The sequence below is a fragment of the Phocoena phocoena genome, chromosome 8 (genome assembly GCF_963924675.1).
Source record: "Phocoena phocoena chromosome 8, mPhoPho1.1, whole genome shotgun sequence".
Lineage (NCBI taxonomy): Eukaryota > Metazoa > Chordata > Mammalia > Artiodactyla > Phocoenidae > Phocoena > Phocoena phocoena.
This window is the reverse complement of record NC_089226.1, coordinates 25,067,799-25,139,887: the sequence shown is the minus strand read 5'-3', so window position 1 is coordinate 25,139,887 and position 72,089 is coordinate 25,067,799. Positions and strand designations below refer to the sequence as shown.

At 40.7% G+C, this 72,089-nt stretch overlaps 1 protein-coding gene across 1 annotated transcript; it reads right to left on the bottom strand.

Annotated features, from left to right (window-relative positions):
• Positions 1-22,081: 22,081 nt before the first annotated feature.
• Positions 22,082-69,948, bottom strand: SLC35F2 (solute carrier family 35 member F2). The gene is made up of 8 exons (XM_065882643.1): positions 69,839-69,948; positions 41,005-41,180; positions 38,705-38,832; positions 28,470-28,629; positions 27,446-27,602; positions 26,847-26,899; positions 25,649-25,803; positions 22,082-22,267 (listed from the first exon to the last, which is right to left on the bottom strand). The coding sequence occupies exons 1-8, from the start codon at positions 69,946-69,948 to the stop codon at positions 22,082-22,084; spliced, it is 1,125 nt and encodes a 374-aa protein (XP_065738715.1).
• Positions 69,949-72,089: the final 2,141 nt, after the last annotated feature.

Here is a 72,089-nt window from a genome sequence, read left to right as displayed (position 1 = left end):
TTTATTTAGCTCATGATTTTGTGGGTTGGCAATTTGGGCTGGGTTCAGCTGGGTGGTTCTGGGAATTGGCTACTGTCAGCTAGAATAAGGAGTATGGGGAATTAAACTGCTGGGAATTAAAAAGGTACTGCCAGACCTAGCAGCTCTGTGGAACAGCATGGGCCTGTCCTAGAAAACACAGAGACATGTTTGTCTGGGCCAGCAAGTGAGAGAGCGAGAGAGAGAGAGAGAGAGAGAGAGAGAGAACGAGAGAGAGAGAGAGAGAGAGAGAGAGAGAGAGAGAGAGAGAGAACAAAACACCGGGACACATGTTTCTCATCAACCAGCAGGCTAACTCCGGCTTATTCACTTGGCGGCAAGAAAGGTTCTTATAGTGAGAGCGGAAGCATGTGTGGTCTAGGCTTGGAACTGGTACAGTGTTTCTTCTGTTGCATGTGATTGACCGAAGCAAGTCATAAAATCAGTCCAAACTCAAGGGGTAGAGAAGTAGACTCCACCTCATGATGGGAAGAACCATGAAGTCACAGTCCAAGGCCTTGGACGCAGAAAAGCAATCTGCACCCACTCTTGCAATTCACCACAATTGGTTAACACAATCTCTGGAGACTAATTGCCTGGGTTTGAATGCTGGCTCTGTCTCTTAGTGGTTGTGTGACCTTGAATATTACTCGACCTCTCTGTGCCTCAGTTCCCTCATCTGTTAGATGAGGATAATTATAGCACGTATCTCATGGGGTTATTGTGAATTAAATGAGTCGATGCTTTTAAAGTGCTTAAAGCAGTGCCTGACACAGGAGGCCTATATGTGCTTCCTTTTGTTTTGTTTTGAAGTTTGTCTTCCTATTGTCTCTCTCTACTTTCTTGCCTGTGCTCATCATGTTTCCTCTTAGACAAGAGATCAATCTCTATCACCCTCCTTCCCCCACATCAAAATTCCACCCATCCCTCAAAGCTCTGCTCTGATACTTCTTTCCCTCAGCACTCTCCCTTTTTCCTTTTAATTGGCATTACCGTTTGCCCCTCTGCATTCCAACATCACTCTTTGATAGCAGTTGTCACATTCTGCCTTGTATGGATTATATGTTTATTCATCCCCCCAAAATAATGAGCTCCTCCATGTTCCAGGAATGCGATAAAGGGTGATGAACAAGATATACAAATCCCTGGGCTTACTGGACTACAGTAGAGAAGACAATTGTGTATATGTTTGTCTATTCTAGATTATACCTCCTTATGGTGGGGATGAAGTCAAATTCATTTCTTCATCTTTCACATACTCTAGCTACAGTAGGGACTCAAAAGCTGTTAATTGAATCAAAATATATTGAATTGAATTAAATTGACTCAAATGTTATCAAATTGACAATGTTTTATTTGGGTCACTAGTTAACACTCTTTTTGGTTGCTTGTGCCCAGGTAGCAAGCTAGATTGCACTTAATGCTTCAATAATGTCCCTTCCCAAAACATCTCCTCAAGCTCTCCCTCTTCAGGCACTGAAATTAAGACAGACATTTTCTCCAGCTAAAACCAAAAGGGTTAGCTTCCAGAGCAAGTGTCACTTGTGGCTCTTCATAGAGTCTGTATGAAAAAACCCACTTATCTTCCCCTTGTGCTACTTCCCGTAAGATGAAATTTTGTCCATGACTCAGTGCTATAATAGACCGTGTAGTTAGGGTTCTGACTTGGAAAATACCCTTGTGCCCTGAATCACAGAGAATTTTGATGGTACTAAGCTTGTAGGAGCCTCTACTATGGAGTGGTTTGAGAAGTCAGTGTGGTATAAGATAAAAACAAACTAAATCACAAAATAAATATAAAGAAATTCATAATGTTCTGATTTTTCCTATGACAGCTATTTTTTAATAGAAATTATCAAATTCTTTCAGAATATTTTTTCTCATTTTTTTATGGGTGGGGCTGGGAGGGCCCTAAGAAAACATATGGTCTACATATTTAATAGCCCAGAGTGGAGCCAGCTGTTGTTATTACTCATATTCAACAAAACTGAGATGAACAAATAGGGTAAGGGAGGTAAGGGATTTAACAAAGACCACAAGGTCAGTTATTAGCGGAGCTGAAACTCCAGACTTGCTTCTTGCACACTTCCCAATAGAGCATTCTGCACAAATACGTGTGTGTGTGTGTGTGTGTCTGGGTGGGGGTTATGTGTTGGGATCAGAAGTAGAAAGTATCTGCAAAAAAACAAAGAAAAAATAAAACAAAAGAAATCCAAGGAAAGCTGGAATTCTGAAGGTCTGGGTTGATCTGTTATCTCCCTGTGGACACAGTTGCTATGGGGAATAAAAATTCCCAGGAGAGTTGGATCAAGGTCTCTGAGACTTGGAATCGCAAAGTGAAGCACCATCCAGAGTGCCCTGGGCCAGAGAGGGAGCCAGTTCCTGCCTAACCATCATGGAGCAAGAATCAGGGTTGCTTTTTGGGGTGGGGAGGCGGCAAGAGTGTCAATCCATCTGTCGTGTCTGGTAGCGGGGTTGGGGAGAGAGTGTGAAAGAAATAGCAAGTAGAGAAGATTTTCAGTTTCACAGATGGACAGTAAAAGAAATCAGAATGCAGTCTTATAAATCTTAGAAGCTTGATGTCTGCAGCCCAAGCTGGGGGAATATGGAGCCGCCAAAGTAATAGTCTTAATCAGATTAATGTCCTTTCACCAGTTATTCATTATCAGGATGTCAGGAACAGGATTCAGCTGAACAAAGTCCCGTACGCCTTTTGTTCCTGCGTATCATCAGTGTTTATTTTCCAAAATTTTCATTTCAACACAGCCACCTAGTGTCCAGTTATCTGATTTACCAGGCCTCAGGTTATCCGTTGAAGGAAACACTATTCAATCCTTAGGAAGGTTAATATTCTCTGCCTTAGAAAGATGTCTATGACATCTTGCTGAATGAAAAAAAAGAAAATTTAAATTGTACTATATAGCTATGTACTATATAGTTCCATACATGTAGATCTGTGTGTATATATGTGTGCAAAGTTTAATTATATATCCATATGCATAAAAATCTAGAAAAATATTCTCCAAGTTATTGATGGTATCTCTGGTTGGTAGGCTGTGAGGAAATTTTTTGTGATTTCCATATCTTTACTCTGTCAGTTTTCCATAACAGTAATAGATCATCTGTGTTAATAAGAGGAAAACTTATTTTAAAAGACCAAATGAGCCTCAGGATGAAAATCCACCCAAAAAAAGTTATTTTCTGGAGTTAAATAAATTCAACAGAAATTTACTGAGCATCAACTACACACATTGCATACTTTTGATCTGAAAGTATACCTCTAAAGTCAGATAACATCCTTCTACCTTTTAATAAGTGTTTACTATGTGTTAGGCACCATGCTGAGTTTTTCGCATTCTGAATCTTAATCCTGAAGGTGAAACTACTAAGGTGAGAGTGCTGAGGCTCAGAGAGATTAAGTAACTTACCCAAAGTCACAAAAAATATATGAGATTCAGGGCTTCCCTGGTGGCACAGTGGTTGAGAATCTGCCTGCTAATGCAGGGGACACGGGTTCGAGCCCTGGTCTGGGAGGATCCCACATGCCGTGGAGCAACTAGGCCCATAAGCCACAACTACTGAGCCTGCGCGTCTGGAACCTGTGCTCCACAACAAGAGAGGCCGCGATAGTGAGAGGCCCATGCACCACGATGAAGAGTGGTCCTCACTTGCCACAACTAGAGAAAGCCCTCACACAGAAATGAAGACCCAACACAGCAATAATTAATTAATTAATTAATAAAACTCCTACCCCCAACATCTTTAAAACAAACAAAGAAAAAAAATGCATACGCCTTTAAAAAATATATATATGAGATTCAAATCCAGGTGTTTCTCCAAAACCTGAATACTGAACCACCACACAATTCCATTCCAAGTTTCTAAGGAATTCCCCCACATTATCCAAAAGGGAGGTTTTTTATTTTGTTTTTTTGAATGCTTACTGTCAGTCACCATTCTTTTTTTTTTTAATATTTATTTATTTATTTGGTTGCGCTGGGTCTTATTTGTGGTAGGTGGACTCCTTAGTTGCGGCACATGGGCTCCTTAGTTGTGGCAGGCAAACTCTTAGTTGCCGCATGCATGTGGAATCTAGTTCCCGGACCAGGGATCGAACACAGGCCCCCTGCACTGGGAGCACAGAGTCTTAACCACTGCAACACCAGGTAAGTCCCTCAGGCACCATTCTTTAATCCTCATAGAAATCTATGCAGTACATATTTTTTAGAGTACAACCACATTATAAGTAAATAAAAGCCCTTCTTTATATGATAACTTTACCTAAGGTCACAGAGATAATAAACACAACAAATAGTGTGCTGAGCACTTGCTATATGCCAGGACTTGTTCTAAGAGCTTAAGATGTGTTGACAGTTTAATCCCATGGGATAATAGGCATGATTATCCTTCTCATTTTGCAGATGAAGAAAAGGCTCAAAGAGGTTAAGTAACTTGCCTACGATTTAAGCCAATAAATAAGAGAGCTGGGATTTGAACACAGGTCTGACTAACTACGAAACCCAGGCCCTTCCCTCAATCTGATTCTTCTCAGGGCTCAGGGTACTGATCAACACATATTTCAGATAAATAATTTAAAGATGAGGCTGCCATCATCCCCATTTTACAGAAGAGGATCAGGGCCCAGAGACCTGAACAGAATAATTGTCCATGGTCACTCAGCTAGTTGATAAGAATAGAACCAGGATGCCTGACACTCAGCCCTCTTGTACCCCTATACCACTTGACCCCTGGATGCAAGTGTATATTAACCACAAATGGTTGCTATATGTTTTCTAGTGCTGTGTAACAAACTACCACAAACCTGGGGACTTAAAACAACACAAACTTACTGTCATATGGTTCTGGAGATCAGAAAGCTGAAATGGTCCTCACTGAACTAAAATTAAGGTATGGGCAGGGCTGTGTTCCTTTGTGGAGTCTCTAGTTTTCTTGGCTTTTTCCAGTTTCTAGAATCTACCCACCTTCCTTGTTTCATGGTGCCCCACCACCTTCAAAGTCAGCAATGGCCAGTCAAGTCTTTTTCATGTTGTATCACTCTGATACTGCTTTCATTGTCATGTCTCCTTCTCTGACTCTCCTGCTTCCCTCTCTCACTTATAAGGAGGCCCTGTGATTACACTGGACCCACCCAATAAACCAGGACATTCTCTCCATCTCAAGATCCTTAACTTGATCACATCTGTAAAGTTTCTTTTACTATGTAAGGTCACATATTCACGGGTTCCAAGAATTAGGACTTAGACATCTTTGCAAGGTCATTATTCCACCTAACATGGCATATAGACCTTTAGGATTTTTACTTATTTAAAATTATAATTTAAAAAATTTATACCTATATCAGTTTGTCTTCATTAAGTTAATAATGAGGACTTGAAGGAGGCTGCTATTTGGAGTGTCAAGTTCTCCTCTCACAAAGAGCAGACAAAAATTTCCTTACTTGTTTGGCAGGAGGCTCCTAACCCTCTAGGAGAATTCTAAGATTGGAAAGTCCTATCCCACACCCACACTTCTGGACTGTATGCTGTTTACCACCATACCAGGGTCCACAGGGAACTGTCTGTGTTATCCTTGTTATGCAGCACTTCCTTCACAACCCACTACGATTTCCCCTTCTGAGAAGTACCAAGACAGGTCACAGCTGGAAGGTGGAAGGTAGAACCCAGGTGGGTCATATAGAATAGGAGCAATGCAAGATGAGATAGATTTAAATAGAAGGAATCAATGGCCATAAAAAGACTATTGGAGAGAGACCTTCGAGATGGTGGAGGAGTAAGATGTGGAGATCACCTTCCTCCCCACAAATACATCAGGAAAACATCTACATGTGGAACAACTCCTACAGAACACCTACTGAATGCTGACAGAAAACCTCAGACTTCCCAAAAGGCAAAAAACTCCCCACGTACCTGGGTAGGGCAAAAGAAAAAACAGAGACAAAAGAATAGGGATGGGACCTGCCCCTCTGGGAGGGAGCTGTGAAGGAGGAAAAGTCTCCACACACTAGAAAACCCCTTCACTGGTGGATACGGGGGGCAGGTGGGGTGGTGGTGGGGAAGCTTCAGAGCCATGGAGGAGAGCGCAGCAACAGGGGTGCAGAGGGCAAAGTGGAGAGATTCCCGCACAGAGGATCAGTGCTGATCAGCACTGACCAGCCTGAGAGGCTTGTCTGCTCACCTGCCGGGGTGGGTGGGAGCTGAGAGCTGAGGCTCAGGCTTCGGAGTTCAGATTCCAGGGAGAGGACTGGGGTTGGCTGCGTGAACACAGCCTTCAGGGGGCTAGTGTGCCACAGCTAGCCAGGAGGGAGTCCGGGAAAAATGTCTGGAACTGCCTAAGAGGTAAGAGACCATTGTTTCAGGGTGCACAAGGAGAATGGATTCAGAGCACCACCTAAACAAGCTTCAGAGATGGTCACAAGCTGTGGCTATAAGCACAGACACCAGAGATGGGCATGAAATGCTAAGGCTGCTGCTGCAGCCACCAAGAAGCCTGTGTGCAAGCACGGGTCACTATCCACACCTCCCCCTCCAGGAGCCTGTGCAGCCTGCCACTGCCAGGGTCCCATGATCCAGGGACAACTTTCCCAGAAGAACACACAGCATGCCTCAGGCTATAGCAATATTGCATTGGTTTCTGCCTCCGCAGGCTTGCCCCACATTCCATACCCCTCCCTCTCCCGGCCTGAGTGAGCCAGAGCCCCCTAATCAGCTTCTCCTTTAACCCCATCCTGTCTGGGTGGGAAAAGATGCCCTCAGGTGACCTACATGCAGAGGTGGGGCCAAATCCAAAGCTGAACCCCAGGAGCTGTGCGAACAAAGAAGAGAAAGGGAAATTTCTCCCAGCAGCCTCAGGAGCAACGGATTAAATCACCACAATCAACTTGATGTACCCTGCATCTGTGGTATACCAAAATAGAGAATGAATCATCCCAAAAGTGAGGCAGTGGACTTTGGGAGCAACTGTAAACTTGGGGTTTGCTTTCTGCATCTAATTTGTTTTGGTTTTAGGTTTATATTAGTTTAGTATTTAGAGTTTATTATCATTGGTAGATTTGTTTATTGATTTGGTTGTTCTCTTCCTTTTTCTTCTTTATATATATATATTTTTTTCCTTTTTCGCTATTTGTGAGTGTGTATGTATATGTTTCTTTGTGTGATTTTGTCTGTATAGCTTTGCTTTTACCATTTGTCCAAGGGTTCTGTCTGTTTTTGTTTTTTTTAGTATAGTTTTTAGTGCTTGTTATCATTGGTGGATTTGTTTTTTGGTTTGGTTGCTCTTTTCTTTCTTTTCTTTTTTTATTACTTTTTAATATTTATATTTTTAATAATTTTTATTTTAATAGCTTTCTTTTCTTTTCTTTCTTTCTCTCCTCTCTCTCTCTCTCTTTCTTTCTTTCTTTCTTTCTTTCTTTCTTTCCTGCTTTCCTTGTTTCTTTCTTTTTTTCGGTCTTGGTGCTCCAGTTGGGTGTCAGCCCTGTGCCTCTGAGGTGGGAGAGCCAAGTTCAGGACATTGATCCACCAGAGACCTCCTGGCTCCACATAATATCAAACAGCAAAAGCTCTCCCAGAGATCTCCATCTCAATGCTAAGACCCAGCTCCTCTCAACGACCAGCAAGCTACAGTGCTGGACACCCTATGCCAAACAACTAGCAAGACAGGAACACATCACCACCCATTAGCAGAGAGGCTGCCTAAAATCATAATAAGGTCACAGAGACCCCAAAACACACCCCCAATGTGATCCTGCCCACCAGAAAGACAAGATCCAGCCCCACCCACCAGACCACAGGCACTAGTCCCCTCCACCAGGAAGCTATACAACTCAATGAACAACACTTAGCCACCGGGGGCAGACACCAAAAACAACAGGAATTATGAACCTGCAGACTGTGAAAAGGAGACCCCAAACACAGTAAGTTAAGCAAAATGAGAAGACAGAAAAACACAGCAGATGATGGAGCAAGGAAAAAACCCACCAGACCAAACAAATAAAGAGGAAATAGACAGTCTACCTGAAAAAGAATTCAAAGTAATGATAGTAAAGATAATCCAAAATCTTGGAAATAGAATGCAGAAAACACAAGAAATGTTTACCAAGGACTTAGAAGAACTAAAGAGCAAACAAAAAATGATGAACAACACAGTAAATGAAATTAGAAATTCTCTAGAAGGAATCAATAGCAGAATAACTGAGGTAGGAGACCGGATAAGTGACCTGGAAGATAAAAATAGTGGAAATAACTACCACAGAGCAGAATAAAGAAAAACGAATGAAAAGAATTGAGGACGGTCTTAGAGACCTTCTGGGACAACATTAAACACACAAACACTCGAATTATTGGGTTCCCAGAAAAAGAAATGTCCTGAGAAAATATTTTAAGAGATTATAGTTGAAAACTTCCCTAGTATGGGAAAGGAAATAGTCAATCAAGTCCAGGTAGCACAGAGAGTCCCACACAGGATAAATCCAAGGAGAAACACGCCAAGACACATATTAATCAAACTATCAAAAATTAAATACAAAAAAAAATATTAAAAGCAGCAAGGGAAAAACAACACACAAGGGAATCCCCAAAAGGTTAACAGGTGATCTTTCAGCAGAAACTCTGCAAGCCAGAAGGGAGTGGCAGGACATATTTAAAGTGATGTAAGGGAATAACCTACAACCAAGATTACTCTACCCTGCGAAGATTTCATTCAGATTTGACAGAGAAATTAAAACCTTTACAGAAAAGCAAAAGCTGAGAGAATTCAGCACCACCAAACCAGCTTTACAACAAATGCTAAAGGAACTTCTGTAGGCAGGAAACACGAGAGAAGGGAAAGACCTACAATAACAAATCCAAACAACTAAGAAAATGGGAATAGGAACATACATATCGATAACTATCTTAAATGTAAATGGATTAAATGCTCCAACCAAAAGACATAGACTGGCTGAATAGATACAAAAACAAGACCCGGGGCTTCCCTGGTGGCGCAGTGGTTGAGAGTCCGCCTGCCGATGCAGGGGACACAGGTTCGTGCCCTGGTCCGGGAAGATACCACATGCCGCAGAGTGGCTGGACCCGTGAGCCATGGCCGCTGAGCTTGCGTGTCCAGAGCCTGTGCTCCACAACGGGAGAGGCCACAGCAGGGAGAGGCCCGTGTATCACAAAAAAAAATAATAAAAATAAAAACAAGACCTGTATATATGGTGTCTACAAGAGACCCACTTCAGACCTAGGGACACATACAGACAAAGTGAAGGAAGGGAAAAAGATATTCCATGCAAATGGAAACCAAAAGAAAGCTGGAGTAGCAATTCTCATATCAGAAAAAATAGACTTTAAAACAAAGACTATTACAAGAGACAAAGAAGGACACTACATAATGATCAAGAGATCAATCCAAGAAGAAGATATAACAATTGTAAGTATTTATGCATTCAACATAGGAGTACCTCAATACATAAGGCAAATGCTAATAGCCATAAAAGGGGAAATGCACAGTAACACAATCATAGTAGAGGACTTTAACACCCCACTTTCACCAAAGGACAGATCATCAAAAATGAAAATAAATAAGGAAACACAAGCTTTAAATGACACATTTGACAAAACGGACATAACTGATATTCATAGGACATTCCATCCAAAAGCAACAGAATACACTTTCTTCTCTAGTGCTCTGGAACATTCTCTAGGACAGTTCATATCTTGGTCACAAATCAAGCCTCAGTAAATTTAAGAAAATTGAAATCGTAACAAGCATGTTTTTTGACCACAACAATATGACACTAGATATCAACTACAAGAAAAAAACTGTAAAAGAACCAAACACAATACACTACTAAATTACCAAGAGGTCACTGAAGAAATCAAAGAGGAAATAAAAAATACCTAGAAACAAATGACAAAGAAAACGCAATGACCCAAAACCTGTGGGGGGCAGCAAAAGCAGTTCTAAGGGGGAAGTTTATAGCCAATACAATCCTACCTCAAGAAACAAGAAAAATCTCAAATAAACAACCTAACATTACACCTTAGGCAATTAGAAGAAAAGAAGAAAACAAACCCCAAAGTTAGCAGAAGGAAAGAAATCATAAAGATCAGACATAAATGAAAAAGAAATGAAGGAAACAATAGCAAAGATCAATAAAACTAAAAGCTGGTTCTTTGAGAAGTTAAACAAAATTGATAAACCATTAGTCAGACTCATCAAGAAAAAAAGGGAGTAGACTCAAATCAATAGAATTAGAAATGAAAAAGGAGAAGTAACAACTGGCACTGCAGAAATAAAAAGGATTATGAGAGATTACTACAGGCAACTATATGCCAATAAAATGGACAACCTGGAAGAAATGGACAAATTCTTAGAAAGGTATAACCTTCCAAGACTGAACCAGGAAGAAATAGAAAATATGAACAGACCAATCACAAGCACTGAAATTGAGACTGTGATTAAAAATCTTCTGACAAACAAAAGCCCAGGACCAGATGGTTTCACAGGCGAATTCTATCAAACATTTAGAGAAGAGCTAACACCTATCCTTCTCAAACTTTTCCAAAATATAGCAGAGGGAGGAACACTCCCAAACTCATTCTACAAGGCCTCCATCACCATGATACGAAAACCAGACAAAGATGTCACAAAGAAAGAAAACTACGGGCCAATATCACCAATGAACATAGATGCAAAAATCCTCAACAAAATACTAGCAAGCAGAATCCAACAGCACATTAAAAGGATCATACACCATGACCAAGTGGGGTTTATCCCAGGAATGCAAGGATTCTTCAATATATAAGCAAAGTAATCGATGTCATACACCATATTAACAAGTTGAAGGATAAAAACTATATGATAATCTCAATAGATGCAGAAAAAGCTTTTGACAAAATTCAACACCCATTTATGGTAAAAACTCTCCAGAAAGTAGTCATAGAGGGAACCTACCTCAACATGATAAAGGCCATATATGACAAACCCACAGCCAACGTTGTTCTCAATGGTGAAAAACTGAAACCATTTCCTCTAAGATCAGGAACAAGACAAGGTTGCCCACTCTCACCACTATTATTCAACATAGTTTTGAAAGTTTAACCATGGCAATCAGAGAAGAAAAAGAAATAAAAGGAATCCAAATCAGAAAAGAAGAAGTAAAACTGTCACTGTTTGCATCCTAAAAATTTGGTAAAGTAGCAGGATGCAAAATTAGTGCACAGAAATCTCTTGCATACTTATACACTAATGATGAAAAATCTGAAAGAGAAATTAAGGAAACACTCCCATTTACCACTGCAACAAAAAGAATAAAATACATAGGAATAAACCTACCTAAGGAGACAAAAGACTTGTATGCAGAAAACTGTAAGGCACTGATGAAAGAAATTAAAGATGATACAAACAGGTGGAGAGATATACCATATTCTTGGATTGGAAGAATCAACATTGTGAAAATGACTCTACTACCCAAAGCAATTTACAGATTCAATGCAATCCCTATCAAACTACCCCTGGCATTTTTCACAGAACAAGAACAAAAAATCTCACAATTTGTATGGAAACACAAAAGACCCAAAATAGCCAAAGCAATCTTGAGAAAGAAAAACAGATCTGGAGGAATCAGGCTCCTGAACTTCAGACTATACTACAAAGCTACAGTAATCAAGACAGTATGGTACTGGCACAAAACCAGAAATATAGATCAATGGAAAAGGATAGAAAGCCCAGAGATTAACCAACGCACATATGGTCACCTTATCTTTGATAAAGGAGGCACGAATATACAATGGAGAAAAGACAGCCTCTTCAATAAGTGTTGTTGGGAAAACTGGACAGCTACATGTAAAGGAATGAAATTAGAAAACTCCCTAACACCATACACAAAAATAAACTCAAAATGGATTAAAGACCTAAATGTAAGGCCAGACACTATAAAACTTATAGAGGAAAACATAGGTAGAACACTCTATGACATAAATCACAGCAAGATCCTTTTTGACCCACCTCCTAGAGAAATGAAAACAAAAATAAACAAATTGGACCTAATGAAATTTAAAAGCTTTTGCACAGCAAAGGAAACCATAAACAAGACGAAGAGACAGCCCTCAGAATGGGAGAAAATATATACAAATGAAGCAACTGACAAAGGATTAATCTCCAAAATTTACAAGCAGCTCATGCAGCTCAATAACAAAAAAACAAACAACCCAATCCAAAAATGGGCAGAAGACCTAAATAGACATTTCTCCAAAGAAGATATACAGATTGCCAACAAACACATGAAAGAATGCTCAACATCATTAATCATTAGAGAAATACAAATCAAAACTACAATGAGGTACCACCTCACATGAGTCAGAATGGCCATCATCAAAAAATCTACAAACAATAAATGCTGGAGAGGATGTGGAGAAAGGGGAACCCTCTTGCACTGTTGCTGGGAATGTAAATTGGTACAGCCACTATGGAGAACAGTATGGAGGTTCCTTAAAAAACTACAAATAGAACTACCATATGACCCAGCAATCCCACTACTGGGCATATACCCTGAGAAAACCATAGTTCAAAAAGAGTCATGTACCACAATGTTCATTGCAGCACTATTTATAGTAGCCAGGGCATGAAGCACCTAAGTGTCCATCGACAGATGAATGGATAAAGAAGATGTGGCACATATATACAATGGAATATTACTCAGCCATAAAAGGAAATGAAATTGAGTTATTTGTAGTGAGGCAGTCTAGTGACCTAGAGTCTGTCATACAGAATGAAGTAAGTCAGAAAGAAAAAATCAAATACTGTATGCTAACACATACATATGGAATCTGAAAAAAAAAGGTCATGAAGAACCTAGGGGCAGGATGGGAATAAAGATGCAGACCTACTAGAAAATGGACTTGAGGATATGGGGAGGGGGAAGCTGGGACAAAGTGAGAGAGTGGCATGGACTTATATATACTACTAAATGTAAAATATATAGCCAGGGGGAAGCAGCCACATAGCACAGGGAGATCAGCTCAGTGCTTTGTGACCACCTACAGGGTTGGGATAGGGACGGTGGGAGGGATATGCAAGAGGGAGGGGATATGGGGATGTATGTATATGTATAGCTGATTCACTTTGTTATAAAGCAGAAACTAACACACCATTGTAAAGCAATTATACTCCAGTAAAGATGTTAAAAAAAAAAAAGACTTAGATAACCAGGTAATCAATACTCCCTGGCAAGATGTAGAATATTTCCATTATCCTAGAAAGTTCCTTCATGCCCCTTCCAATAACCCTTGTGCTGCCTTGAGGCAGCCACCATTCCAATTTCTATTCCCATAAATTAGCTTTTGAACTTCATATAAATGGAATCATACAATATGTACTCTTTTGTTACTGACTTCTTTCACTCATATATTTTGTATTCATGTTATTACATTTATCAGTAGTGTGTACTTTTTTATTTCTGAGTGGTAGTACATTTGCAAATATACCAATATTTATAAATCCTTTCTCCTTTTGATGGATCAATTGTTTCCAACATTTTGCTATTATGATTAAAGCTGTAGTAAGCATTCTTGTTAATGGAAGGCCACCGGACTGACAATCTCTGTTATCTCAAAGGGCCCCAGGTAGTAGTACCCCACATTTTAGTTAGCACAGTAGGGAATTATGTAAGTAATGGGGGAGACCTGGTACATATGCCACTTGAAAAGTTGTACCTGAGGTCAGATACTTACAAGAAAACTTCTTGAACTGGTCCTTAGCCTTCTTGAAGGTAGGGAAGTAACAGAAATACAGTAGGACATTCTGAATGGAGGAATGCAGTTGCTTGTGCTATACATTTGATAGGTGAATCATTTGCTGTGTTGATAGGAGATATAGTAATGGAAGAATACTCCCTATACCTGGCGATATTTTCCATTCGCATGTCGGTCTGGAGATCATTGAATATGGACTTGGAGGGCTTTCGACTCCTCCAAAACCAAAAAACAAACTGAGGGTCAATTGCTAAAATCATGGCATTTAGAGTAAATTATCAATGATAAACAATTTGACAAAAGAAAAGTTGGTTGATGGAGTGCATGAAGTGCCACATTGCAAAGGATCTACCATCAGGACAATCTGGAACAGAAATGCAGGATAAGCACTCCAGCCTAGCTGGTACAAAAGTTGAATGAAAGCACCCCTCAACCATTTGGAATTGCTGAAGCCCCTGTGTTTTCAGGTAATTCAGGGAATGGGGAGAGCCCCTAAAAAGAGAACTTCTTACTAATAGGATTATGAGTTCTATAATAATTCATTAGTAAAATAAATGAGACGTAACTGTGTCCCCATTTTATGGAGCAGTTTATATTTGTGACATTAATAATGACAAGTTACTTTGCACTTCCTTTATTTTTGGATCTTCCTCCTTCACTGTCAACTGCAGAAACAGCTGGGTGTCTTAAGATAGCAAAGAAGGTAGTGAGATTATGAAACTTGAAATAGCCAAAGTGTATGAAGAGAGTGACTACAAGCCCAGGTAGGCAGAACCGGCCCCCTCAGAGGACAGTGGGCCCCAAACATTGCCAGAGGGGCAGTACCTCATGTGCTCAACACTTGATGTGCATTCTCTCACCTAATCTTCACATTTTCAGATGAGAAAACAGACACACACAAATGAAATCACTTGCCTGAGGCTCACTCAGCAATAGGAAGAGCCAGGACTGTACCCAGCTGTGCTCACAATCACTATGCCAGCTGCTTTGTGATCCCAAGGCTGATGGTTTCCTCCAGAAGAGCTCTCTGGTCAGGTTTGCCAATCTATTTGTGAACTCCAATTCACCCAGGAGTTTTTTGGTTTGGTTGCTTTTTGGTTAATGTTTTTTTTAAGCTGTAGATGAAGAACTCCATCTCTCTCAGGGTTTAATATAGCAGCACATTATTCTGGCTGGCATTTCTAATAGTTCCCTGGGTAGCAGGCCTGTGTCTGGGAAGCAGCCAAACACTGAAGCTCAGAACTTATTTTCAAATTCCTAAAGTCTAAAAACACTCTCTGGCAGGCTTGAATGCTACCAAATCAAGTACTGTCACATGGTTGTTCTTGATTGTCAATGCTTAAAGCTCATAATTCTCCATGTACCTAAATAATAATTATTTAATTATATTAAGGGCAAGTCCTTCTTCCACTTCTTCTTTTTGTACTTAACACTTTGTCCAAGCTTCAGCTCAAGTCCATCTCCTCCTCCTAGTAGATGGAGTCCACAGGGTTCTCTCCCTTCTCGGAGCGCTCGTAGCCCTTCCTCTCTTGTCCCACTCAGTTGAAAACACATGAATTATTCCCAACTGCATTATCTATCACTGTTGAAACAGCAAAATTAGTAACGAGGGAAGAAAATTAAGAGGATAACCAAATGGAAAGGTATCATTTTTGTTATAAATTGGTCCCCAAATAGGCCTGTGGCCTTAGAATGTTCTTTAACCTTCTAAAAGGGACATTTCTCCACCTGCTATGTTAAAAGGTGAGGCAGATGATGAAGTGAAGGGGATAGAAACCATGATGTGCTTCAGTTCAACTTACTGAGCTTAATGGTAGGATAGTCAACTGGAGAAATGTACATGTTAGAAGGTTAAAGAACATTCTAAGGCCACAGGCCTATTTGAGGGCCAAATTGAGTTGTCTGTCTTTGATGCCCTCAGTTACTTTTCTTGAACTCATCCTAGTACCAGGGACCTAGAACTCACACCTTCCCCAGTTTCTTCTCCCTGCCCCCTGCATCCCTGTTTGGGGGATCTATGTGAGTGTCCTCCCATAATCTAGCCAGCCTTCCTCTAAAGGATTAGCATGTGGTCACTGAACTCCAGGCAATTTGAGAGTTCCCTGCTCTCTGCAAATAGATCTCCCAAACAGTGTCCTTTGGCCTAGCCTAGATTCCTTCTGCACTGCTCTCCACAAGGAGATGTGGACTTGAACCATGTTTCTACATCATGACCAAAGAGTTCTCAGAACTGTGCTTACCTGCCAAATTTAGCTCTCAACTAAGCCAAATCCCCCTGCTCTGGCATGTCTCACACTTTAGTTATCAGATCAGATATTAAGGCTTGACCCTCCCCCTCCTATTGAATGCTCTAAATTGATGGGAGACCAAATAAATTTTGTATACCAACTGTATCCAAGTAGTCACTATATACAGGCATATCTTGGAGATATTACAGATTTGATTCCAGTCCTCTGCAATAGAGCAAATATCACAATAAAGCGAATCACACAATTTTTTCTGGTTTCCCAGTGCATATAAAAGTTACTTGTAGTCAGTTAAGTGTGCAATAGTATCGTGTCTAAGAAAACAATGTATATAGCTTAATTTTAAAATACTTTATTGCTAAAAAGTGCTAAGCATCATCAGAGGCTTCAGCAAGTCTTACTCTGTTTGCTGGTGGAGGGTCTTGCCTCAATGTTAATGGCTGCCAACTGATCAGGGTGGTGGTTGCTAAAGTTTGGGGCGGCCATGGCAATTTCTTAATATAAGGCAACAATGAAGTTTGCTGCATCACTTTACTCTTACTTTCATGAATGATTTCTCTGTAGCATGCAATGCTGTTTGATAGCATTTTACCCACAGTAGAACTTGTTTCAAAAAGACCCCTAATAAGAGAGTCAGCCTGTCCTTTGAAGCCAGGCAATGATTTCGCTTCTCTAGCTATTCAAAGTCCTAGATGGCATCTTCTTCCAGCAGAAGGCTCTTTCATCTACATTGAAAATCTGTTGTTTAGAGGAGCCACATTCATGAATTATCTTAGCTAATCTTTTGGATAACTTGCTGCAGCTTCTACATCAGCACTTACTGAGTCACCTTGCACTTTCACATTATGGAGCTGGCTTCTTGTCTTAAACCTCGTGAACCAAGCTCTGTCAACTGCAAACTTTTCTTCTGCAGCTTCCTAACCTGTATCAGCCTTCACAGAATTGAAGAGAGTTAGGGCCTTGCTCTGGATTGGTCTTTGGTTTAGGGGAATGTTGTGACTGGTTTGATCTTCTATCCAGGACATCAAAATTTTCGGCATATCAGCAATAAGGCTGTTTTGCTTTTTTATCATTCATGTATTCACTGGAGTAGCACATAATTTCCTTCAAGAACTTTTCCTCTGCAGTCACGACTTGGCTGTTTGGTTCAAGAAGCCTAGTTTTTTCAGCTTTCAACATGCCTTCCTCACTAAGCTTAATCATTTCTAGCTTTTGATTTAAAGTGAGAGACATGTGACTCTTCCTTTCGCTTGAACACTTAGAGGCCACTGTAAGGTTATTAATAGACCAAATTTCAATATTATTGTGTCTCAGGTAATAGTGAGGCTGAGGGAGAGAGACAGAAGAATGGCTGGTTGGTGGAATAGTCAGAATACTCACAACATTTATCAATTAAATTCACTATCTTATATGGGCACAGTTCATGGCGCCTGAAACAATTACAACAGTAATACCAAAGATCACTGATCACAGATCACCATGACAAATATATAATAACAAAAAATTTAAAATATTGTGAGAATTACCAAAATGTGACACAGAAACATGAAGTAAGCAATTGCTGTTGGAAAAAATGGTGCTAATATACTTGCTCAATGCAGGGTTGCCACAAACCTTCAATTTGTAAAAAACCGTGATATCAGCAAAACACAATAAAGCAAAGTACAATAAAATGGGGTATGCCTGTACACTTAATCCAACAGCTGGACCAGGAAACTGAAGTTCTATAGAAATCCCTCTGGATGTGTGTCAGGGGTGAGGGCAGATTCCCTGAAACTGCTACAATCAATCTTATCAACAACTGCAATTTCTGGAAAAATAAGATGTCGGGGGGAGTGGTCTACGTAGGAGTTGGTGATGGTGGTGATGGTGGTGTGTGTGTCTGTGTGTGTCCCATCATGTAAAGGTACCTGCACTGGACTTTTTATGAAGACCAAGGTGGATAAGGTCCCACATGAGACCACAAGACCAAAGTCAGAATATGAATCTGAAAGAATGTGAAACACTCAGGGAAAAGTGGAAAAGCACTGTCACCAAGCAGAAAGAAGGCAACATCTGAGGTCAAGGAAAGTGGGACTCCAAGCTCCGGCTACTAGCACTGCAAGTCCTCTACATCTCACCTGGTATATAGAGTCTGGCCTCCCCACTGGGCAGGCTGTGAAGAATAGCTCATTGAGTGATGATTATATGGCACCATCTGAATGCTTGTTATGGTAAGTTGGAGCCAATAATTGTTCAAATGGCCCATGTTTTTTATTCATATCATTTCTCTCCCCTTTCCAATTTTCTTCTCCAGAAGTGTCTGCACTTTAAGATTGCTAAAGAGGGCAATATTTAAACCAGGAACAAAGTGTATGAAGAAAGCATTGGGGGAAGAAACTTTGGGACATTAAATCCTACAGGTAAGGGCTTCCCTGGTGGCGCAGTGGTTGAGAGTCCGCCTGCCGATGCGGGGGACACGGGTACGTGCCCCGGTCCGGGAAGATCCCACCTGCCGCGAAGCGGCTAGGCCCGTGAGCCATGGCCGCTGAGCCTGCGCGTCCGGAGCCTGTGCTCTGCAACGGGAGAGGCCACAACAGTGAGAGGCCTGCGTACCGCAAAAAAAAAAAAAAAAAAAAAAAAAACAAAACAAAAAAATAAATCCTACAGGTAAAATTTTGCTATCCTAAAGAGGCTTTACCCCTCTCGATATTCCACATATACATAGACAGACTTCTCAAAACACTCTTTATAAAAATACTATTAAAAAAAAAAAAATACTATTGAAGAACTGCATGTTCAGCATTACCTAATTTCCTCATAAATCTCTTGCCTTTTAATAAGCTAAGTGGCTATTTGCTGAATTTCCCTGATTTATTGGTATCTTTTGAGGGCTGAGGATATATCCAGATACTAAGTGATTAAATGTGGATGAAAATGGTGCATCACTATAATAACGACAGAAAAGAGAATCGTGACTAGGCATACAGAAGACCTCACAGAGATGCATGTCTACAGCTTCTTAAAAGGGCAGGCTCCAGAACCGCAGAGAAAACTGCACCATCAAGCTAGTTTTTACAGGAAAATCTTCCCAGTTCCACTCACTGGAGGTGCATTCCACAGGGACTACGGCCCCCTCAGAACTCAGTTTCATGAAGCAGTGGGAACTTCAGGCTGCCAACTAAACTGAAGGGAATCCTGGATCCTGTATTCACTTTAGCCACCAAACTATGTGACCTGCAAAGGATATTTCAACTTTTCTGACACCTGCATTCTTCAACTGTTAATCAAAGGCAATCGCTGCTGAGGACAGTCATCATAATACCCTCTTTTAAAACAAAACACTTTGATTTAACAGAACGTTATGGAGGCACTACAAAATGAAAGATTATGTCACAGGTCTTTTTTATAATTGTTAAAGCGCCACCTGCTGGAAATACTGATCTTACATACCAATTCTCTGTGAGACATTGGTATCAGAAAGGTGAGAAATGTTAACTACTCATCCACAAAAGAGAACCTAGATTCAAAACGCAAACAACGAAAATGGCGCCAGCAAAGCCCTCTCTTCTTACAGTGTTACCACAGTCCAACTGCACAAGTTATTACCCCTATACAACACTAGGGAATGACCTAGCAACTCTATTATATTATTCAGCAGGATATTTTTTTTAATGGCACGAATATCTACAAAAAATATAGAAAAATTGATATTGCTCTAATAGGCTGAGAAAGAATTTATAGGAGGTTTTCAACTTAAGAACGTGTTGTGTTTCAAAAGCTTGTGTGTCGGGCTTCCCCTGGTGGTCACTGGTTAAGGATACACCTGCCAATGCAGGGGGCACGGGTTCGAGCCCTGGTCTGGGAACCCACATTCCACGGAGCAACTAAGCCTGTGCGCCACAACTACTGAGCCTGCGCTCTAGAGCCCGCGAGCCACAACTACTGAGCCCGTGCATCACAACTACTGAAGCCCACGCACCTAGAGCCCATGCTCCTCAACAAGAGAAGCCACCGCAGTGAGAAGCCTGCGCACCGCAACGAAGAGTGGCCCCCGCTTGCTGCAACTAGAGGAAAGCCCACACGCAGCAACAAAGACCCAATGTAGCCATAAATAAATAAATAAATAAGAAGCTCGTGTGTAAGCCAGATTTTTGAAAACACATCTTCCATGAAAGTGGTATTATGCAGGCTGGTTAAACTGACAGTCTTCACAACTTTCTTAAACCTTGCAAAGCCTTGCAGTACTATTATTCAGTTGCTGAATGTCATTCATAGAATTGCTTCTTTGGAACACTATTCTGAGTTTTAATTTGGGATGCCCAGATTGGAACTCCTCTGCCCCTTTCCAAAGGGAGCAAGCAAGGGGAAACACCAGGATTAAGGGTGATGGGTAGAAAGAGAGTAGGGTAGGATAACTTACTTCCTACAGACATGTATCTGCATAAAAGGCCTTACTTTAGATCAATCTCCCCTTAAATGTTCCGAACTGAGACCAAAGACAAAGTTCATTTAATAATCACTCAAGAAGTAAGATGACCAAAGGACTAGAAAGATGATAAAAGGCTGTTGACCTGGAAGAGCTCAACCCGTGGTGAGGAGAGGCAGGTAAACAGCAACACCTCAATTCAATAAGTGCTACGAGGAAGATGTGAACAAGCAAGGGCCCTGGGAACCTAGAGGAGGTGGGGAACCCAGCCCAGATGGCCTAAAAAAGGCTTCATAGTAGATATGACATTTGAGCTTAGCCTCGACAGACATGTGGGATATTGTCACCTGAGATTCTCTACTTCACCACTATCCCTATATATACCGGTTTATTATTAAGCAAGATATTTTAAGAAATAATCAGTGTATTAATCAAACTGGAAGTCTTCCCCAAAAGGCCAAACATTTTAACATAATCTTTTTCCACTCACTGACAGTTGTTAATGGTAAGGAGTGAAAACCAAATATCAGTTTTAATTGGCTGCAGGAAATGAAAGGTTATTTCACTCAAAAAGGTTTTTTTAAAAACCCATTAAACATTTTTAAATGTTTATTCCAGCAAATGATCTGGGAGCTTACTCTGATTTCCCCTCCATTCTGGCAGAGCCCCAAATAGATAGGTTTGCTTCGCCTTAAGAAGACATGATTCTGAAAAGTTGGATATGAGGAAAGCTTGAATATATTAAGTCATTTAAAATCCACAAGGGGAATTAGGTAATCAAAAAAACCACACAGTAAATATATTTCCATGAAATCAAAATCTTTTAATAATATGAACACTTACCCTCAATTTCTTTATTATATTTTTACCTAAAAAAGTTTACAGAGTTTTTGTAAAGTGGCATACTAGTAGTTGATATCATAATGATGCTACATATTAACACTCTGTATTGAAGAAGTATCATAAAAATCTCATGGCACATTATTTGCAAAGAAGTAGCATAATAACAATTGGGAGAAGGTTCCTAGGTTTACTGTACTCTACGGCTTCTATGGTACTCACAGTTGTATCTCAGGATTTCTCAAGTACTGCCCACCCATGTTCCCAACATGTGCAATCAGTCACCAGACCTCATCTAGTGGCCTAAAGGCCACGAGGCTTGTACAAGGACAATAACTGCCTCAGCAGGACAAAACTCAGATGCCTCCAAATGAGGAAACCTACTCCAAAACCAACCTGGGCTGCCCCTCCTCCTGACTACCCAGCCCAGCCTGGACAGCCTGCTTTCAGGCTGTGTCCTGAGGCTGGCTCACACCCAGGTATCTATCCAATCCTGCTTTCCTACTTGTACCTCTAAGACCCCAGTGTGGGCCCCACTCCTTGTCTCCCTGACACTAATAGGTATTGGCCCTCAAACACACAGAAACACAATTCTGGCCTTGACTTCTGCCCTATTTTGGAATTTCTACTTTTGATACATTATTTTGTATTCCTTTGTAAAATCTAACCACTGGATCCAATCCAATGCTACAGAGTATTCACTCTGAGTCTGATAATTTTCCAAGTATCCCAAGGCAGTAGGCTCTGCTTTATCCAGGTGACAGCTTCCAGCTTCCCAGGAAACCCCAGGTGTACGTGTGTGCCTTCTTCTCCAGCTACAAGACTGCAGAGTGGGCCTCCTGGAGGTTCTCCTCAAGCTTCAGTCCCAGGTTGTCGATTCCAATGCTGGTAACTGGTGGCATGCTGCTTTCAAACGGCTCTGCAGTGCGTGTTGGAGTGGAGCAGTACAGAATGAACCCCACCATGATGACGGTGAAAGAGAGGATGTAGAGTCCTGAAAACTAGGAGGAAATAATAGGCTATGGACAGTGCTCCCTCACATACACATCTTTGCTGCTGCCTTTTGTCAACAGAGCTTTGAGGGTTACCTTCTCATAATTTTTTTTTTCTGAAAGTTGCCCAAGGAGATGCTAATGACCAAAACCATTCCGTGTGTGTGTACTGGTGAATGTGTGAGCTCTGCCCATATCACCCACCACATCAGCCAACTGGATTCTTGGATCTTTAGGAAATGGACTTTTGCCTTTCTCTGTGATAACCCAGCTGCATCCCACCTCACAACTAGTCCCACTTACTTAGTGGAGAGACTAAAAATTTAGCATGGTACCATGAGAGACCCAGATTCAGTCCCTAGGCACAGCTTACAACACTGGTGTGAAACAATAAGAAAACAGAATGGTTTGGAAAAGGAGAAGAGAAAGAAGATGAGAGAGAAGAAAAAGTAAGACACACTCCCAGGCTTCCCTGGTGGTGCAGTGGTTGGGAATCTGCCTGCCAAGGCAGGGGACATGGGTTCGAGCCCTGGTCCAGGAGGATCCCACATGCCACAGAGCAACTACACCCGTGTGACACAACTACCGAGCCTGCACTGTAGAGCCCGTGAGCCACAACTACTGAGCTCGCATACTACAACTACTGAAGCCCACGCTCCTAGAGCCTGTGCTTCGCAACAAGAGAAGCCACTGCAATGAGAAGCCCACACACCGCAATGAAGAGTAGCCCCCACTGGCCGCAACTAGAGAACAGCCTGCACGCAGCAACGAAGACCCAATGCAGCCAAAAATAAATGAATAAAATAAATTAATTTTTTTTAAAAAAAGACATACTCCCAAAGGTAGAAGGAAAAAATGAAATGGGTTTTGAAATGAGTATTAAGTAGATTACAGTCATCTCCAGGTGTGGGCTTCTATGGGTCACCATTGGCTTCAACATGTTAATGTTTCATAGATGCTCAATTAGTTCTTAACCTTAAACCGTTAGAACTTTTTAAGGAATGGAATACCCACAGCCCTCCCCAAAACTGGAAGGCCTCCACTGGATTCAGTGATGATGCAAAGCCAGTGATAACGTCAACCGGAGCAGCAGCCAAACTAATTTCCTCCACAGGTTTCATTCTTGGATCCAATCTCAGCACAGCACCCAGCACATAGCTGGTATTGAATAAATGTTTTTTTGGGGGAAAAATGATTCAGAAAAGATTAAAGGGAGTTAAAGCTATTTAGAGTACCCTAAACTTTTAAAGTCAGTATCATGAAGGTCAATCATGCTCTCCAATAGAATGTTCACTGTTACCTGTGGGAAAACCTAAGTAACTTATTCAAAACATGTCCTGTTTGGTTTGGTGGTTTTAAATGTTTATAAGAAAAAAGTATCTTGTTCCTCTTAAGAAGGCACATGATTAAATGGAGGCACCTTTATTAGAAGAGAGAGACTGAGGGAGTGAGATAATAAGTCTCCTGAATCAGAGGCTGTTTTTAAAATTTTACCCTTTGTGTCTGGATCTATACAGGAAATTTCTTGTGGCTACTCTGTTCAGTGAGTATTTACTCAAGATCAATCCAGAGGAGGCAGAGTCTGACACCAATGAATACAGAAATTGTTTAATGTCTTTTTCAACTGTGTTTTAAAATATCAGAGCCAAAGTTATTTTAGATACTGTAATTTTTTTAAATTAGTGACATATTGAACTTATGATTCTGTCTTTAAAAATTTCTTCTAAGATCCTAGATATCGTCTTTATGCTCTGAATGATTCCCCACCTCTGTAATTTACTCTGAAGATCACAGCAGACCTCCTCTTTGCTCTACAGGTCTTGAAACAGCCTTTGACCAAAAAGAATAAAATCTGATATGAGTTATGAGTGAGCTGCTAGACATGCAGGGACAAAGAAACATAAAGCAAAAGAACTGCAAGGAACTTATAGTTTGCATGTTCCACTTTTGAGAATAATAGTGTAATCATGTGGCCAAAAAAAATGACAACACAAGAAGGCTTTTTCTCATTAAAGTTAATACAGTTAAAAAGCAAATATGTACATTAAGGGAGCTTATAATAGGTAGCGACAAGTGTACTTTCACTTTGAAGCTTTTATTTCTTTAACCTTACTTCCTCCTTGGACATTATTTTACTAATGAGGGAAAAGTAAAAGTTAAACTACTAAAGCTACCTCAATATGTTTAGCTAAAAAAAAAAAAAAGCACAGGTAAGCGGGGCCAAATGTTATACTGCAGAGCTCTCAAGCTTTCTCTGGGTATGGGTAGCCATCAACTGGCCTTGAACTGCAGAATAAAAACACCATGGTCCCCTAGTGGTGGCCATGTGAAATGCAAGAACAGCACCACAGAACAGCTAACTCACTTTTTTTTTTTTTTTAACTCACTTTTAAGGCCCACTTTGTACCCCTTAATGATTGCTATCATAGAAAAAAAAATCTAGGGCTGTCAGGATCACTTCCCTGATTCACTTTGACATTTGTTACTTTTTATGATGCCACCAAAAAGCTATAAATACTTCTTCAGTCTTAGTTCAGGAATACCTTAACCAGCAAGTTTGTGAAGATAACAGCTGGTTCCTGTGACATGTAAAAGCAAAAATGGTTTATGCCTCTTAAGCAGAAATTTCTGAGAACACACTGATCTAGGCATTGTGAGTTCCTGGCCAATTCCTGGGAACAGTGTAAATCAGTGCCAAGCAATTTCCACCCAGATACAAAATTTTACACGGATAAAGAAATATAGTTGCTATCCCCAGCTAAAACCAAAATTATCAAGCAACAGCCGACATTCTAACTATTTGTTCAAATGACTGTAATAGCAGCCAAGTCAACAAGCTTTATACTATGGAAAGACGGATTTCTTTCTTTTTTTAAAAAATAAATTTATTTATTTTTGGCCGTTTTGGGTTTTCGTTGCTGCACACGGGCTTTCTCTAGTTGCAGCAAGCGGGGGTTACCCTTCGTTGTGGCGTGCAGGCTTCTCATTGCAGTGGCTTCTCTTGTTGTGGAGCACGGGCTCTATGTGCACGGGCTTCAGTAGTTGTGGCTCACGGGCTCAGTAGTTGTGGCACACGGGCTTAGTTGCTCCGCGGCATATGAGATCTTCCTGGACCAGGGCTCAAACCCGTGTCCCCCGCATTGGCAGGCAGATTCTTAACCACTGCGCCACCAGGGAAGTCCCAGAAAGATGGATTTCTAAGGCAGTAGTTCTCAAAGCAAGACTCTTATAATAACACTAACATGCTATTTGCCTGGAGTGACAGTGTCCAAAGAAATTCTTGCCAAGAAGGTGAGAAGGTTTCATTTTGGGATCTAAAATCTTAAAGAAACCCATTACTTCTTTTAAAACAAAAAAGTGTTCTGATTTGAACAAGATCTATTTGCTCACCTTATAGCCAAACAGAAAGAGTCCAAAGAAAAGACTGTAGAGGTCAGCTGTCAGGATGCCCAGGTTGACAGAAGTGGCACTAGTGACTTTAATCACCAGTGGCATGAAGCTGTACAGGCAAAACATACAGAGGGCAAATGCTACAAACAGCAGGGCTGTGAAAAAAATGGAATATCTAATGTTATAGGAAGAAACCAAAAGTTAAAGGTGCTGTGCTTTTAAAGCTTGACTGATGTATAAAATTCCCTGATCCTTTAACATACTATCCACAAAGCCCCTTGTTAACAGCAAGTATTGCAAATGAGACATACAAAGCTCTCAGGAAAAAAATATCAACAAGATATGATGAAGAACTTAAAAAATTCAACAGAGTGTTAGATGATCAAGGCCATAGAATCTTGCTTATGGTGTAAGTCAACAGCTCTTATCACCCCATGTTATCCACCTGCCCAGGGCAGAGAGATGCCAATGATAAAAGGCATCATGGTTGGACATGATTTGTGTGGTTGAATCAAAATAAAGTATTTTTAGGGTATCAAAGATAGTCGTTAGGCCCATTATCTTTTGTTCATCTCATAAGAGCTAGTCATGTGGGTCAGCAACTACTTATAGCAGTTACCTCTGCTTCACAACCACTTCTCCAACCTCACTCAACACACACACACACACACACACACACAGGCAATCTAAGTTATTTACTTGAATGAAATCATCCAAGCATGGTAAATGAGTTTCAATGACACTTCACGTAGTACTTAATTTCTTTCCACGCATCATTAAATAAGGTTCAAATCTTTCCTATCAGATGAGAGTAGCAATGGAATGTGGTGGTGATTACACACCATCAGATTATTCAGGTTAATACTTCACAAATTACATCAAGCAGACAACCTTCACAAGTCTGAGGACTCGAGATACTTATCTAGTTGAAAGTTAGTGTGACCAAAGGTCAGTCTTGTTCAGAATTCCTAGTAAAGAAAGGCTATTCCTGAAGGTAAAGATTAAGGATTAACTTTTATGGGGGGGTTTGTTTACAAGTTCTCAGAGAAAACTCAATGTAAACCACTATAGTTCTCTGTGTACTAAATTACTCTGTGATTTTATATAAAAATGTTTAATAGTATTACTAAAATGAAGTATTTATTTCTTGATGTGTGTCAGGGGAAAGACTAACAAGAATTATTATGTATGTACATACCAATTTTCCAGTCCCAGTGAATGCTGGCAATATCCTTATATTCCACAATCAATCTGTGATTAAAACAAGAGGTCACAGAGAGATCTTTATACTAATTTTTACTATTTTATAAGCAATTAAATTGCTTCAAGCTTTAAGTACTTCACCAAGGTGATTAATTATGTTGACTTTTGAATTTTTCTTAGAGTATAAAAATAACTATCTTTAATTAAAATGACAAAGAATAAAACCCAGAGGAGTCCATAAACACATGTTTGACACCCTGAGAAGCACTCTACAGTAGTCAACTACAGGAGGAAAACATGACACTATGTGTTCCCTTTGAACAGGAAGTTAATATTTTCTAGGAATAATTGAAAAAGAGTCTTCACTGGTAATATAAAGTCTACCACATTATAAGCAGGAATCAAGCATCACACATGTAAAAGAAAATGAGGCATAATTCTTGATGTTTCAAAAATCTTCTAATAGATATTTAGCAAGTTACTGATTTCAAATTTGAATTTGGGCCAAATAAACAATGAATATTAGTAGCTGGAAAGTAATCATCTATGACATATTTGCTTATATTGTTTTTAAGGATAAGTTGAGAACCTTACAGCTGTATGCCACTGATAATTGTTCCAAACAAGCCCACCATTCCTAAAAACTCCTGTCTGCTCAGCTTCTTCACGATGTATTCTTCACACACATTAGAAACAGCATAGAGGGAAGCCCCAAGAAGGACCAAGATGTCACCAATCAGTACATCACTACCTATAAGGAGATAAGCCACAAAAAGGAATACATTTGTCACTAGGGAAAACTCTCCAGCTTGCTTCCAGGAGATTACCTGGCTCATATTTATTTAAGTAAGATTTTACAGAAGAAGAAACCCTGATTTTTAGAAGTTTAAAGACTCTTGCTTGTCTCACTTTCTGGTACAATTCTGCTTTCATTTTTCTTATTTTGGATCCTCAGGAAACTAACAGATTGGAAGATGGTGGTGTATACCATAATGTAAGGCCTCAGAAAATGATTCTATGACATGAGAAATTAATGGAAATTATTGATGGGAATTCATTGAAAACTATAGGGAAGGAAGCTAGGTAAGCAAGGTAATTTTCTCAATCAAAGGAGACACTGAAGTCACTTGTATATTGAGTGAAATCATAGACCTTATTTAGATTTTACAGTATCAACTATCTGAACCTTGACATAAAGAATATCAAAATGTTCTCATCCACAGAGTAACTGAAAAAAGGGGTCATTCAGTGAACACAAAGTCTCCTTTTTGATGAAAACAAAACCCAAGAATCTACAGTAGGATTTCCAGTAACTAATCCAAATGTATGGGCCAAAAAAAGATTATTGCAAATATATAAAGAAACTTCTCTCTCATGACACAAAACAAACTATTTAGTGTGACAAAACATAGCAAGGGCTCAGGGCAGGTAGAAACATAAAGACTGCTTTGTGGAAATGGTTATAGTACCAGAAGCAAGCAAATCTAAAAGTAAAATTTTAAAGATAGTTAATCAGGACACGTTCTCTGCCTTTTACTTTATCTTTGCACAATAAAAGTGAGGACATAAGCAAAACTTTTTCTGTGACTAAACCAGAAACAAGTTAACACAGTCTCACCTGAATTGTCTTCCCTCCCTGCTAATATGTCTGCACCAACCATAGTTCCTACGCCCAACAGACAGACAGCCACAGCGATGAAGTGGATCACTCTGTATCTTGCATAAAGAATAAACCACGAGAGAGCCATCAACACAGGAATCCCAAAGCAATCCAAAAGCTGCATGGAAGGAGAAACAGATGGCTTAAAACATCTCTCATTAGCTACAAGATGATTAAGTAATAACAGGAGTCAGTGTTTATTGAGCATTTATTATTGCCAGCCCTGTACTAAATGCCTTACCTGGATTAACTCATTTAATCCTCACAACAATTCTATGAGATTGTAACTGCAATCTCCGTTTTACACAGGAGGAAAACAAAGGCACAGAAAGGTTAAATGAGCTGCCCAAATTCACATAGTTAAAAGTGGTGGAGGACTTCCCTGGTGGCACAGTGGTTAAGAATCCACCTGCCAATGCAGGGGACACGGGTTTGAGCCCTGGTCCGGGAAGATCCCAATGCCATGGAGCAACTAAGCCTGTCCACCACAACTACTGAGCCCGCGTGCCTAGAGCCCGTGCTCTGCAACAAGAGAAGCAACCGCAATGAGAAGCACATGCACTGCAACGAAGAGTAGCCCCCACTCACTGCAACTAGAGAAAGCCCGCGTGTAGCAACAAAGACCCAACACAGCCATAAATAAATAAAAGTGTTGGAGCCAGTTGATGAACCCAGGAATTCTGCCCAACAGCCTATGCAGTTTACCTCTACACTCCCACCTGTGTTTATCTTTAAGTCCAGTAGACATGTGCCCATTCACTCAGTCAACAAATATTTAAGTATGTGATATGTGGGAGACACTGTGAGAGGAGCTGGAATATAGAGGAGAACAAGAGAGACACAAAGAGGAGTATACAGAAGGCTAGACAGACACAGAAGAATCACACAACCAATATATAAATGCAATTGGGCTAAGAGCTACAAAAAAGTACAGGTTATTATGAGAGAGCAAACAGACACCATCTCCTTGACAAAGTGTCCAACCCCACCATATAAGACAGATGCTTGCTCACAGCAAATACTCTTGCTCATCTTCATCATATACTCCTCCATCACCTGTTGGTCCTGCATCCAGAAAATACTTGCTACACCCCTAATATTGCCAGTCTGAAAGGCAGGGGGATTAAGAGTGCCAAAATTATAGTAAATCCAAAATCTTTTTAAGATAAAAGAAAAAGAGATTCCATTCACTGGATTCTTAAAGTCACAAATTTGGCAAAGTGCATTCAAGGATAAAATATATTCCTTTTACTAATAATGTTCCTGATGATGTTTTTTGATTGCTCATCCTGTTCTTTTTTTAAACGTATCCCTGAGTTGCTCTGTATCTGTTTAGTCTTGGAGAAGGCAGGCCCCTAAATCTCCAACAGCCCGTTTGATCCTGTCCACAGTTGTTTACTGATTGCCTTTCACTGCAATGTTAAGTATAGGAATGGGCACCTTGCCTTGTGTTATTTATTCCAGCTGCAGAACTCCAATCTGTCTCTCTCTCTTTTTTTTTTAGAACTCCAATCTCTTAAGTGCTTTATTGAGCCTGCCTGAATAACAAACCATTAAACGATGCAAATGATAATAGCTTGTCCTTGAAGACACCAACAGAATCCAGCCATAATGAAGTAACAAAGTCTAAACTACATTCCTTAAACAAGAAAAGTGGAAAAAGTCACTCTAAAAACTATTACAGGAGACTCCCTATCCTCAAATTGTGTCTTAAAGTCAAACTTAAACCTGCTCTATTTTAAACAATTTTTGGTGGGCAATGAGTAGCCATATAAGGGAGGCACCTACATTTGGTAAGAGCTCCCAAGACCTCAGGCCCCAGACCTACCATTGACCAGCTGTGTGATCTCTAGCTAGTCACCCTTTGAGTCAAAATCTGAAATCAAGAGGTCAGACCAAATGATCTCACAGGTACCTTCCCACTCTAAAATTCCATGACTTCTAATCTGATATCTATCACATTCAGTCATTTATCTACATTGGATCTTTTCAAAATGTGTTCTTGGTGACAGATGTCTTCTGTTTGATGCTTGTAGCTCTAAGAGCCTCCCTATTTAATTTAATCTTTAAAAATTATTGTACAGTCACAGTAAGCAAGGAACTAAGTAAGAACCTGGAATGAGGAGAAGGCATGGATATAAACATGAATTCGACTTTATTAGAGATACAGTGGAGTATAGAGGAGAAAGTGAAATTGAATTAGGACTTAGAGAAGGGGCTTTAAAAAGGATTCATTCTAGAAAGAATAGAGCAACATAAGAGAGAGAAGCCGCCTGTGGGTACGGAATATGTAGATGTGGCAGTGAAGTGAGAAGAGACATGAGTAGAAACCTAGGCCAGCAATGTCAATGGCCACATCAAGAACTACTACATTACTATTCGCAATTACAGAGTCTTTGAAGGAATCCTTAAGAAGGAGTTTCAAAGACCATCCAATCTAAACTTCCACCTTTTCAAGGGGAATGCCCTGGTGGTCCCGTGGTTAGGACTCCAAGCTTCCACTGCAGGGGACACAGGTTCGATCCCTGGTCAGGGAACTAAGATCCCACATGTCACTCATGGTGATCAATCAATCAATCAGTAAATAACTTCCACCCTTTCAGACTAACCAGGCCAGAGATTTACTCAAGGAGAGAATCCGCTTGAAGAATTCCAATGAGAGGCACTTTCTACTGCTGGAAGCACCTCTAGTTGTAAGATGTGCTTTTTATAATAGGGCTTGCTAGGACCATAAGTACATAACTTTTGACAACCAAATGCTTAGGTTTTTCTAAGAGGCTAAGACGAAAGAAATTGTTTGAGATTAGTTTAAGGCATGACCTTTAGTCACAATAACCCAGCTGTGTTTTGTTTAGCTGTGTTTAGACCTTGTACCAATTCATAACTTCTAATTGTCATTAGTCAGAGATCAAAGTTTCTACAAATTGTAATCAAGTAATTAAACGGTGTGTGAGATTATGAGGATAGATGTGACTAGAAAAATGCTATTTTCTATATACTTATACTCATTATTCATTGCTAAAAGTACACTTAATACTATTTGTGATGAACTGCATCTTCTAGGTAACTCCTGGTTTTAATTTTTGTGAAATTCTGGGTTTTTCACGTGCCTCCTATTATGTCTGTCTTAACAAATATTTCCTATCTTGGCTTTTTAACCCATGCCAGTCGAAACCCAAGAGATTTGCTGAGGAAAATGCTTAGCACAATATTAAAAGGCATTCTGAAAATTTGAGAAGATGGAGGAAGAGTAAGACACAGAGATCACCTTCCTCCCCACAGATACATCAGAAATACATCTACACGTGGAACTGCTCCTATAGAACACCGACTGAAGGCTGGCAGAAGACCTCAGACCTCCCAAAGGGCAAGAAACTCCCCACATACCTGGGTAGGGCAAAAGAAAAAAGTAAAAACAGAGACAAAAGAATAGGGACGGGACCTGCACCAGAGGGAGGGAGCTGTGATGGAGGAAAGGTTTCCACGCACTAGAAGCCCCTTTGCGGGTGGAGACTGCAGGTGGCGGAGGGGGAAGCTTCAGAGCCACGGAGGAGAGCGAAGCAACAGGGCTGCAGAGGGCAAAGCGCAGAGACTACCGCACAGAGGATCGGTGCCGACCAACACTCACCAGCCCGAGAGGCTTGTCTGCTCACCCGCCGGGGCGGGCGGGGGCTGGGAGCTGAGGCTCGGGCTTCGGTTGGATCGCAGGGAGAGGACTGGGGTTGTCGGCGTGAACACAGCCTGAAGGGGACTACTGCGCCACAGCTAGCCGGGAGGGAGTCCGGGAAAAAGTCTGGAGCTGCCGAAGAGGCAAGAGACTTTTTCTTGCCTCTTTGTTTCCTGGTGCGCAAGGAGAGGGGATTAAGAGGGCTGCTTAAAGGAGCTCCAGAGATGGGCGTGAGCCGCGTCTATCAGCGCGGACCCCAGAGACGGGCATAAGAAGCTAAGGCTGCTGCTGCCGCAACCAAGAAGCCTGTGTGCGAGCACAGGTCACTATCCACACCTCCCTTCCGGGGAGCCTGTGCAGCCCGCCACTGCCAGGGTCCCGTGATCCAGGGACAACTTCCCCGGGAGAACACACAGCGCGCCTCAGACTGGTGCAACGTTATGTTGGCCTGTGCTGCCGCAGGCTCGCCCCGCATCTGTACCCGTCCCTCTGCCCGGCCTGAGTGAGTCAGAGCCCCCGAATCAGCTGCTCCTTTAACCCCGTGCTGTCTAAGTGAAAAAACAGATGCCCTGAGGCGACCTACACGCAGAGGAGGGGCCAAATCCAAAGCTGAACCCCGGGAGCTGTGCAAACAAAGAAGAGAAAGGGAAATTTCACCCAGCAGCCTCAGAAGCAGCGGATTAAAGCTCCACAATCAACTTGATGAACCCTGCATCTGTGGAATACCTGAATAGACAACGAATCATCCAAAATTGAGGCGGTGGACTTTGGGAGCAAGATATATTATTTTTTCCCCTTTTCCTCTTTTTGTGAGTGTGTATGTGTATGCTTCTGTGTGAGATTTTGTCTGTATAGCTTTTCTTTCACCATTTGTCCTAGGGTTCTGTCTGTCCATTTTTGGGTTTTTTCTCTTTTTTTTTTTACTTAAAGAATTTTTTTCTTAATAATTCTTTATTTTAGTAACTTTATTTTATTTTATCTTACTTTCTTTTATCCTCTTTCTTTCTTTCTTTCTATTTTTTCTCCCTTTTATTCTGAGCTGTGTGGAGGACAGGCTCTTGGTACTCCAGCCAGGCATCAGGGCTGTACCTCTGAGGTGGGAGAGCCAACTTCAGGACACTGGTCCACAAGAGATCTCCCAGCTCCACGTAATATCAAACGGCGAAAATCTCCCAGAGATCTCCATCTCAACACCAACACCCAGCTTCACTCAACGACCAGCAAGCTACAGTGCTGGACACTCTACACCAAACAACTAGCAAGAAAGGAACACAACCCCACCCATTAGCAGAGAGGCTGCCTAAAATCATAATAAGGCCACAGACACCCCAAAATACACCACCAGACGTGGACCTGCCCACCAGAAAGACAAGATCCAACCTCATCCACCAGAACACAGGGACTGGTCCCCTCCACCAGGAAACCTACACAACCCACTGAACCAACCATAGCCACTGGGGACAGACACCAAAAACAACGGGAACTACGAACCTGCAGCCTGCAAAAAGGAGACCCCAAACACAGTAAGATAAGCAAAATGAAAATACAGAAAAACACACAGCAGACGAAGGAGCAAGGTAAAAACCCACCAGACCTAACAAATGAAGAGGAAATAGGCAGTCCACCTGAAAAACAATTCAGAATAATGATAGTAAAGATGATCCTAAAATCTTGGAAATAGACTAGAGAAAATGCAAGAAACATTTAACAAGGGCCTAGAAGAACTAAAGAGGAAACAAGCAATGATGAACAACACAATAAATGAAATTAAAAATACTCTAGAAGGTATCAATAGCAGAATAACTGAGGCAGAACGGATAAGTGAACTGGAAGATAAAATAGTGGAAATAACTACTGCAGAGCAGAATAAAGAAAAAAGAATGAAAAGAACTGCGGACAGTCTCAGAGACCTCTGGGACAACATTAAATGAACCAACATTCGAATTATAGGGGTCCCAGAAGAAGAAGAGTAAAAGAAATGGACTGAGAAAATATTTGAAGAGATTATAGTTGAAATTTTCCCTAATATGGGAAAGGAAATAATCAAGTCCAGGAAGCACAGAGAGTCCCACACAGGGTAAATCCAAGGAAGAACACGCCAAGACACATATTAATCAAACTATCAAAAATTAAATACAAAGAAAACATATTAAAAGCAGCAAGAGAAAAACAACAAATAACACACAAGGGAATTCCCATAAGGTTAACAGCTGATATTTCAGCAGAAACTCTGCGAGTCAGAAGGGAGTGGCAGGACATATTTAAAGTGATAAAGGAGAAAAAGCTACAACCAAGATTACTCTACCCAGCAAGGATCTCATTCAGATTTGATGGAGAAATTAAAACCTTTACAGACAAGCAAAAGCTGAGAGAGTTCAGCACCACCAACCCAGCTTTACAACAACTGCTAAAGGAACTTCTATAGGCAAGAAACACAAGAGAACGAAAAGACCTACAATAACCAACCCAAAAGAATTAAGAAAATGGGAATAGGAACATACATATTGGTAATTACCTTAAATGTAAATGGATTAAATGCTCCCACCAAAAGACACAGACTGGCTGAATGGATACAAAAACAAGACCCGTATATATGCTGTCTACAAGAGACCCACTTCAGACCTAGGGACACATACAGACTGAAAGTGAGGGGATGGAAAAAGATATTCCATGCAAATGGAAACCAAAAGAAAGCTGGAGTAGCGATTCTCATATCAGACAAAATAGACTTTAAAATAGGGACTATTAGAAGAGACAAAGAAGGACACTACATAATGATCAAGGGATCAATCCAAGAAGAAGATATAACAATTGTAAATATTTATGCACCCAACATAGGAGCACCGCAATACATAAGGCAAATACTAGCAGCCATAAAAGGGGAAATCGACAGTAACAGAATCATAGTAGGGGACTTTAACACCCCACTTTCACCAATGGACAGATCATCAAAAATGAAAATAAATACGGAAACACAAGCTATAGATGATACATTAAACAAGTGGACTTAATTAATATTTATAGGACATTCCATCCAAAAACAACAGAATACACCTTTTTCTCAAGTGCTCATGGAACATTCTCCAGGATAGATCATATCTTGGGTCACAAATCTTGCCTTGGTAAATTTAGGAAAATCGAAATCGTATCAAGTATCTTTTCCAACCACAACACTATGAGATTAGATATCAATTACAGGAAAAGATCTGTAAAAAATACAAACACATGGATGCTAAACAATACATTACTTAATAACAAAGTGATCACTGAAGAAATCAAAGAAGAAATCGAAAAATACCTAGAAACAAATGACAATGAAAACACGACCCAAAACCTATGGGATGCAGCCAAAGCAGTTCTAAGAGGGAAGTTTATAGCAATACAATCCTACCTTAAGAAACAGGAAACATCTCAAATAAACAACCTAACCTTGCACCTAAAGCAATTAGAGAAAGAAGAACAAAAAATCCCCAAAGTTAGAAGAAGGAAAGAAATAAAGATCAGATCAGAAATAAATGAAAAAGAAGTGAAGGAAACAATAGCAAAGATCAATAAAACTAAAAGCTGGTTCTTTGAGAAGATAAACAAAATAGATAAACCACTAGCCAGACTCATCAAGAAGACAAGGGAGAAGACTCAAATCAATAGAATTAGAAATGAAAAGGGAGAAGTAACAACTGACACTGCAGAAATACAAAGGGTAATGAGAGATTACTACAAGCAACTCTATGCCAATAAAATGGACAACCTGGAAGAAATGGACAAATTCATAGAAATGCACAACCTGCCAAGACTGAACCAGGAAGAAATAGAAAATATGAACAGACCAATCACAAGCACTGAAATTGAAACTGTGATTAAAAATCTTCCAACAAACTAAAGCCCAGGACCAGATGGCTTCACAGGCAAATTCTATCAAACATTTAGAGAAGAGCTAACACCTATCCTTCTCAAACTCTTCCAAAATATAGCAGAGGGAGGAACACTCCCAAACTCATTCTATGAGGCCACCATCACCCTGATACCAAAACCAGACAAAGATGTCACAAAGAAAGAAAACTACAAGCCAATATCACTGATGAACATAGATGCAAAACTCCTCAACAAAATACTAGCAAACAGAATCCAACAGCACATTAAAAGGATCATACACCATGATCAAGTGGGGTTTATTCCAGGAATGCAAGGATTCTTCAATATACGCAAATCAATCAACGTGATACACCATATTAACAAATTGAAGGAGAAAAACCATATCATCTCAATAGATGCAGAGAAAGCTTTCGACAAAATTCAACACCCATTTATGATAAAAACCCTGCAGAAAGTAGGCATAGAGGGAACTTTCCTCAACATAATAAAGGCCATATATGACAAGCCCACAGCCAACATCATCCTCAATGGTGAAAAACTGAAAGCATTTCCACTAAGATCAGGAACAAGACAAGGTTGCCCACTCTCACCACTCTTATTCAACATAGTTTTGGAAGTTTTAGCCACAGCAATCAGAGAAGAAAAAGAAATAAAAGGAATCCAAATCGGAAAAGAAGAAGTAAAGCTGTCACTGTTTGCAGATGACAGGATACTATACACAGAGAATCCTAAAGATGTTACCTGAAAACTACTAGAGCTAGTCAATGAATTTGGTAAAGCAGCAGGATACAAAATTAATGCACAGAAATCTCTGGCATTCTTATACACTAATGATGAAAAATCTGAAAGTGAAATTAAGAAAACACTCCCATTTACCATTGCAACAAAAAGAATAAAATATCTAGGAATAAACCTACCTAAGGAGACAAAAGAGCTGTACGCAGAAAATTATAAGACATTGATGAAAGAAATTAAAGATGATACAAATAGATGGAGAGATATACCATTTTCTTGGATGGGAAGAATCAACATTGTGAAAATGACTCTACTACCCAAAGCAATCTACAGATTCAATGCAATCCCTATCAAACTACCATTGGCATTTTTCATAGAACTAGAACAAAAAATTTCACAATTTGTATGGAAATACAGAAGACCCGAAATAGCCAAAGCAATCTTGAGAACGAAAAACGGATCTGGAGGAATCAGGCTCCTGGACTTCAGACTATACTACAAAGCTACAGTAACCAAGACAGTATGGTACTGGCACAAAACCAGAAATATAGATCAATGGAACAGGATAGAAAGCCCAGAGATTAACCAACGCACATATGGTCACCTTATCTTTGATAAAGGAGGCAAGAATATACAATGGAGAAAAGACAGCCTCTTCAGTAAGTGCTGCTGGGAAAACTGGACAGCTAAATTTTTCCATGTTCCTAAAATTTGAAGATAAGACCATATCTGTTTTATATAAAAAAGTGATGTATCAGGAATTCCTTGGTAGTCCAGTGGTTAAGACTCCGTGCTTACACTGCTGAGGGTGCAGGTTCAATCTCTCCCTGGTCGGGGAACTAAGATACCGCAAGTCATGCTGTGCAGCCAAAACAAAAAAAAAGTGATGCATCAAAAGTCTTAAATTCAGGAGCTTCCCTGGTGGCGCAGTGGTGGAGAGTTCGCCTGCCGATGCAGGGGACATGGGTTCATGCCCCGGTCCGGGAAGATCCCACATGCCGCAGAGCGGCTGGACCCGTGAGCCATGGCCGCTGAGCCTGCGCGTCCGGAGCCTGTGCTCCACAGGGGGAGAGGCCACAGCAATGAGAGGCCCGCGTACCGCAAAAACCTGGTATTGGAATCTATCTTACTTTCATCTCATTTATAAGATATTTTGTTGTTAGCAATGGGGAGTCAGTGTTATGATACATCACACAGTTTGCCAACATTAAGACAACTCTTTTCTTTTTTTTTGGCTGCATGACACGGCTTGTGGGATCTCGGTTCCTCAACCAGGGATGGAACCAGGCTACAGCAGCGAAAGCCCATAATCCTAACCACTAGGCCACCAGTAAACACCCTAACATTAAGACAACTTAAACAATCTTCCTCAACTCCACCAGGTTGAAAAGTACTGCTATGTAGAAACATTTTACTTTCAATCCAGTGAGAATAAACCTAGAAAAAGAATAGAGATATAAGTTTTACTTTTGGCTACCATCTCTAACCAAGGTGTCTAATAGGTTCCTTTTAATTGTTCCTTTGTCTTGAATATCCACTTTACTTGCAAACCTCCAACTTTTCTGTAGCACAATGGTATATCCACTTTATATGCCATGTTTAAGCAACACATAAAACAGAACTCTTGCCAACATCACAGCATTCATTGCCAACTAAATATTTATGTTTATTTTCATAGCAACTGTTCTATTCTGCTATAGCATTAGCAGTTTGAGAACTGATTAACTTGTACACATTTTCAGTAATTCCAGGAAGCCTTACTTATTAGCATATATGCTCCACTGGAAAACAGATAGCATCCACCTGTGTTTAGGTTTTCTTCAAGTGAACAGGTTCTTAATAAAATTAGGTGAGCACATATGAGCTCAGATTCTTCTCTTAAAGCTATAAAACCCAAACTGGTAAGAGGACTCCTTACCTGGACACTGGTTAGAGTTGTGTACTGGTATGCTCTGACAATCAGGTAATTAGCTTCTACATCTGCTAGTCCAAGCAGGATGTACTTCCACCATTTCTTTTTCAAGATGTTTAAAAGGTTATCACTACCTGGTTGAAAGAAATCTAGATTAGTACATGTACTTAAAATGATTCCTTGCATGTTAATTTAGAGATAAAGAGTCAAAGCAAGGGTTTACTATGTATTTTGAATGTGGACCCTCCTAATTTCCATTACTCATAACCCAAACTCCTGCAACAGCTCAGCAGTCAGATTTTTTTCTAGTATGAGGCCCAAGCTAAGGTGTCATCATAGACCAAGTGTTCAATGAAAACACCAAAGAGAAAGGAAGTAAGAAAAAAGTGGTTAAATTCCCTTTCCTACTGCAACAGAAATATAACATCCAGATCCCTAGGAAATGAAATGTTTTCTTATGAATTCATTGGTTATTTAACCTCTGTTCATGAGCGTCTTCAAAAAAAACTCTGAATGTGGTCATTCTTTTGGAAAAGATGTGCTTTCAAGAGAAAATTAAGCCAGTAGTAAGTATGGAAAAAAGATTTAGTGGCCCCACTGAAGAAACACCTTTTATCCCCTAAATTCTATTTATTCAAGTTAACTGTGATTCATTTCTTTGTAGAATCTAGCATCACAAGGAGATATAGAGTTGGCACATATACAAGAAGGCTTTATGGGTAAGATAACCTGCAAGGAAATAAAGGTAGTGAGAATCGTAGCCAAATAATTATCATGAAATCCCAATCAGCAGGAACATCCTGAAAACACAGTTTATCTTCCCCAAGATGAGATGGCATGGAAGGCACCTAATAACCATCCCTTAGGAGGACTACACTGATATACTTATGAATCACACTGACTTCCTAAAGGCCAATGCTTACATAGAGGAGAAAAGTCTGGGGCTATTAACCATGTACCAGTTCTATTTCTAACTCCTAAAGTTCTCGCCAAATTTGAAGCTTTCCCCTTAAGATGTCTCTTTACCCCTTCCCACAACTGGTTTCCACTTTCTTTCAAAATAAGTTATTTATCCTGACACATAGAAATACCACTGATGTATTAAGGTTCATATTAAAAGACGATTAGCAAATAGCACACTGGTGATTTTATTATTTGCCTTAAATGTGATGAAAATGGGAATATTGCACCCTACCTATCAGTCTGGGTTACCCATTGTCTTTACACTCTTGAATTCAATCTTATTTAATTTATTTTATAATACCATGTTCTTCTTCTGTGGGAAGGATGGCTCTTATCATGACAAGAAGCCCCTAATACAGCATGGTGGTGAGTGCATGGGCTCTGGGGCAGGCTGCCTAGGTTGAAATCTGCCTCCACCTGCATGATTTACAGCAAGTTATCTAAGTACTACATGCCTCAGATTACTCATCTATAAAGTGGAGATAATAATAATACTCACTTGATTTGTTAGGAGGCTTCAATGAGTTAAGCAATTAAAATGATACCTGGCGCAATAATGTTAGCCTAGTTTTTCCCATTTATAAATAGTTAGCTAGAAATGATAATTCTACAATGATTCTAAAACAACTTAACCAGCCAGTGATAAGATGTTAATTCCTTGCCAATTCCTTGTTTTGTTTCTCTCACAACATAGACTTGATCTATCAATACATGCAATTGGTGGTCCATTTAGCATTCTCCACTTAGCTGGAAATACATATTTTGGACAGTGAGTTTCTTGACTTTTTAAGTGTTTCTAATACTGTCTTTTAAATTTATCAACCATGGGGGGAAAAATAGAAGACCTAATTTGTAATGGCATTTACACTTTTTTTTTTTTTTTTTTTGCAGTACACAGACCTCTCACTGTTGTGGCCTCTCCCATTGCGGAGCACAGGCTCCGGACACGCAGGCTCAGCGGCCATGGCTCACGGGCCCAGCCGCTCCGCGTTATGTGGGATCTTCCCGGACCGGGGCACGAACCCGTGTCCCCTGCATCGCCAGGCGGACTCTCAACCACTGCGCCACCAGGGAAGCCCTACACTTTTTTTTTTTTTTAGACAACTCCTACGTTACAGTTTGGTGCTACTTATTTTAATCAACAATTTCAGAGAATTATACACAAATCTCTAATCACCAATTTCATAGAATTCAAAGGTGTCATACTTTTCTAATAACTTTAATAAAAACAGCAGTAGTTTCCTGTTCTTGATTTTGCCCCATATTTTATTTTTTGAACGTCAAGAGCCAAAAATTTTTATGAAGATAATTTGTTGAAAAGGTAATTCCAACATTTGACATACCTGATTGAAATGCCAGGATCACTGTATAAATTAGAAACAGCAAGCAATAGTTGATAAAGCTCTGAAGCATGGGGGTATTCACTTTGTATCTTTCTGCCAAATACTGGCTGGTGATGGCTGTCCCACATATACACAAGGACAACATCTGACCCAGGGCAATTATTTTCAAAATATTCCTAGAAAATAAAGGAGGAAATCAGAGGAACTGGCGAGTAAGTTATATCTTTCACACACACACACACACACACACACACACACACACACACACACACACTTCAGGGCTAAACCAAAAGGAAAATGCTAATAATTCCAGGTGGTTCTTTATTTCATTTTATCGCTTACTTCATATGCACAAAAATTAAAGCATTGGATTTTGAGAGACTACAGTTTTATTCTCTTTTACATTTCTAATTTTCCCCTCATTACCACAAAAATACATATTCCCCCAGTTCACTGATGATCTATTTAGAGATCATTTTGATTACTTAGCTATGTCATATTTTATTTGAATTATGTGTGTATGATTTTTTTTTTTTTTTTTTTGCAGTACGCGGGCCTCTCACTGTTGTGGCCTCTCCCGTTGCGAAGCACAGGCTCCGGACGCGCAGGCTCAGCGGCCATGGCTCACGGGCCTAGCCGCTCCGCGGCATGTGGGATCTTCCCGGACCGGGGCACGAACCCGTGTCCCCTGCATCGGCAGGCGAACTCTCAACCACTGCGCCACCAGGGAAGCCCTGTGTATATGATTTTTAAAGCTCAACTTTAACTCTAGTTTTAAAGTCTTCCTATTCATTGTTTAACATTTTCTCATCCTCTCATTCTCCCAGAGACTTGGTTCCTTCAACTAGAAGCAGAGGCTTTCAATGTTACCTACATGTTAGAATCATGGAGCTTTTAAAAATGCTAATATCCCGGGCTGCACCTGAGACCAATCATATCGTCGCCTCGGGGGGTGGGTCCAGACCTCGGTGGAGTTCAAAGGTCCCCAAGTAATTCCAAATGCAGCCAAGATTGTGAATCACTGTTCCACAGGCTGGCACTTTGGATCCAGAGAAGAATAAGATCTAGACCCTACCCTTTGGCATTTTAAAAGAGAAGTACCTTAACAGCCAACTACGAAACTGCAGAAAGCAAACTACACAACAACAGTCTTGTAACAGTGGTGTGATTAAGGGGCTGAGAGAGCACACAGGTACTATTGGTTAATTCTGAGTGAGGGAGTTAGCAGGCAGGGAGAAAACTGAGAAAAGTTTTATGGAAGAGGTGATTTTTCAGTTAGGTTTGGAAGTATGTATATAAGAGATTTCTAGAGGAAGAAGTAGGGAGAAGGGAACCCAGGAAGAAGTAACTGCAGGACCAAATGTAGAGGCACAAACATGCAATGGTGGGTTCAGGAAATATCGAGTGGCCTATGCCTAAGGCATAAGGTCAACAGCAAAGAGTGGAGGGCAAGAAGCCTGGAAAAGTAAGTAGAGGCCAGACTGTAAAAAGGTAACTCTGGGGCTTCCCTGGTGGCACAGTGGTTGGGAGTCTGCCTGCCGATGCAGGGGACATGGGTTCATGCCCTGGTCCGGGAGGATCCCACATGCCGCGGAGCGGCTGGGCCCGTGAGCCATGGCCGCTGAGCCTGCACATCCAGAGCCTGTGCTCCACAACGGGAGAGGCCACAAAAGTGAGAAGCCCGTGTACCGCAAAAAAAAAAAAGTAACTGTGGTTACTATGAGAAGGACTACTGAAGGTTAGAAGGTTAATATAATGATCCATGACTGAACTAAAGCCACATAAATGTGAATGTTAAGTAGAGAATGATGTGAAAGACTCACAGAGTCTAGTGATCCATTAAATCTCAGGAGGAGGTATTGAAAATGATCTCTGGGTTTCTGGACTAGATGACTGGATAGATATAAGGCAGCTGCCCGCAGCTGACCAAGACACAGAATACAGGATGAGAAGCAGGTTTGGGCAAGGGGAGAGTACTGAGCTTAATTTGAGAACAGTAGAAATTGAGGTGGCTGGAAGGTCTGAGAGAAAAACATTAAGAGGTTTGTGACAGGCAGACTCTAAGATGGCCACCAGTGAATCTCTGTTTCTGGGTAGTTTTACTCTGTGTAATCTCTTCCACTTTAACATGGGTTGGATCTTTTACTTGATTCTAACCATTAGAATACAAGAAAATTAATGGGATACCATACTATACAACACAGGGAATATAGCCAATACTTTATAATAACTATAAATAGAGTATAACCTTTAAAAATTGTGAATCACTATATTGTACACCTGTAACTTATATAATATTGTACATCAACTATACTTCAATTAAAAAAAAAAAAACCAGGATACCATTTCCATGGATACACTACCTGAGATTATAACTTCCATCTTGCTACCCAACTCTATTGATTCTCTTCCTTGCTGGCTCTGATCAAACAAGCTGCTATATATAGACAGGCCCACATGGAAAGGAACTAAGGGTGGCCTCTGGTCAACAACCAGCAAGGAACTGAGACCCTGAGTCCAACAGTCTCCAAGGAAATAAATCTTGCCAAAATCAACATGAGGTTGGAAGCAGATTCCCTCCCCAGTCATGACTTCAGATGAGACTCTAGCCCTGGCCAACACCATGACTGCAGCCTTATGAGAGACCCTGAAGCAGAGGGCAGAGCTAAGCCATGCCCAGATGCCTAATCCATAAAAACTATGATGACAGATGTGTATTGTTTTAAGCCACTAAATTTGAGGTAATTTGTTACACAGTAGCAACAGATAACAAATACAAGGTTGAAACTCTGGACTTCAGAAAGACCATATCTGTTTTACTCTCCACTACATATCCAGTGCTGGCACTTTGTTGTCACTTAATAAATAAATATTTGTCAAGTGAATGTAAATGGATAAAGAAATTACCACATATGCCCAAATATATGGTTACCTCAAATATAAGACACTTCCCCACTAATCCAATGAAGTTCAATAGTCAGAGAAAGACAAGAAATTATGAGTGCCATGATACAGAAACTAAGAGTAGAAAAACATTTCAAGAAGGATGAGATCATCAATACTACAGTGTCAAAAACTGCAGAGAGAAAAGATGTCATCATGGCTAAAGAGACACAGTTGGACTGGCAAGCTGGATGCTGCTAGATGGCTTGGAAGGAAAGCATTTTGTTAGTGGTAATGACTAAAGTCAGATTCTAGTGGGCTGAGTGAGTAGAATATGAGCAAATTAATGCACCAAACATAAATAGCTCTTTTTTTCTTTTTAATGATGAAAAGGAGAATAGCGATGGGGAGAGTTTGAAGTATTCTGCTTATTAGCAGCAGTGTTGAGGACAGGGTTTTTGCTTGTTTGTTTGTTTGTTTAATTATTATCTTGTTAAAGAAGCAGGGAAACTTAAACAAGTTTGGGAGATGAGCAGAAGGCAATATGGGTGAAAACTTGAAAGAAACTTAAAAGAAATTAAAAGAGATGATGAAGACATATAGTTCCTGGAAGGTTCAGGGACCAGGATTGAGAATACTGCAACTTTTATTTAAATGTTCTCTACATAAATACTTCCTTCCAGAGTTGCTCTAAGCAAAATAGAAAATACCCAAATTGCAGAAGACAGAGAATATCTGTTCTAAGAGTTTACAATGTATTTTTTCTTTGGAATATTTGCTTCAGTAATTTGCAACTAATCTCAAACAATCCTAACACAGGCAAAAAGAAAAAGGGGAAATTTGCTGGGTAAGTCAACCCTAAATATATACTTATAGAGCATCTACCATGTGCCAGGCCATGAACTTACAAAACTGGATAGGCACTCTCTGTGCCTCAGAGGCTCAGAGACCATTGGGGATAAGTAGGCATATAAACTAGTAATTAGGGCACAGACAGACAAGTATAAAAATGGGCTACTTAAGAGAGCCTCAGGAGTTCACTAGACAGGCACAGTAAGGAAAGGTATCTCAAGCACAAGGAATAGAAGGTACAAAGGCACAGAGTTCTAAAACAATATGGCACATTCAGGGATTTCAAGTGGGTTGGTGTAGCTATAACCCAGAGTGTAAGAGAAAAACAAGAGCTGCAGATGATGGGGCTTCCCTGGTGGCGCAGTGGTTGGGAATCTGCCTGCCAATGCAGGGGATGCGGGTTCGAGCCCTGGTCTGGGAAGATCCCACATGCCGCGGAGCAACTGGGCCCGTGAGCCACAATTACTGAGCCTGCGTGTCTGGAGCCTGTGCTCCGCAACAAGAGAGGCTGCGATAGTGAGAGGTCCGCGCACCGCGATGAAGAGTGGCCCCTGCTTGCCACAACTAGAGAAAGCCCTCGCACAGAAACAAAGACCCAACACAGCCATAAATAAATAAATTAATTAATTTAAAAAAAAAAAAAAAAAAAAGAGCCGCAGATGATGGAAAAGTCAACAGAATCGAGATCAAGAAGAGATCTAAAATAGGTTCTAAAGTTGGTATCTTATTTTGCTGGTGGTAAGCTCATTGAAATCTTTTGAATAGGAGAGAGTAAAGAGATTAGCAAGGTAGGAATTGAGCATTCCTGGGTCCCTAAATATGTCATAGCACATTATATCATAACACAGAACACCAAAACCTAACCCTTAATTCCTGCCATGGAAGCCAATTAGAGGAAAATTGACAGAGACAGATCTACCTAATATAATACACAGTTTTCTGGATCAGACACCTGTGTAGATAACAATGTAATTAATCAAGATCCCAAAGACAAAAGGAAAAGGCACATTTGGAAAAGAGATTAACTCCATTTTGGACATGCTGGATTTTGTTTAATCATGAGACAGTCAAGAAGAAATGTCCAGTAGACAGTTTGGAGCTGGGAAAAAGGACTGGATTGGAGAAATAAATTTGGGAATCATGATCATAAAAGTTGGGATATAAATGTGGTCACTAAAACATATACCTAAAAATTGAAAAGAAAAGAGGGTAAAAAAGAAACTTCCTGGGGGACTTCCCTGGTGGCTCAGTGGTTAAGAATCCTCCTGCCAATGCAGGGGACACTGGTTCAAGTCCTGGTCCAGGAAGACCCCACATGCTGTGGAGCAACTACTGAGCCCGTGTGCCACAACTACTGAAGCCCATGTGCCTAGAGCCCGTGCTCCACACAAGAGAAGTCACCGCAATGAGAAGCCCCACCGCAATGATGAGTAGCCCCCGCTTACCACAACTTGAGAAAGCCCACGTGCAGCAACGAAGACCCAATGCAGCCAATAAATTTTAAAATAAATATATAAAATTATTTTAAAAACTCAATCTGGGAAACAGCAACATTTAAGGGGCAGAGGAGGAAGAGGAATTAGAGATGGGGATGAAGGGGCATGGCCAGAGAGACGCAGGGAGAAAACAAGGAAAAAACTCTGGAAGCAAGAGTAAGTGGCATTTCAAGGAGGAAGCGCTCTACAGTTTGAACTGCAGCAAATTCCTCCTAACTGCTCTTCCTACTCTACTCTCTCTCCACAAATATTGGCAAAATCAACATATCCCCCTTGTGTTCTCCCCAATCTCTTAGCCCTCCTGAGATAAGTACTTTCTAGAACTTGGTATTTAACATTCAATGCATTTCCATATATTTTCATATTTACAGAAGTATCCTTATGCAATGTATACAATTGTTTTGTCTGTTTTAAATTTTTATATAAACAGCATCATACTAAATGTATACTTTTGCAACTTGCTTTTTTTTGTTTGTTTGTTTTTTGTTTTTTTTTGTTTTTTTTTTTTTGTGATACGCGGACCTCTCACTGTTGTGGCCTCTCCCGTTGCGGAGCACAGGCTCCGGACGCGCAGGCTCAGCGGCCATGGCTCACGGGCCCAGCGGCTCCACAACATGTGGGATCTTCCCGGATCGGGGCATGAACCCGTGTCCCCTGCATCGGCAGGCAGACTCTCAACCACTGTGCCACCAGGGAAGCCCGCAACTTGCTTTTTTGATAAACACTGTTCAAGAGAGTCCTCTATATTGATGTTAGTTCTAGTTCATTCCTTTCCACTACTGTATAGTACTTCACTATGTGATTATATCACACTTTATTTATCCATTCCCTTATTGATTATTAGGTTGTATTCCAATTTATCTTTGCACTTACAAACAATGCCTCTACAAACATTCATATGTATGTCCCCTGACATACATATCTAAGACTTTTTCTGGGTTTTACCAAACTATGTGCTAACATATAATCTCCTCCACACTCAGGATGGCCTGATGGGTACCATCTAGACATCTGCTGGAAGCAGTGAACTCAGAGTACTCTACAAATATAATGAGTTTCTATTTGTGTCATGAGTTTCTATTTGTGTCATGAGTTTCTATTTGTGTCATGAAGTTTCTATTTGTGTCATGAAGTTTAAAGAAATCATTTGCTCTGGAGATATATTTAAGAGTAGAATCATTGGTTTTAGGGCATGTCTTCAACTTTACTTGTTTTGCTAAAATGCTCTTCAAAGGGTTATATCACTCCAGTTTACTGTGTTACTTTCAAAAGGAAGGAAGCAACTTCACCCTTCAACAGGCAGAAATTATATCAGGAAATGGCCAGACCCAAAGACATTTTATTAGGCTACTGAAGGAAATTTTCACCCAGGTGAGCAAGAGGTTAAGGACTTGCTCCCACAGAGTAGTATTCTTTTTTTAAAATTTTATTTATATATTTATTTATTTTTGGCTGCATTGGGTCTTCATTGCAGTGCGTGAGCTTCTTATTGCAATGGCTTCTCTTGTTGTGGAGCATGGACTCTAGGCGTGCAGGCTTCAGTACTTGTGGCTTGCAGGCTCTAGAGCACAGGCTCAGTAGTTGTGGCGCACGGGCTTAGTTGCCCCACGGCATGTGGGATCTTCCCCAACCAGGGCTCCAGCCTGTGTCCCCTGCACTGGCAGGCGGATTCTTATCCAATGCACCACCAGAGAAGCCCCAGAGCAGTGTTCTTTCTAGGGATGTTCTACCTGTCACAGGCTGATGAGGCAAACTGGATCTGTGGGTTGCTACCTCTTTCTCTTATGCTCATTTCTTCCTGAAGGAGGCATAGTTTGCATCAATTCTGCATGTTATGCTGCCCTATCCTAGGCATAAGAAATTCACCACTGGGTCCTGTATAGTGTACTGGGAACCTACAGAAGTATAGGCCAAAGCCAAAGAGTGAAAAAGTGCATTCATTTTGTGTCATTGTCCCCAACCACATACTTCCCTCTGGAATCATGTGGGGAAGGGTACCTGGCCAAGGAAATGGTTCCAATTTTCTGGTATTTCATTGTTTAATGACCTCATTTCTTTAAACTTCTCCTCTCTTCCATGGAACAAAGTCTCAGAATTGCTAGATTTTGTTGCTAATGCCCACTTTTTTAAGTTGAGGAAACTGTGGCCCAGAAGAGGGGTGTGTCTTCCCTAAGATCATCTCAGGAGCAGAGTCTGTGCACAAATTGTCTGACCACTGAACATCTGCTGTGCCCGCTATAGAACACGGTCTTAGGATAGTAAGTGAGGTCATCTCTCACGGCTGATATCTTCTTACCTCCTGTACCTCTTTGTCCTCACTCACCTTTCCCCACATTCATCTCTTTACCCTCCTTCACTTCTCCACGATTTTATAACAGAGCTTATATTAGGAAACACCTTCTTCAAAGGATCCCTGCACCTCACCTTGCAGTCAGGAAACAAAGGGTCTAGCCTAATTTCCCTGCTACCAGTATTAACACTGTTTCTCCGTATGTCAGGAGGGCATTGGATGTCCAAAGTACAGGACACTAAAAAGCTAATCAAGGGGCTGATAACTTTATCAAATTCAGAACATTCTTTGCAGACCATAATGGGCTCACAAGCAATAATAAATGTGGAATATGTGAGAATAAGAAATGTGGAAGCACTAAGCCCTGTTAACAAATTGACAAAATTCCTCTAATAAGCTCACATTTACATTAAAAAATAGCACAATTAAGCAAGCTGTCCTCCAACTATAAAGTATAACCATCTTCTAAAATAAAAGTCATAAATTGAGTATGGAGATTTAAAGTTACAGGAATGCACTTCTCTTGGCTCCAAATCATGACCTCATCTATAATGGAAGAGGAAGAGAGCAAGAATGAGAGCAAGTGAGAAAGACAGAAAGAGAAACTGAAGGGGGTAGAGGCTGAACAAGGGCGAAAGAAGAGAAAACAACTCAGACTCGTAGAGATACCATAGGCCTCAAAACAATTTTTGTTACTTATGGCTTCCTATTTAAGCATTTGGATTTCACAAGGTCCTAATGCATATGAATTCTGAATTAAACAAAGGGACTCTCTACACTTTAATAAAACCTGTTACTCTCTAAGGGAAGCTGACAGAAGCAACATGCATCTAACCATGGGACATATCCTGCCACTGTTTTTCAAACGGAACCTCCACTGAAGTGAACTTCAATGGCAGGATATGATCCAACTCCAAGACATATTTTCCAAGGCAGCTTCATGCTGTGGGAGCCGGGACACCAGAAAGCAGGGCAAACAAGTCATGGATCATCAGGGGTAGGGGTGGGAAAACACGTAGAAGATAAACTAAATAACATCACTTCTGACCACATCACTATCTGGATATATTGTATGAATTTAAGGAATAAAAGAAGAAAAGACTTTAAGGCATTTTATTTCCCCCCTTCTTTCTTCCAGAAAAGCTAAAGTATGTATTTTAATATCCCTTCCATTTCAAAACACTCATGCACATGCTTTCCAATGAAACTATAACTTCTTTTATTCATTTAATCAGTCAGTAAACTCTTCAGTCATGTACTTACTAAAGTTTCTTGGGTGCCTAATATGTGCTAATAAGCACAGGGAATTTAGAAAGCCCATGTATTTCATGGTCCCAGGCCCACTTCTCTCCAGAACAGGTCAGCAGGCTCTTGCTGTGTGCCCTGAAAAAATACCATATCCCTCTATCCTAGCACCTACCATGCTTCTTCTTCCTCCAGGACTCTAAGCTCCAGGAGGACAGGGACATTATATTCTCCATGAGTAACACAGTGCCTGGCACAGAATAAGTGCTTCAAGGATATTTGCCATTGTTGAACATGCTAAGGAGCTTTCTGTCTAGTTGAGGAAAGAGACCTCACAACACAGAACCACAATAAAATGGGAAAGTGTCAAAACAGAGTTGTATGCGTGGCCAGGATAAGGAAGAGTCAAGACTGCCTGGAAAACGTTCACAAAGAATGAGACACTTGATCATAGACCAGAAAGGTGAACAATTTCCAGGAAGATTCAGGAATGAAGGATTTTTGCCTAATTCAAACACTAGCTTTACATAAAATATACACAAGACACAATGACAGGACTGATTCATTTATTCAGCTCTTCTTCATTTGGAATGTCAGGTTAGATTGATAGTCCTTTACCTGGGGGTACATTTAAAAATCATTGGGAGCTTTAAAACAACACCAAAACTAAGACATCAGCCCAAACGAGTTGAATCACATTCTTAGGAGGTGGCATCCAAATATCAGTCTACTTTAAAAGTCCCCTAGATGCATGTAATACACAATGAAGATGACAAACCACTGAATTATTTGAAGAAAAAAAAAAGTGTCAAATGACCGATACAATGCATCGTTTGAATGCAAATCACACATTTTTGTTCACTTTATGTCTCAAATCCGTGCTGCTAGGTTGCACATTATCATCTAAAGGCAAGATTTAGTATCAAAGCTAAAAGACATTTATGGAGCCGTCTCCTTGGGGAGATTTTTAAATCTATCATACCGCCATCTGTAAATACCCGGGATAGAATAATAACTTGAGCACTTCTATAAAAATCCTATTACAGGGGCTTCCCTGGTGGCGCAGTGGTTGAGAATCTGCCTGCTAATGCAGGGGACACGGGTTCAAGCCCTGGTCTGGGAGAATCCCACATGCCGCGGAGCAACTAGGCCCGTGAGCCACAACTACTGAGCCTGAGTCTGGAGCCTGTGCTACTCAACAAGAGAGGCCGCGATAGTGAGAGGCCGGCGCACTGCGATGAAGAGTGGCCCCCGCTTGCCACAACTGGAGATAGCCCTCGCACAGAAACGAAGACCCAACACAGCAAAAATAAATAAATTAATTAATAAACTCCTACCCCCAACATAAAAAAAATAAAATCCTATTACAAATCTGGAAAGAATAAATCATCACATTTAGCACATAGATTATCCAGTGTCTATTAGTAGAGTATTTTAAATTAGACTGGAAGGAAGCTAAAATATGATAGTTTTTCTTTATATAGTGAGTAGCAGCCTAGATGACCTGTTATATTCTTTCCTTATCTACATTTCTATGATTCAAAAATTTAGCCATTAGTGTATCATCTAATGCTAATAAGCATAAGTAGCTAGCAGTTTTGAAGAACACACATTCTGATGTAATAAAGGCATATTCAAAACTCAAAGTGGCCAAGCAAGCCAAATTTCAAAGAATAGAAAGGGCAGTAGTATATATTATTACCTCAAAAGGAAGGCAAGTAAGGAAAGGTAATTTTCTTTTTTCCCCATTGGATTATGCCTTACTCATTGTAGATGCTCAGTAAATATATACAGACTATTCACTGCAGCACTATTTATAATAGTACAAATCTAAAGAAAAAAACCTGTATGTCTAAAAATATTGTTGCAGGAAAGAAAGTGAGCACAAGAGGATGGTCATGTCCCTGGTGTCAGGCGAGTCCCTGGGATGGCTGCCAAGTGTGGGTTCTTAGCTTCACACAGGAAAGAATTCAAGAGTGAGCCATAGTAAAGTGACAGAAGGTTTATTCAGGGAGATACACCCTCCATAGACAGAGTGTGGGCCACCTCAGAAGATGACAGGCACTAGGGTATGCAGTTGTCAGTTTTTATAGGGGTGGATAATTTCATAGGCTAATGAGTGGGAGGATTATTCCAACAATTTTGGGGAAGAGGTGGGGATTTCCATGAATTGGGCCACTGCCCACTTTTTTACCTTTTATGGTCGGCCTCGGAACTGTCATGGCGCCTGTGGGTGTGTCATTTAGCTTGCTGATGTATTGCAATGAACATATACTGAGGTTCAAGGTCTAGTGGAAGTCAATCACCCATCATCTTGGACCCAGTTCGTTCTAAACGGTTTACATAGTGTCCTCAATGGCTGTCATTCTTTTAAAGGTTGTGCCCTGCCGCCTTCCTGTCTCAGGGGACTAGCTTAATAAACACAAAGGAATACCGTGCGGCTATAAAAAGCAAAGTAAATATCTCTATACACTCTATAAAATGACGGCCAGGATATACTAAAAAAAGAACCAAATGAGGAGGAAAATGGGTATGGAATGCAAACATTTACCTATATTTGTTAGTATTTTTAAATGAAAACAGGTAACTTTTTACTGTTACCTATAGGTCAGGAGAGAGAAAAAGTAAGAGGTACATTATGTCTGAATATGCCTTGTTTTATAGATTTGTCTTAGGAGCCATGTATTTTACATAATTATAAAACAAAAATTAAATTTTTTAAAAAGCTACATATAAAATTAAAAACAAAATTTTAAATGAACTTAAGGATGTCTTAAGTTGGTGGCAAAACCAAATAGAAAGGAATTATTTCAAGCGACTTTAAAACACACTAATTTGACAGTACATTCCTAATAGAATATACCACAGAAACAATAAGAACTGTAAAATATCTTAAACTTTTTAGAGGTAGTGTTGATATTATTTTGAGACTGTGCATACTGTGGAATAAAGCAAACAAGAAATGATATTAATGTATTGATTTTGGGTACAGGAAAAAGGAGATGAAGATGTAAGACTGAAGAGGTTATATTAAAAACCCTATGGTTCTGAACTTTATTAAAAGTTAGAATTAACTCAAAGGGCAATCCCTCCCTTCCTATACAAATTATACCTCAGGGTAATGAGTTAATGACAGGAGTTTGTAGAAATACTTATATAATAAATAAAAATGGAATGACAGAAATAGAATATCATTTTACAACCCCTAATAAAATAATAATCTAGGCAATAAAACTTGATAGCTCCGAATATAACAACAACAACAATAAGGACAACCAAACGTTATGCATCTCCTGAAGATAATACACAATATCTATGAAATAGTCTTGCCAAAAATGTAGGACCACAGGGTTTTTAACAGGGGTCCACTGATCAGGTCCATGAAAATATTCTGGGAAATATATGAACTTGGATGGGAAAAAAATACATCATAATACGTTCCCTTCGATTGTGAACATGGGTAACAAACTGTAGAGGTATTAGCAGTACCTATGACTTTGCTGCCAAGGAATTCACAGATATTTTCATATCATATGACAACTGTTGCTGAAATTTCAAAATATCATCACTACTCCAAAATCATGGTAAAGACCCATTGTGAGATCTCGTTATTTAACGCGTTTTTTTTAAAGAAGCACATATATTAACATCATAATATGTTTTTAATAGTTTAATACCTAAACAGATGTAATGTGTTTCCACTATAATCCTATATATTTTATTTTCTGCATTTAAAAACAGTATTCTGAGAAGGAAATACTGTACACCCACCAGAAAGATACAATCAGCAAAACTGAGAGTGTGGAAAACTCTCCATGACAAATGAACTGTTTCTTCAAAAATAAACTGCAAGAAAAAAAAGAGCCAAGAAACGAAAAAGACGACAAAAAAGAGCCAAGAGGAAGAGGAAACGTATAGAAGAAAAAGATGTAGATATAACAACCCGTTGAAATGCATGGGCCTTATGTGCATCTTGGTTTAAAAACACGATTTTTTCTTTTTTTCTTTTTTTTTTTTTTTGCGGTACGCGGGCCTCTCACTGCTGTGGCCTCTCCCGCCGCGGAGCACAGGCTCCGGACACACAGGCTCAGGGGCCATGGCTCACGGGCCCAGCCGCTCTGCGGCATGTGGGATCTTCCCGGACCGGGGCACGAACCCACGTCCCCTGCATCGGCAGGCGGACTCTCAACCACTGCGCCACCAGGGAAGCCCCTAAAAACACTGTTTTTAAAATTAAGCTATAATTGGGGAAATCTGAACATGGACAAGATATATGATAGTAAGGAACTATTGTTAATTTTTAGGTGGAATAATGGTACTATGACTACGTTTCTTAAGCCCTTATCTTGCAGAGATCAATACTGAAATATTTATGAATGATATTATATGATGCTTGAGATCTACTTTAGTATAATCCAGAAGGGGTGAAGTGGAGCAGTGCAAATGAAATGAGTTGATAATTATTGGGTGATGAGTACATCACAGCAGGTAATAGTCTCTATTTTTATTTAAACGTTTCCATATTTTTTAAGCCTAACAGAACCCCCACATTTACCCATGATAAACCCAAACATCACATTTACTTACTTTCAGTTACCAACTAAGCATGGTAACACTCATTTTCTCTTGTTTATCAGAAGTTTTAGTGTCTGATTAGTTAAAAGAGAGAGAAGGAAAAATAAATTCATTATTACTTAACAAATGCAATTTACAGGAGTTTCAATATACATTAATTCCTGGCAGAGAAGTAATGAAAAGGGGTTTATAATGGAGGAAAACCCTAAAGATTGCTGATCTAATAAAATGTCTCACATTATACTCTACTTAGTATGTGTTTGGCTCCCCAGGTAGGTTGTAGGCTACTAAAAGGCAGAAACAATGTCCTATTCATCTTTGTTTATCCAGTATGTGAATCAATATGGGCAGGCTGAATTGCTGTAAAGGTAAAAAATGCCAGGAGAGAGGGTCTTCCCTGGTGGTGCAGTGGTTGAGAGTCCATCTGCCGAAGCAGGGCACACGGGTTCGTGGCCCGGTCCGCGAGCTTCCCACATGCTGCGGAGCCGCTGAGCCTGTGCGCCCCGGAGCCTGTGCTCCGCAACGGGAGAGGCCCACGTACCGCAAAAAAAAAAAAAAAAAAAAAAAAAAAAATCCTTTCTTTCTATGAAAACCTGTAAAGTGAAGGGACCAGAAGAGAACATAACATTAGAAGACTTCTTTGACTCCTCATTTTGAATCCTTGTGCTAATGTGGATTCACAGCTCACCTTTGCTTCTCCCCCAACCTTCTTATTACCTGCGATTCTCAGCTGACAATTCAAGGTTTCCAAACTGCTGACTTAAAGCTCCCTGGACTCGCCAATGGGGCATCCGTCATCATCAAATATTATTTATTTATTACATTCACACAAATGGACCCCATCAGAATACCTAACTTTATGTTTTTTATAGTGCCTCACAATTTACAAAAACTTCTCTCTACCCTCTTTGATTTTTGATCCATTTGACAGTGCTGTGGAGTTACAGACGAAGAAACCAAGACTGAGAGGTGAAATGGGTCACCTAACCGATGTTGTTCAAAAGTGGCAGAAATAGGTACAAAATACAAAACCCCAACACTAAGTAGAGTGCTTCTGCTAGCCCACCATGTTCCCTCCTACATGATTCTGTTAAAATAACTTCAAAGTAGAGGATTAATCTCTTCTTTTTTTCCTATAACCAAATGTTTGATGACAATGGATGAGGCTGCAAAAATACATCTCTATATAAATGCCTGACTTCTTACGTGATCATTGAATATGTCTTCAATATTATATTTCCCCATATTTTTATAATAGATAAAATATTCCATAATAACTGCAGACTGGGTTTGCATAGAATTAAATCAGTTATCATAGAATTATGATTATTTTACATTTTACTTGGAATTTTGTATATAAATATATCCTAACACACACCAAGCAATTTAATAAATACTATGCACACTACTGAAGTATATAACCTTCTGCAATACCTGGCAACTTTCATCATCACAGTATCATCCCACAGCCAATAAAAGAGAAGGCTACCAATATCAAGCCCTCTAGAAAATCAGAGTTAAGCAGAAACACACACTCATCCTCACACAAATAGAGAAGTGTGGAGAGAGAAAAGCATTTGAGGTATTTGAAGGTAACTGCACCTGTGGAGTAGAAAGCTGCAGCTTGTTCAAGGGAGATGATCTCAGGGATGATCAAATCAAGTTAATAACTGTGTCTTTTTTCAGAAGAGGGGTAGCCTTTGCAGTAGTACACCACTCCTACCTAGAAACTGCTTAGTGGAAATAGTCCACAAGGCAGGCAATTGCAATAACCCATGGTGACCTTTATTACCATCTTCTTAATGGTATCCTTTTCAATTCAGCAAATATTTTTTTAGTTCCTGACAGTATGTCAGGCTCTGGGAATATAGAAAAATAATAGATAGAGAGCCTGCCTTCATGAAATTCACAACACAGCAGTGAAGAAAAACAGTAAAGAAACAATTGGGATGGGACCTAACCTAATTTGAGATTTCATGCAAGGCTTTCCTCATGAAGTGATATTTCATCTGACACAAAGAATGAAGTCAAGTTGCTCAGGTTAACAGAAAGGGAATAGGAACTGCTGTTCTGTTACCCGAAAACTGGGTTCACTTCTTAGTGGGTGTTGAGCTAAAAAACACTGCCAAGCCAAAGAGTGGGAGAAGGAAGGATTTATTACTTGCAGCAAGTAAGAACAACAGGTATCTTTCCCAAAGCAGTGTCTCCCCAACAGCAAAATTGGGGAAGTCTGAAGCTGAGGGTATATGCATATTCATGAAGGGGCTTGAGCAGAGAAGAATTCAGCATAGAATTGGGACAAAGGTTGACAGAGTCCAAGCTTTAGTTGACCGAAATCTCGTGGGTCAGAAAAGCTCAACATCATCATTCCTTAGGTTCCAGCTGCACTGGGCAGGGGGTGGGGTTGGGGGGCTCAATTCTGTAAAACAGCCCAAGAATGTGCTTCAGGCTATCTTTACCATTGAAACAGAACTGAGAGCCTTTATAACTGATTTATTCTTTGCTACTGTTACTTCTCTTGCCTAAGAACTCATTTGTTTTTTTGTTCCCTTAAGATCACTAATTACTGAGACCTGTTCAAGAGCATTGTGTTCAGGCTTAGATCACAAAATGGCTTAGGTCTTTCTCTAATGTCAAGAAAGCCATGCCTGGTTCTCTTTCTCCAGGGTCCCCCTACCCTATCCGCTTATAGGGTCTCAGCAGAGAGAATGGTACTGTGAATTCTCCAGCATGCCTGGAGCCTAGAGATGCAGCTCATCCAAAGAAATTAGCAGCTACCAAATCTCTTTCAAACCTGTGGTACAACCTGAAAAGAGTACCAATTCTTGGTTGGTTATTTCAAACACTGACCATGTGCAGAAGGTGTGGGTTAGATGAGCTGAGAAAAGGTTTAAAAAAGGTTTCCTTGACATTTTATGAATTATTGCTTACATTTTTACCAGCATCCAGGTGGTATTTGTGCTCTAAAGCTGTTTTTTTTTTTTTTATTGGAACTAATTTTAGACTCTATCACCAAGTGTAGTAGGCAGAATGATGTCTCCCCAAAACTGTCCATGTCCTAGTACCCTGGAACCTGTGAATAGTTCACCTTAAATAGTGTGATATTATGATATAAGAAATACATATTTTAGTCTTGTTTTCTGGCCAGATCTTAAAACCCTTGTAATTTTCTAAATGATAAGAGTGAAAAGAGCACCTTTTTTTGTTTGTTTGTTTGTCCCCAATTCCTGAAATAGCTGCAGAGTGATAAAGGTGAAAGAATCATCTTTTGTTATTCATAACAGGCCCTCTTCAACCACACCAGAGTTTATGTTAATAATATGACTTTAAGAAAGCCCCTAAGGATGGAGGACTGGCTGCCAAGGGAACCAGCCAGAGATTAGAGGGCTGGAACTTTCAGCTCCACCCCCAGGGAGGGGAGAGGGGCTGGAGGCTGAGTTAATCACTAATGACCAATGAGTTAATCACTCGTGCCTACATAACGAAGCATTCGTAAAAACCCTAACCAAGGTTTTCAGAGATCTTCCAGGTCAGTGAACACACTGAGGTGCTGGGAGGGTGATGTACCTGGAGAGGGCATGGAAGCTCCATGCCCCCTCCTCCATAGCTTGCCCTATGCATTTCTTCTATCTTACTGTTCCTGAGTTGTATCTTTTTATAATAAACTGGTAATCTTCTTGAGTCCTGTGAACCACTCTAGCAAATTATCAAACCCGAGGAGGAGGTTATGGGAACCTCTGATTTATAGCTGGTTGATCAGAAGTACAAGGTGACAACCTGGGACTTGTGAGTGGTGTCTGAAATGGGAGGTTGGGGGACGGGGGCAATCTTTTGGGACTGAGTCCTTAACCTGCATCATCTGCACTAGCTCCAAATAGTGTCATAACTAAATTGTAGGACACCCAATTTGTGTCTAGAGAGTTGAAGAATCGGTTGATGTGAGAAAACCACGCACCCCCACCCTGACATTTGTTGTCAGAAGTTTTTTTCCTTTTACATGGCAAAAGGGACTTTGCAGATGTGATTATGGTTAAGTACATTGAGATGAGTCCTTAAAAGGAAGAATCTTTCCCATCTGTGGTTGAGGAAGGTATGACTACAGAAGAAAAGTCAGAGAGATGCAAAGTGGCTGGCTTTGAAGATGGGGAAGGGGCCAAAGGCCAAGGAATGCAGGTATCCTCTAGAAACTGAAAAAGGAAAAGAAATCCACTCTCCCTAGAGCCTCCAGAAAAGAACAAAACCCTGCTGACACCTTGCTTTTAGCCCAGTGAGACCTGTGTTAGATTTCTGCCCTAAGGAACTGTAAGATAATAAATTTGTATTGTTTTCAGTTACTAAATTTGTGGTAATTTGTTATGACAGCACTAGAAAACTAATACACCAAGTCAACTTAGTTGCATATGACACTTAAAATCATACTTGAATCATAATATTATTTAACTATTTACATTAATCTCAATGAATGGCCTTAGTAACAAGATAATCACATCAAGTAAAAAGCCTATTAAGTAACTTCAGACAAAGTTGATCAGGAGCCATCCTGGATTAAAACACTTTCATCCTTTGCTGGGAAAAAAATGAAACCATGCCGTCAAGACAGAAACTACCAAACTAGATTTATTCAAACCAACAAAAGTAAAAATTGGAAATCCAGTGATTTCCTTACATATTATGTCCTGCATGATTCCTAGGTAGGCAAGAATACAAGGGAAACATTAATACTCACTGTCTATACAATAAAAGGGAGACAAGTGTCAGTCACTGTATTGAGCTTTTACATATATTATCTTACTGGATTTTCATACAAACCTAAAATGTAGGCAAAATTTTGCAAAAGTTCAAAGTTTTTTAACCAAGTTGATATGACACACAGATAGTAACACTAGATTAAAATCCAAACAAGATTCTAAAGACCATGTTCTTTCCATTCCTCTATGCTAAGAAAATGAAATAATTGTGGGAAGAAAGATAGTAAGAAGGGTGCCCAGTTCCAGAATGATGTCCTCTCAACTCCTATGGCATTTGCATTGTAACTTTCCTTCCCATTTTCTACATCCTGTCTGTAGTGTTTTATATGCCTGTTGTATTTATTTGTTTTACTAGATTATAAATGCAGAAACTGTCATGGATATTTTTGTGCCTCCCCCTTATATACATATCCACACAATATCTAGTACTGTTATTATTGTTGTTGTTACTATTGTTACCATTACTATTATTACTGTTACCACTGTTATTGTTTACAGTAGTAATAACAATATCTGACCCTTGTTGAGTGCACATTATGTACAAAGCACTGTTCTAACAATTTCAGTTTCATAATCCTAATGCATTTAATCCTCCCAACAATCCTAAAGGTAGGTACTATTTTTTTTTTTTCTGTCCACGCCATGCAGCATGTGGGATCTTAGTTGCCCAACCAGGGATCCAACCCGTGCCCCCTGCAGTGGAAGCATGGAGTCTTAACCACTGGACCACCAGGGAAGTCCCAGGTAGGTACTACTTTTATAGCTCTTTATAGATAAAGAAACTGAGGCACAAGACATTAAGCAACTTGCCCAATATCACACAGCTAGTAAGTGGTAGAACCTGGAGAGCAACCCAAGCAGTGTGGCTCATAATCATTGTTATATTGGAAGTACAGTAGCCCCCTCCCCTTTATCCATGAGGGATACATTCCAAGAACCCCAGTGGAAGCCCAAAAATGTGGATAGTACTAAACCCTATATATGCTATGTTTTTTCCTATACCTACATACCTATGATAAAGTTTAATTTATAAATGAGGTTAACAACAGTAGCTAATAGAATAGAGCAATCACAACAATATACTGTTATAAAAGTCATGTGAATGTGATCCTTCTCAGAATATCTTATGGTACAAATTTAATGCCTTTAATGCCTTTTCCATCTTAACTGAGCATTTATTACACACTGTGGCTGTAACTTTTGCAGTTTAAGGTGCTGCAGCAACACTAGCACACATTTCTTTTTCCTTCTTCACAACTTCACATCTAGATTTGTTCTTACCATATATCTTAGCAACCTCAGCTGACAATTTTTTTCCTTATTAAGTAGAGAACTTTCACCTTTTCAATTAAAGAAAACACTTTATGGCTTCTCTGTAGTATATCCAAATTGCTAACATCACTACTCTTTCATTTGGGGGTCATTTTTAAGTAAAGTAATTGTGATTTGAACACAAGAACAGTCAATCTGATAACCAAGATGCTACAAGTGACTAATGGGCAGGACACGCAGGACAAAGGGATGATTCAAGTCCCAGGTGGGATGGAGCAGACGGCACGGGATTTCATCATGCTACTCAGAGCAGCACGCAATTTAGAACTTATGAATTGTCTATTTCTGGAATTTCCATTTAATATTTTCAGACCTCAGTTGACCACGTGTTACTGAAACTGAGGACAGTGGGGATACTACTTGCATTTATTATGAACTCAAAAATCCTTTATTATTATCCTAACAAAAGTGAGGTGGCTTAATAAAAATAACTGTGTGTCAGGTGCCATACTAAGTGCTTATATATGTTGTTTCATTTAAATCTCACAAAAACTTTTGTAAGAAAGGGATTACAAGTACAATTGAATAGGTGAGAAACTGAGTTTTAGCTGTTCAGTTTGTATTTTCTCATGCTACACACTGCCTCCCTGATAAGAACAAAAATAAAATATACAATATTGAGGATTATAATACCATACAGGGAGACCAACTGATACAAATTACCTTGCATCTCTAACAATGGGCATTAACACACTCGTTTGATTATATGTTCTATAATTAATTATTTTAATAAGGGGTGTTCTAATGAAAATAAGATGACATAAAATCTATTTATGATATCCTCCCTCTGTCCTCCAATTTTTGATTGGCTGAAATGAGAAAGTCTGAAACACATATTCAACTCACCTATTCTCTTTGGACACAGGTCAGAGAAACTTGAGTCCTACAGCCTACAAGAGGGGAGGGGGCAGCACTAAACAGTGGGCAACATGTAGAGGATATGGCCTCTACCTCCAGGATTCTCCCTCTCCCCAGACTCCTGTGCGAGAATTCTAAGAGGGGCACCAATGTGAACACCCTCCAATCAAAATGACAGCAAGGAAATGGTGAAAGGAGGATTCAGGATGGTGATTACCTTTGGTTGGGGAAGAAGGGATATGAAGGAGGAGATGACTAATAGGTAGATTAAAATTACCTTTAAGGCTGGTTGTAGGTATACAGGAACTTACTGCACAAAAAAAAATTAACTTATTCATGGGCCAACAACGAAAGGGTGTCATGAGCCAGGGATTATGATTAATCCACTTCTGTGCAACTGGAATCTAAAAAATAAATTAAATGATGCCCCAGAAAGAGCATTATATTTATCGTGTGACTTTATATACTCTCTGGCCCCCCAAGGCGATACAAATAACCCAGAGCAAAAACCCTAGGGGGTAAATTTTCCAAGTCCTTTTTTTTCTGTTTATTGCCCAGCTCATAGGAGGCAGGGTCACCACACTGGTTAGTAGCACAGGCTCTGTGGCCAGACTGACTTGGTGGAGGAGATGAAACCTGGTTGCTTTCCTTACTACTGTGTGACTAATCCTGTTAGGAAATACGATTTAACCTCTCAGTGCCTCAGCTTCCAAATGTGTCTGGTAGGCTGGCAATGATAGTATAATACTTACTGCAGAGTATTATTGTAAGGATTACATGAGTTAATCCACATGAGGTGCTGGAATAGTGAAGTTGCTCTAGGTATACTAAGTAAACTTTACTCAACAAAGATTGGCTTTTATTATTTTTTTTATCTCTGGCTTGATACCACAGTGAAAAGCTTAAGAAATATTCTCCTAAACTCTTTTGCTCAGTACTCCTCTGGGAAGCTCTAAGCTTCAAGCTCTCAATAATACTAGCTTCAAACTCTCAGTAGGATTTGTTGGATTAAAAAAACTGAGTTAAAACGTTCCTTAAATACTCTGGTTTCCAAGAAATGACTAGAAAGAAGTTTGGGACTCAAAGGTGGTTTTTCATGGAATCTTTCTCTGCATCATTAGCATAAATAACCAAGTTTTTGTGACATATTACTTATCTGATGACTTTAATTAACATAGACTCCTGTAACCATCCAAAAAAATGTCCCAAAATTTGTGGACTTAAAGTTTTTATAATTTATTAAAATAAAAACCATTTAAATCTTTATACAGGGCCTATTTATACTTTCACTACGAGCAATTCTAAGAAACGGGGTTACCTGGTTTCTACAGCGTTAACAGGTTAGAAGTCATAATTTAGTAAGAATGCAGACTTTCAGAGATATGCTCAGTAATACAGAAAAAAATCATGTGTGAAAACTGTCAGAAAGAAGTCAGAAAAAAATAAGACAAGAAATTAACCTCTGATCATATTACAACCACTCAGAATAATAATTTTAATCATCATAATCATCATAATGGGGCTTCCCTGGTGGCGCAGTGGTCGAGAGTCCGCCTGCCGATGCAGGGGAGACAGGTTCATGCCCCAGTCTGGGAAGATCCCACATGCTGCAGAGCGGCTAGGTCCGTGAGCCATGGCCACTGAGCCTGTGTGTCCGGAGCCTGTGCTCCGCAACGGGAGAGGCCACACCAGTGAGAGGCCCGCGTTCCGCAAAAAAAAAAATAAATAAATAAATCATCATAATGATGATCCTGAATCATGAAGAAAAGGTGATATGTTGAATGCACTTTGTTTATTAAAAGGCAAGTAGTCTCATATATCTGTTTTAAATATACCATGAAGACTTCTAAATAATGGGTTTTTTCCCCTTGGTAAAATCTCCAGGATTAGTTGCAAATGGACCCACTAAGTAATTCAATGGGTTGGCCTACCCTAGAAAGTTGTTTGATACAAACTAATTAAATGTTGAAGAACTGCTGCCCAAAATTATGAATAAATTAATTAACAGAAGTGAGTAATCCATTACATAAACAGTGTCATTTTAATTGGGTTTAAAAGTAAATTTTAATACTTTAAAAGAGTGGGTCATAAGTTTTCTGTAAAATTCACCTGCATGATATGATTCATTTTCTCTGATGTTCCTCAGTAAATAATAATATAAGGAAGCTTTATAACTTTTTAACAAACTTACCAAAACTTATATACACAAGCAGTTACCTTGAGAGCCAGTTCGCTTCTTCCACGCTATGGCTAGTGAAAATTACCTTTTTTGTCATAATATGGTAAATGTAACGAGTTAGGAAACAGGTAACTGAAGGGCATAGAGGAAGGGCATCCAACAGAGTACAGCAAGGAGCCAGGGAAGAAGACTGCCTGACTTGATGCTGTCTACAAAGAGTCTTTAAGCAGCCATGAGGTCAGATAGGAAAGCATTCAAGGAGGGAGGTACAGGTGTAAAGATGCAGACAGCAAGGGACTCAGAGGCATGCCGTTATTGCTGGGCCGCCACATGAGAGATGGATGTTCTGGGAGATAAACTTGGAGAGGGAAGAGGGCCAATGATAGGGGGCCTTACAGTTCACGTCAAGAACCTTGAGTTCTCACAAAAGGACAAATATTGAATGATTCCACTTATATAAGAGATCTAGAATAGTCAAATTTGTAGAGACAGAAAGTAGGATGGTGGTTACCAGGGGCTGAGGGGAGAGGGGGATGCAGAGTTAGTGTTTACACAGGTTCAGAGTTTCTGTCTGGAATAATAAATTCTGGAAATGGAGAGCAGTGATGGTTGCACAACGTTGTGAATGTACTTAATGTCACTTAAAATGCTTAAAATGGTAAATTTTATGTTATATATTTTTTACCATAATAAAAACCACTAAAAATATAATAACTGTGTTCAGGTAAAGAAGAAAATGAAGGAGGGAGGAGGGGAACAACAGCCAGAAGCAGTAGCAACAGCCACAGCTTGAGCTCCATCCAGTAACCAGTGGCTCTCAGTCTTGTTTTAGCTGCAGAATCCTTTCTTCAAACATCTTGCACAGAAGCCCAACTATAAACCAGGCAAAGCAACAGACTGGTGAGGGCCAGAGGCCAGCCCAGGAGCCACCAGCTTCTGTTTCCTAACTTGCCCCCATAATGGACCCAGAGGAGCCTCCAGGGAACCCCAAGAGCTCCCTCAATTTGCAAACCACTGATGCAGGTGATGGGAGGAAGCCAAAAGGTTTCAGCCCGCACATGATGCAGTGAGATTTCTGAGATAGTACTGTAAAACAGTCTGGTTTGGAATCAAATGAAACTATTTCAACTCTGCCTCTCACTAACCATGTGCCCTCAGGCAAGTTACTTCTATGCTATAAAGGGACTAAAAAAACTTTTTATAAGGACTGATGAAATGTTAGTAGGATACCTTGATAGGTGGTAAATTCTCATTTGATGGCAGCTATTGGTACCCTTTAATTTTATTTGACATTACTCTGGTTCCTGTGAAATAAGATGATTTAGGGTAGGTGGAGGCATGGATGGAAGCTACGACAAAAGTCCAAGTAATGATAAAGGCCTAAACTGAAGTAGTGATAATAAGGATTGGAGGGGAAGGTGGACTCCAGAAATATTCTGGAAATGCTGTCAAGATGGGAAATAAGCACTGGCAGCCATCTCATATTCCTCCAAATCAACCTGAAGAAAGGAGCACAGATAAGCAGGAATAACCCAAAGGTTATTCCTAGAACTGGTCTGGGGGAGGGACAGGACTATACCCGGGGCACAGAACAGCCAGAGGCCAAGTGGAAAGCTTTTAATGTCAACCCTTACCTCTCCCCTACATTGTATTACTGCCTATCCCTTTAACAACTTCCTGCAGTGTTGAGAAGTTAAAAAGGTTCAGGCTTTCTAGCCAGGAGCCATTCCTCCACCCACCGCCCTCCAAGCTCCTAGGGCTAATGGGTTACAACCTAGAGATACTGCCTCCTCCTTCTTCCAGAGCAGCTGGTGATAAAGCCGTGGTCACAGAACAGCCTGATGGAGGGGTGCCAAACAAAAGCAATCAACAGTGGTTTTGTAATGCCCAAGCATTCTCCATTCTGGGATTCATCCCCTCCCTTCTACTTAAAGCCACCTGGAGGGACTTGGCCAGGCCTGGCCATTGACTCTTCCCCAGTACACAAGGGGACATGTATGAGAATGCTCATCAGTGTTGTTTGTGGCTGGGAGTTGGAAACTATCTTGAGTGTCCATCACTGAAGGACCATGGAACCACAGATAGTTAGAAACAACAGGCTAGATCAGTGATTCTCAACCAGGGTCATTTTGTCCCCCAGGAAACATCTGACAATGTCTGGAAAGATTTTTGATTATCACAACTCAGAGGTAAGGAGGTGGAGAGAGTGCTATACTAGAGGGTAGAGGCCAGGGATACTGCTACATCCCACAGTGTACAGGCCAGCCCCCAGAGCAAAGAATTATTTGACCCAAAATGTCAGTAAGGCTGAGATTGAAAAACGATGGAGTAGAGGAACAAAACATGACTGGGTCATAAACATATAGTGCTGAATAGAAAATTTTTTTAAAGAGATGTGATCTATTATAAAATTCCTATTTGGAATTAAGGATTCATATAGTCACATCTGGTATTCATTGTGTATGTATTTGCAAGGTAAGCACTACACTTGGCAGAGAATACAATAGTGACCAAAACTAGATTGGATTCCTTACCTCCTGAAGTCTAGTAGAAGAGGCAGATATTAAGTAATCTTGCAAATTTAAAGGGGAAGGGAGAAGATATTTTGGAGACTGGTAGGATCTAGAGCTCCCTAATCCCTCACTTGCAAGGCCACAGAAAGTTCTTCAATTTACAGTACCTTTCAGGAGGGCTACATATCGGCTTAGGATTGTGTTGTGCACACAGTGAGTGCTCAATAGATGTTTGTTGAGTGAATAGATGAAGGCTGTACAGTTAAACACCACTAAATGACTCCTTCCAAATTTCTGCGCCTTAACCTTTGAAATGAGGAAACCAAACAGAAAAGAAGAACCAAAGGGCCAGGCCCTTTACTAGACAGTAACAAGGAGTACACATGTAGACTGACCAAATACTATTGTTCATTCCTCCTCAAGACTGTGCCCCCCTCAAACCAAGCTATTTGCAGTTCCTTGAGGAAAATACTCTTTGGCATCTCTAAGCCTGGACTGTCCTTCCTCACCTAGTCCACCTGGAAAACTCATTCATGCTTCAAATTCCCGATCACCTTCTCTGTCGAGCTCCCTCATGCTGGTGGACATGATCTCTGGCCTACTTTGTGCCATCTGTACTTTGTGCTCACCTCTACAGTACTTATCATAACTTCTTTTTTTTATGATGTTTTTATCATAACTTCTTACCATAATTTGATCATGAGTTCTCTGGGAACAGGAACTATATCCTATTCATCTTAATAGCACAGAGACTAGTCTAGAACCTTGAACATCATAAATGCTCAAGGTTTATCGAATGAAAGACTGAATGAATGAATACATGTCCTGCACTGTACTATGAAAAGAATGGGATAAAACCTATGCCCTCAAAAAGCTTACCATCTATTTGATGGGAAAAGGACAAATATGTGAAATAATAATTAACAATTTTTGCTAGAGATATAAATTTGATAGTCATTATAATAAACATGCATTTTTTCATATTTGAATTAGAGTATACATTAGGATATAATCTGTTAGATAGTATCCATACGATTAAATAAATATCCTCAGGTATTCCTGGAAATCCATATCTTCCTATCGTAGTATTTGTCATTTGAGTTGATAGCAATAAGTGACAAAAGCTGAAATTACAAGCAGAATCTGCTTGGAAACATAGAGTGCTCATTATCATGAATGCCTGGCATGTAGTGGGTCCTCAATAAATTTTTATTGAACGAGTGACCTGATATTCTTAATCATAGAGAAAAAGTTATCTGTCTACTACTGAGGCAGGCATATCAGAAGTTGGTGTTACCTAGAATATATCCCTCTCATAATGAAAACAGAACCAGCTCAAGGTCCTAAACTTTTCTTCTGTTATTTAGTACCCAGTTGCCAAAAGAGGTATTATTGCCCCCTTTCGGTAAAACGAGTAGAAACCAGTTGTGTGGTCACAAACTATTCCTTTATATCCTACCCATATAGTGATAACACATCTACTTACCAACCTCTCTCCATCCCATAACAGTTAGGGATTCATGGAGCTAAACTCAAATTTAGGGGATGAGTTTTAATACTGAGAGTATTAAATCTCCACAATTTAAAATACTGAATATAAGAAGTCCTGGAGGGGCTTCCCTGGTGGCGCAGTGGTTGAGAGTCCGCCTGCCGATGCAGGGGACACGGGTTCGTGCCCCGGTCTGGGAAGATCCCACATGCCGCGGAGCGGCTGGGCCCGTGAGCCATGGCCGCTGAGCCTGCGCGTCCGGAGCCTGTCCTCCGCAACGGGAGAGGCCACAACAGTGAGAGGCCCGCGTAACGCATAAAAAAAAAAAAAAAAAAAAAAAAAAAAAAAAAAAAAGAAGTCCTGGATATCAGGTAAACTGCATTTTTCTGATTGCTGGGTTAGACAAGGAGAAACTGCAAACAAGAATTCATGTTTGGATGGTTGCCAGAGGTAGGACTGAAAATCTTAATGAACAAAAGAGCTCAGCCAACCAAAAAAAAAGCTCCAGCCCAAGACCCTCAGAATAAAGATCAATAAAGGGAAGACTGTAGAGAGTATGGCAGAATGGAAAGGAAGCCTCAAGAACCTTAGTCATCCCTCATTCATTCATTTATGGGGTTGTGGGAAATACAAAAATTTTAAAGACTTGATTTCTGCTGTTAAGGACTTCGTCCATCAGGAATGCAAGATACACATAAATAGCTATCAGACAGGGAAGAAAGTAAAAATCCATAAGGGAGGCACAAAGAAAGTCTGTTCAGAGACAGAAGAAATCTTCTATCTAGGAAGCTATCAGATGTTCCTGGTAAAACATACCAGATTTTGAAAATATTAGAGCATTAGGAAAAAACAATTATTGCTAATCCTTGTTATGTCTTGCTCAACTAATCCACCATATTGTCTGTCTCCTCATCAGGGTTGCTTGTCATCTCCTGAAGCAACACCACATCTTCCTATCACCCAGGAATGGAAGGCTGATGGTGGGTGTAAACTAACCCATGCATAGTGCCATGAACAAGGCTGTCTGCCACTCCTGCGTAATCAGCCACTTAATCTCCACAATAACCCAACAAGGTAGGTACTCTTATTATCCCCATTCTACAAGTAAGAAAAGTGGGGCACAGAGAAGTTAAGTGACTTGCCCAAGGTCACCTAGCTGGTAAGTGGCACAAAAACAGGATTTGAGTCCAGAATCTGTACCCTTAGACATTACACTACACTGCCTCCCAGCTGAGAACTTATGGCTAAATTAATCAGACATACTGTATATAGCTGGATAATACAAGGTGATTTTTGGCCCTTTAAACACACACAGCTATTTAAAACTTATTTACATGAAAAAATACATACACCATTATTGATCTAGTTTTGAATATAGTATGACTTTTTAAGACAGTTTTCACAACCTTTAATGGAAAATTCACTTTGTTAATCTTAAAAAAAAAAAAAAGGGTGCCAGCGGCCAGGAGTACTTAAGCCCAGTTTAGACTGGGGCTGGCAGGCGCCACCCTTACAGGTCATCGCATGGCCTTCGGGAAATTGCTTAGCCTTCTTTGTTTCTCCATCAGCAAAGCAGGGATAACAACAGTGCCATCTCATAAAATGGTATGGATTAAATGATAGTATCCATATAAATCGCTAAGCACAGTACGTGACATAGTGAATGCTCAGTGAACGTTCGCTTTCATTATTTAGATCCTGAGTTATCTGTATTTCCAGGATGCGAGTCGTCCAGTAACCACAGAAATGCTTTCCCTGTCCCAGAGTCTCTGCCGATCCCTTGAGCACATTTCTCTCTATTTTCCACGTAACACAGTGACAAGAGAAGCAGGCTTCCCTGGACTTCAGACCCGAAGGTGGCTACGTCGCCTCACTCTGCCCGGGAAAGAGGCAGGCTCTGGATTTCCTCGGGGCGGCACCACAAAACTCAACCCAGACTTCTCACTTGGGTGAACTCAACTGTTAGTGAGGGATCACCCGCCCACTCTGCCGGGCTCCGCAGCAGGGAATGTGGGCACCGGCGGCAGGAAGAGGAGCTCACCCACCTACCAAGCCCGAGACTGGGCACCCCTCCTTCACAGCATCCCTGGGGACTTCGTCCCCTCCCCGCTGGGAGGCCACTGGGGATTGACCTAACAATGCCAAGACAGTGAATTTCCCCTCAAATCCTCTGAAATACTTCCCCACGATTTCTAAGAGGGAGTCAAGGGAGGGACGCCAAGAGCTTCATAAAGCCAGTAAACAGCTACATCCCTGCAGCACATGTTCAGCCGCCTGAACCAGCACCCCAGTGCTTGCCGCCGCCACTTGCGAACCCGGGAGCTCCCAGCAGCGCCCGCCGCCCAGCCGGTCGCCGTGCGCGGCCTCCACTCACCAGGTGAAGAGTTTGCCCTTGATCCGGAGCAGGAGGCTGGCGGACTCGCCCGCTGCTCCCTGCGCGTGCGGCTGCGGGCGGTCGGATCCCGCCGGCGAGGTGGCCTCCATGAGAGCCCCGCGGTCTCCGGCGCCCGGAACCCCTAGACGTGCCGGGTCCCGGAAGACGGGAGGCGGTGCCTGTGCTGCCGGTGGGGGCTCGGCTCGGCCAGTGAGTCCGCGCTGCCGGGTTCGCTCGCGTCCTTCTCACACCGCGGCCGGCGGGCTCCTTCTGCGGTAAATCATTAACTGTCAAGCCCCTAGGGCCAGACAACACATTTGCAGATTGCAACCTGGCACCTCGGGGGGCCAGGAGGAGGAGGAGAAAGGGCGCTTTTTTTTTTTTCCACCTTGGCAGTCGAGCTTCACTGTTGGTTGACACCCAATATGCATTTCAAGTTCTTATGGTCCCTTACTTAAAATCAGCAAATGAGGTGAATTGTTGGGAGCCAAGAAGTTTTCGCCATTAGAAGATGTCCGACATCCTGCTTCTCTTCCTGCTTAATGAGATAAAAGCCCGCGCCTAAAACGAAAGCCCGCGCACGCAGCACCAATGATAATTTGCCAAGTACTTCCCTTATTCTGGATCCCGCCCCCCTTTCTCTGTACTGTATAAATACAGCTACTGCAGCAATAAAAGTTTGAGGCTTGATCAGGATTCTGTCTTACCTCCATTCTTTCGCGTCTCCTGCCCCTTCTTCCCTTTTCAACCCCTACAGGTTCCTCCTCGGACTCACAAGGATTTGTCCTGCTGGTCGGGACTCCCGGGGACGCCCGGGGCCGTGCACAATTGGCGCCCAACGTGGGGCCCGAGGAACGGATCCTAACGGAGGTAGCACGCTTACGAACGCCTGGCCAGGCACCCACTGAGCCGCCGCGAGAGTTAACTCGAAAGTGCAGCTTGAATAGGTCCCCGGAGGACTGGCCGCCCTTCGGCAGTTGTGACCTGAGAATAAGGTAAGCGGAGCTATAAATATGGGACAGGAATTGAGTTCCCACGAACTCTTTCTTCAGGGGATCGAGGATTCCCTCAAGATGCGAAAGATTAAGGCTAGAAAAAAAGATTTGCGTGATTTTTTTATATTTTTGTCTGATGTTTGCCCATGGTTCCCACAAGAAGGGACGATAGATAAAAAATGTTGGAATCGTGTAGGAGATTGTTTAAATGATTATTATAAGACTTTTGGGCCTTTTAAAGTACCTCTGACTGCATTTTCATATTGGAATTTAATTAGATTCTTATGGGTCATTTTTTTGACCCCGATATCCAAAAGGTTGTTGAGACCGGAGAAACAATTCTTAAAGCAGCCCCTATGATTCCAATGAGGCTCAGGCTGCTTTTCCCCCTGGTCTGTTGGCTCAAATACAAAATGCTGGCCTTAAGGCCTGGCGCCGCCTTCCGCCTAAGGGTTCGGCCACAACTTCCTTGGCGAAAATTCGCCAGGGACCAGAAGAGCCTTATTGTGAGTTTATTAGCCGCCTCACGGACGCCACCGAACGTCTGGTGGGCGACAGTGAAACTGATAACGCCTTTGTTAAACATTTAGCTTATGAAAATGCTAATCCGGCCTGCCAGGCTGCCCTTCGGGCTCATCGTGGTGGTAGCCTTGCTGATTATATTAAATTGTGTTCCGGAATTGGTCCCTCCCATTTTGTTGGTCTTGCAATAGGAGCCGCCCTAAAAGATTTTATTAAAGACACATCCGCCCTAGACAAACAACAAAAAACTTGCTATAATAGCAAACAACCTGGACACTTTGCCCGGGATTGTCCACTATATAGACAAGGACAGTCATCAAAGGCTAACCCACAACAACCCCAACATCAATCCCGAGCTCCTCCCACCACCGTTTGTCCTCGCTGTAAAAGAGGCAAACATTGGTCTTCGGAATGTTATTCAAAAACGGACATAAATGGCCAACTACTCCCCAAAAAACAAGGAAACTTTTCACGGGGCCAGCCCCTGGCCCCTTCCTTGGAACCGAACCAAGGGGCGATTCGGTTTGTTCCTCAAAAATCTGGACAAGTTCCCCTCACCCAGACGTTGGCTCCCTCTGCCGAGCCACCCCCGGAAGCGCAGGATTGGACCTCTGTGCCTCCACCGACTCAATATTAGTCCCAGAACAAGGAGTGCAACCGATTCCCACAGAAGTTTATGGCCCCCTGCCCCCAAATACTTATGGCTTAATTTTAGGAAGAGGTAGCTCTGCTTT

Coding starts and splice junctions, on each gene's coding strand:
- SLC35F2 (XM_065882643.1), bottom strand. CDS start 69,948: ATGGAGGCCACCTCGCCGGCGGGATCCGACCGCCCGCAGCCGCACGCG. Junction 26,900..27,445: donor ATTATCAGTGGCATACAGCT/GTAAGGTTCTCA, acceptor TTTTAATCACAG/ATTGATTGTGGAATATAAGG. Junction 25,804..26,846: donor TCACTGGGACTGGAAAATTG/GTATGTACATAC, acceptor TTTTTTTCACAG/CCCTGCTGTTTGTAGCATTT.